Source organism: Lagenorhynchus albirostris, chromosome 4 (assembly GCF_949774975.1).
Source record: "Lagenorhynchus albirostris chromosome 4, mLagAlb1.1, whole genome shotgun sequence".
NCBI classification, from domain to species: Eukaryota; Metazoa; Chordata; class Mammalia; order Artiodactyla; family Delphinidae; genus Lagenorhynchus; species Lagenorhynchus albirostris.
The window spans coordinates 1,347,099-1,419,187 of record NC_083098.1 but is presented as its reverse complement, the minus strand read 5'-3'; the positions used below and the strand labels follow the sequence as shown (position 1 = coordinate 1,419,187).

Here is a 72,089-nt window from a genome sequence, read left to right as displayed (position 1 = left end):
GAAACACATAGAATGTCGTGAAGCAACAGGGACGGAAAGACAGAATAAGAATGTAAAGTATGTGTTTAAGTTTACTTTCCTCCAGCAAATTAAGTGAAGTAACATAGACACAGAGTGCTAGGCTTTACATCATCATGATACACAAGTGATAGATCTGATTTTGGAGCAATTTCAAAAGTACCAGGAAAAATCATGGGAAAACGGGATCCCTCCATTTCGATTGATTTAAGACATAATAGTTTGAAGGCTTAACTGTGCGTTCTACGTCCTGGATAAAACTGCGTTCAGCTTTAGATGCACAATTTATATTTATTTATCATATATCATCTGTTTTTCACGGTTGTGATGGACAACCCGTTTGTCATAAGTTCACAAATGGATGAATATTGAAGGGGAAAGACAGCAAAGTTAGTTTCTGGGGCTCCTAAAGTGATTCACAATGTAATAAGTAAGAAAAATTTAGGCTGTCTGTCTAACAAACAGAAGTGAACTCTGTGTGGAACAAAGGCAGTCACTTTACATGGAATGTACCTTGAACAGCAGTCTACAGACAAAATAACAGTTAAAAATGGCAAGCTCGGGGCTGCAGGAGCATGTAAGTGTCTGGCCAACTCTCGTCCACATTGTGATGTATGGTTCTCTTGGGTGCAGACTGTCAAACTGAGTTAGTGTCAGTGAAAGAAAATGGGAGATGGACTTTCAGACATTCTCATTCGGCTAAAAAGAAAAATGCGGTTCACAGAGTTTTTACCCAGGGAGCTCTACAAATAGCCCCTCAGTAGGATGGACGTCGCGCTTGGAAGAGACGGCTCCTAAGACTACCCAAGAAGCCTGATATCACTCGTCATTTTTTCAAGTGCATCCAGGCCATCGCTTCTGTGCTTTACCTCAAAAGAGTAAACAGGTGCTAAAGACACTGTCGTCTCTGGGTTCACGTGGTCACTTAGCTGGTGAGGTGAATTGAGAACAAAGAGTCTTAAGCAGCTTTCATCAAATTAACTCCCCGCATCCAATGGCCGATACTTTCCATTCCCTCTTAGTTTGTCCTCACCAACACTGGCCATGGCCTGTGATCTTGAATCTCACCTCCTGCAGAAGGAAGCAAGCACCTCCTGCAGAAGGAACGGTGCCGCCAGCGCCTTTAAAGCTGATAGCAGGGGAATTCAAGATGATCTAAGTGGGACCTTCTGGACCTTTTTATTTCTGTACATACAGCAAAACTCAGTAAAAAACTTAGACTGAAATTTTCTAAAATTCCAGTTTTATATAAACTATCCCTGTATATAGTATTCATTGGGAACCCTAAGTCTCCTTTCGTTTGCTAAACTCAGACATTTGTACAGCATCTGGCCGTTAAATGTTTGCAGTTACCTCAATTTGGGTGGTCCTCTGACCAACAAGTTAATTTCAGAACCTCGTCACTTTGGTCAGTAAAGCAGGTTTTGTGCAATTCTTTGACTTTGTTTCTGCTGTTGTTGTTCACTGGCTTTTATAAAACATCTGCTTTTATGCTTTATAAAAAGAGAGTGGGAGGGCTTCCCTGGTGGCGCAGTGGTTGAGAGTCCACCTGCCGATGCAGGGGACGTGGGTTCGTGCCCCAGTCCGGGAGGATCCCACATGCCACGGAGCGGCTGGGCCCACGAACCGTGGCCGCTGAGCCTGCACGTCCGGAGCCTGTGCTCCACAATGGGAGAGACCACAGCAGTGAGAGGCCCGCGTACCGCAAAAAAAAAAAAAAAAAAAAAGAGAGAGTGGGAAACAAAAATTAAAGTGCCGATGCTTGTCCTAACAGGTTCAGTCTCAAAAACTTAACAAGGATGGATAAGATTAAACTGGTCTTCTGCTTCAAAGAACCTACTCAGTTGGCCTGAAGCTAGTCTGAAGTTACTCAACCATGGGTGCAATTGTGAAATTAGAGATCAAAATGTAAGACATATGCAATGCTGGAAATTGTCCAAGGTTGTATCCTAAAGCTTATTAATTAAATTATTAATGAAGTCTGTATAGGTCTTTTGTTTTATGAATTTCTTTTCCTCTTCAACTCAGAGTGTCTTTCTGTGTGCGTGTTCATGGGGGACTAATGTGTTTGCCTACTGCTATGAGACCAGCTATCTACTGGTTGGAATGGATCCCAGGCCATTTAAATTGCTACAGATATGCAACTGGAAAAAGTGAGCTCCACATAGATTTAATATTAAGATTAAAAGCATATGAAATCTTAAGGTCTGAAATGACTGGATATCTGCAGGTGTTAAGAGGAAATGTCCCTGATTGGCTCCAAAGTGGAAGATATTAAAATACAGGATAAAAAGAGGCATTTGATGTAATTCAGTTCTCGCTCTAATGATAAAACTAGTAACTTTAAGTAGATTAGGAAACATGAATGTAAGAGTCAATCAAATACAGTCAAACATGAAATCTCGAAACTGGGAGATTATCTAATTTGGAGAAGCTAAGGGAACAGATGAGTATCAGAAAAATTAAGCTGTGATCTTAGGATCCTGGCATTCTTAGCTGGGAAAATCTGAGTCAATCACTCAGTCACCGCTTGCATTCAGAGTTGTTCTACCAAAACCTCCAGCAGCGAATGTTTTTAAAAGAGGCATCTTCTCTGCCCAGTACTTCACCTTGCCTCTTCCTTCCCCACTGTTCACCTCTTCAAAGTGGAAATTGAAACGTGACTTCAGAAACCTGAACCAGAAGCAAACAGAAAAGAAGCTAGTCATTCAACCTGAACCTGTGTCCAGAGGGAAGGTTTGAGTCCCGTCCAGATGGCGCTGTGCCACGAAACGCTGATGGACTCTTCACTTCCAGGCGAGGATGGGAGTGTTTGTAAAGTCGTGATAACATCTGTCTGTGAACATCATCTCCATGGCAACAACGTGCACCACCCAAACAGGAAGTTCACAACAAAGGCGAGACTCTAACCTTTTTATCGGGAATTCATATTGAACTGACAAAGAATCATCACATACATCTGACAAACCCAATTAGCGTTGACCATACCTCAAAAAACGACTTTCATCCCGGATTAGACATGCAAAAGAAAGCAGACGCGAAGGAAGTGTTAATATGGAGTGTGTCTCATGGTCCCTCTCAATCGGTGGCCGTGAACAGCTGGATTTAACCCCATATTTACCTAAACTTAACTCCAGGTCCATCATTCGTTAGCTGGGTCCCCAGGTAAGTTACTTAATTTCTCTCAGTTTCAGCTTCACTGTTTAAAGGAAGAGAATTGTATGCGTCTCACTGCAAGAATAAATAACAGGTATGGACTCAGCAAACCACCTGCCTGTTAAAATGTGCTCCATACATGTTAGTTTCCCTGTTTTCCTTACAAAATAGTCTTTGTTACTTTGATCTGAATTCATAACTGCCTCTTTATTGTAAAAGCAGTTTACTGAGGCTATAAATGTGAAACGGCTTTATGGTTTTCCAGTCACCCCCCTCGGCCGTCCTCAAGTGAATGCCTTGTCCCGTCCCTGAATGTCATCGCAGGCCGACTTCACAACTTTCTGAATATTTTTCCTTACTGGAATTTGGTCCAGTCCAAGTTAAAATTCCAGTCTCAAACCTAATTCCACGCTTTCCCTTCTGCCGCCTCTGGCCCTGCTTGTGAAATGGCCCGAGGAAAGAGACATGGTCAGCTCCCCACGCCTCACCCACGCTCTTGTCAGCCTGAGGCCCTGGGTCACTGTAGCCAGAGAGTGAACTGGGGGGGAACAGGGCAGATGCCACTTTGTTGAACCGGGACCCCCGCGCTGGGTCACTGTCGCTCATCCAACTGATACAGGCTGGCGGCCGCTCCCTCGGTCCGGCAGACGGCCCAGAGCTGGCCCCTCTCTGAGCACACGTGCGAGGCCCTCGGAAGCCCCCGCCTAGTGCACCGTTCCCTGAAATGAGATACCTGGCTCAGGTTCAGTGTCCAGTGTCCAGGACCGTCCAGCTCTAGCCCCTAATGGTCTAGCAAGCCCACGGACACTACCGTCCCCTACACAGTGAGCTTACCAGAAAGACAGAGCTGCCATACTCCCCAGCAAGGCCACTCCTGGGCATATATCTGGAGAAAACTATAATTTGAAAAGACACGCACACCCCGATGTTCGTTGCAGCTCTATTTACAATAGCCAGGTCATGGAAGCAACCTAAGTGTACATCAACAGAGGAATGGATAAAGAAGATGTGGTACGTGTGTACAATGGAATATTAGCCGTAGAAAAGAAGGCAATAACGTCATTTGCAGCAACATGGATGGACCTAGAGATTGTCATACTAAATGAAGTAACTCAGAAAGAGAAAGAGAAAGATCATATAGGTGGAATCTAAAAAAAAATCTAAAAAAATGATACAAATGAGCTTATTTACAAAACAGAAACAGACTCACAGACTTAGAGAATGAATTTGTGCTTACCAAAGGGGAAAGGCAGCGAAGCGTTAAATTAGGATTTGAGGATTAACATATACACGCTACTATATAGATAACCAACACGGACCTGCTGTAGAGCACAGGGAATTCTACTCAATACTCTGTGATAACCTATATGGGAAAAGAATCTGAAACAGAGTGGTTATATGTATATGTATAACTGAGTCACGTTGCTGTACCCTGAAACTAACAAAATATAGTAAATCAACTATATTTCACTATAAAATAAAAGTCAAATTTAAAAAAGGAAAAGAAAGAAGAGCCCAGCTGCACCCCCTGGAGGTCTCCACCTGACCTGTGAGAAACACGCGTCCCGGCCCTGCCAGCCCGGTGGGCGCCCCTTTCCTCCCCCCAAACACCTCTGGCCCTGACCAGGTGGCATCAGGCAGGGAGCAGTAGGGCTGCCCAAAGCAGCATCCGCCTTCAGAGCAGACCCCAGGCTGCGCTGGTTTCCGTTTCTGCAGACCAGGCTTTATCCCCGCACGCTTCCCACCAACCCCACTGCGGTCACCGAGCCCGGGGACTGGGGCTGGAGGGACTCGGGACCCCCCGCGGACACTGCGCCTTCCTCTCCTCAGCCATCATTTCCCACAGTCTCCAAGGGACAGGGCTTCTCACGCCCACGGGGCTGGCTCTGCAGGTGTCCAACTGCACCTACTGGTCATTTTCTTTAAACTGTGGAGAGTTTGCTCTTGTCAGTTTTCGGCTGTGGACCCAGGCTTCCGGTTTTAGGGTGAGGCGAAAAATGTTAGTCAATGGAGGATGACAGGATCGTTACAAATATGACACATGGCAAAGAAACGTCTGGCAAACAATGACACGGAACCAACGGCAGCAAACACACGTATTCGGTCCGTGCTCTTCCCCCTGGGTGTGGTCACAAACCTCCCACCGCGTAGCTGGTCTCATCTTTCTCGCCAGCCTCCACGCAAGATGGGGGCTGGAGGCAATCAGTCTGTTAGCTCAGCTCTGCAGCTCTCCTCCATGCTCCCCCCTAAACAGTGTTTGTGTGAGTGCACAGGTGCTCGGGATCCTGAGGAAACACAGGGAATGGACTCTCAGGTCTGTGCAGGGTCTCTGGGGTCCTTTGCCTCTTGGCAAAGATCTTGTTCAGTGGCCAGCCTGATATTTCTTGGGTGCACGTAGCCTGGGTCCACCCCTGGGTGATCTAAGAAGCATCTGTGGCTGAGTCAGTAGCTGACTAACGGCAGACTCAGCCTTGCACAGCTAGACACCCCACATCCTCTCCCAGGTCCCCTGGGCCTGACAGCCACGGATGCAGTTTCATCTCCCCACGACCTTGGCACCTGCCATGCCGCCCACTGACCCTTTGCTCAGCATCCGTCCCTTACGGGAGCCAAGCAGTGTGAGAGGTACCAGTGAGGACCTTCGTGTCTGACCACGCCATCCATCGTCTTAATGAGGATCCTGGCTCCTCCATCCTCTGTGGGAAGATTTTTAAACTCTTGTGTGCTTTTCCCACTCATTCTCTGTAAGTTTCCCTCGGAAAGGTCTAATCACCGATGAACCAAGAGATTGAACCACCAAATATTTAGTTCACTGAGATGGTTCAGGAGGGTCATCACCTCCAATGGAGTTGGCAGAAGAGAGACACCATCATTATTTACTGGGTGACTTCTAGTAGGGATTTCATTACATTATTTGACGCTTAAATTTAATACAAAAGAAAATCTTACTACAATATTGTAATATGATTGTATTGCGCTCATTAAAGATGGAGATATAATGAAAACAAAGGTTTCAATAACTGTAAATCTGGCAACTGTGCTCCCATTGCCTTGGGAGAGGTCTCTGCATAGGTACGTAGTATAGAATTCTGTGATACAGAAAATAAAAGTGGTGTTTAAACATAATCCCAGTTACCACAGAAAATAAACGTTCCTTCATAATTTACAGAAGTTTGTTCCTCTTTGGAAATGATACATTAATACTTTTTAGATTTTTCAAATGCATGGTCCATTTGATAGTTGAATTTGATAGCTAAAAATCAATTTGATAGTTGAAAAACTATAGTTACACTTAGCATCTAAGAAATGACACCCTTGAGTTGAAGGTCATTCTTTCCTTCCAAGAAATTCTATTACACATCATAAAACTTATTTTGTAAAAAGAAACTAGAACCATTATCCTCCCAGCCTCTTTAATTGATATTACCCTGTAAACCCTCTAGTTTATAACTTTGAAAAGCCTCAGAACCAACTTTTCAAAGTTGAAACTGGAGTAGATTTTAAAAGCCTTTATGTTCCAAGCGATCTTTGAAAATATGCCTATGTTGATTTAAATCGTTTATTTTTACTGTTACTAAAACTTTCTAGGTTTGGTCAGTTTTGGTACTTTTTAAAAAGTAAAATCATCAGTTACCCATGTGCGAATGATATCTGAAGCTAAAATGTCTCAGAAACTCTGGATTTTCTGAACTTTCAGAACTAGAAAATAATTCAGCCTTTCATTTGGATCGCAGCTTTTTATTCATGTAGTAATTAGAGCTTTCCTTCCACGTGTGACGCATATTTGCTACTTGTTTTAAATAGCAATGTTCATTTCTTCCCCAAGCGGGATTATTAGCTGGAACAAAGGTGGGATTCATTCAGAAAGTATTTGGCCAGGTCTTCGGTAGCAAAGTGAAGTGGAGAACACAGGCAATTAGCAGCAACTACAGAGTACTCACTTTTCACAAATTTTTCTAGAGTGCCCTGTGAATAGCTTTAAGGGAAACAACCGGGTCTACCTTCACAGCATTTAAAATTAAATAGGAAAATCTAAAAAAGAGCATCTCTACACATGAATAAATACGCTCGTAATTTAAAAACCTAAACAAATGCATCAGACGTAGCTTTTGTTTGCAGCACACATGCCTATAGAGATGAGAATATTGCTGCAATTCTTTCCTTGTTTGCCCCAGACACAGTTTAAGAGAATACAGTAGTGCCCACAATAATACAGGGCCTTTGTGTCATAAGACAGAGGGGTCACCATCAGCTTTCCACTCAAGAGGGATTCCAAGTTCCGTACATTACTTTGCACATGAGGCGTGGTCCAGTCAAGCTGGTAACATTATGGCCCTTGGAAATGCTCACTGGGAAAATCCAGCTGGGAAAATCACACTGTACAGATAGTGTCTGTCCTTCCTAAAATAGAGTCTTGTCCAAAGGTTGCGTCCTGCCGTGAAAACAGAGACACCGCAGGTCAAAGTCCAGATGACCTGGGTTGTTTTAGACACTGTTGTACATATATTATGGGCATGATCCTAAAGAGATCTAGCAGGCTATTTAAAATATAAATAACTAGTGGTGAGGTCATTGTTTCAATTACACTGCATATAATTTTTCAATTTCTATAAGCATTTTTCAATTAATCCTTGTGTCCTCTCTTCAGTACTCACTATTTTACAAACTATATTTTATCAGTGAGTGAATTAGACAGGCTTCTGCTGTAGCCATGCTGCACAGCAAACCTCACCCAGATTGCTGGGGCTTATGAAAAAGTCATTTTTTCCACATGCACACGTTGGTGGGTGACCTGCTATTTGGCTGATCTCAGCTGGGCTTGCCTCGCCTTGCGAGCTCGATGGGATCACAAGCTCCAGATTGGTCTGGGTCTTCTCTTCAGGATGAAAGAAAGAAAGAAGAAATAGCTTCCTGAGACACATTCCTCTAGCAGCAAAGGGCAGGTGTTCCCAGAGCATCGGCTGATACCTGCCCAGAAGGCACCGGTTTAGAAAAGCCCATGGTAACTTCTGCCCAACATTTCATCAGCCAAAGCAGGTGTCTCATGGCGAAGCTCAAAGCCAACGGGTTGAGAAAATCCATTCCGTCCCCAGGAGAGTGATAGCACAGCAGGCGAGAGACGAAGAACTATGGGCCTGTGATATAATCCACCCCACTAATGTAAGTAAAAAGATGGATAATAAAACCTAGTGTCTGGTGATCACTGGCAAACACCACCCTAAGAAAAATCACAACTGGGAAAGGAGTCAGGATGGAGCGATGGAACTGCCTGGTAAGGACACGTCAAGGTCGCGCCAGCCCCAAAGCTGTCCGTCTCTTGTGCGGCCATCTGTGTCAGGCCCCGATGGACGTTCTCCTGACTCAGGGACACAGCCCACCCTGTCCACCTTCACCTGGGTTAGTGTTTCGGCAACAATTTCCCAAATGGCATTCCTTCCGGCTTGAGCCCTGGCCTCTGCCTCAGGTATCCGCTCATCAAATCCTTCATTTATACTCACTCAACCTGGGTCTGGTTTTCCCACTGCCACCTCTCCCGTCAGCACTTGACGCTTAGAACTTGACAACCTTGACTCCTGACTCTGTGCGTCCTACCTGTGAATCATCCAACGTCTTAATGAGAATGTTTATTCTCAGAATTATTTGACAGTTACAAATCAATCAACATATCTTATGAATTTAGACTATTAATAACATAAAGAAAATTGTGATTCAATTTTACGCATTTCATTTTTCTGTAAAATAAAGATGAAATGTAAGCTGTTGGGCTTCCTAACTACCAGAGAGGTCATGAAACATGGTAGAATAGGATAGTTTCTGCTTTTATCCCTGCCTCTGTCATTAAGATGTATAGTTACTTTTCACACGACATGCATCCTGTACCTGAATTTTTGGTAACCCCACTCAAAAGATGGCAGTGTGAACTTAAAAGCCTTCATAGAACCCTACTCAGATGCTACTAAATATTTGAGACAAGGTTATAACATTATCTTCGATAATTAAAGATACATATATATTTTATTTAAAACTAACCACAGGTCCCACACATGGAATCCCTCCAATTTGAAAGTTTAGAAATTCCCTACAGGTTTAACAAATACATTTAAGTGATGCAATTTCTGACTTAGCACTTAACATTTGACCTTTTACTTTATTATTTAGTCTTGAACCATATGTTCAGATGAGCATCTGATCAGGAAGTCTTCTCCTCATGAACTGCATTTTCAGATTGTTTATTTCACGGACTCAGAGTCAGTCATTTCAGAGAACATTCAAGGATGGTCTAGTACGTATCAAGCGCTGAACACTCTAAGATAGGGGTCAACAGTATCGGCTTCTAGCATCATAGAGATTTGTCTGTAGTTTGCAGATATTATATGCCAGGGATACAGGTAAGGAAGAGAAAAACAAACTAAGAATAAAATATATTTTGGGATAGTTTAATGTCTTACGAAGAAAATAAGCAGAGAAATGGGGAAGAAAATGGCCACCGGCATGTGTACTGCTTGAACTATGGAGGTCAGGGGAGACATCTGAGCTGAATCTAAAGGAAGAAAGGGCTAAGTAGTGTGGATCCGCAGCAACGTGGAGACCTGGGAGGAGAGAGCTCCAGGCTCAGAGGAAAACAGGACAAGATCCTCGTGTGTGAATGTACCTGTGGTGACTAAGAGGCACAGTAAGGACAGGGCAGGAGCTGATGCCCGGGGAGCAAGGGGGAATGTGGTACCCCGTGGCCTCATCATGGTGGGCAGGTCACCAAGGGAATTTCGGAGTAGATGATGGTGGTTTCCAGGGGGTGATTTCCAGGGGTTGCTGGATACAGGCCAACAGAGAAGCAGTCTGACAATGAAAGGATAGCAAATACTGGGTATATGGGGACTTTATATCCAGTAATCACTCTCTCATTTATTAATGACACGAACTTGGCCAAATGAACCAGTCTTAGAGATCTCATTTTTCTTACCTATAAAATGTAGGCGTCTGTACTGTCAAGGTGCTATTGTAGGCTTTAATAAATTAAATTAAAAATCTAATGATCTAACACTGACTGACAACTAACACTGTTATATTAAGCTTCTTTATGTTAATCATACTTGGGGTCTGTTTCATCCTTCAGCCTAAAACTATAATATGCATAACTTCATGGCTGCACAAAGTAGTATCCTAGCAACAAAAAAATAAGTACTTTCTTTGTACTAAGTTAGTAACTGCAGTATGCCCACACATAGGTGGAAGGAAAAATGCTAGAGCTCTGATAGAAACAAAAATTCTTTCAAAAGATAACTAATAGAATTTACATATTCGGTCAACACATACTTGTTAAATACCCACTAAATGCCAAAAACTATCATGATCACTGAGGACTCAAGGTTAGTGCCTGCATAAACCAAAACTCTGGTTTCAGCTGAAAACACATGGAAGGGAAGCAAAGTGTCTGCAGCAGTCAGGGTTCTCCAGAAAAGGAACAGGGTAGGAGAGACTTATTGATTGCCTGCTTGACTGATGATAAGGAATTGACTCACATGATTACAGAGGCTGGCAAGTCCCAAGACCTGCAGGGTGAGTCACCTGCAGCACCCTTTACAGGATGGAGTCTGGAGACCTGAGACCCAGGAGAGCTGAGGGTGCCGTTCCGGTCTGAAGTCCAGCTGGCTTCAGGTCCAGAAAGGGCCAAGGTTTCATTTGGGTCTGAGGCTGGAAGAAAGCCAGTGTCCCCAGTTTGAAGGAAGGCAGGAAGGAGGAATTCTCCAAATTAGCCATTTTCTTCTAGTCTTTTTTTTTCAATTTGCATTTCTTTTTTTTTTTTTTAAACATCTTTACTGGGGTATAATTGCTTTACAACGGTGTGTTAGTTTCTGCTTTATAACAAAGTGAATCAGTTATACATATACATATGTTCCCATATCTCTTCCCTCTTGCGTCTCCCTCCCTCCCACCCTCCCTATCCCATCCCTCTAGGTGGTCACAAAGCACCGAGCTGATCTCCCTGTGCCATGCGGCTGCTTCCCACTAGCTATCTACCTTACGTTTGTTAGTGTATATATGTCCATGACTCTCTCTTGCCCTGTCACAGCTCACCCTTCCTTCTTCTAGTCTTTTTGTTCAGCCTTCACCTGCTTGCCCAGGGCCTACCCACATCGCAGAGGGCAATCTGCTTTACCAAGTCTACTGATTTAATCTCATCCAAAAATTCCCTCATGGAAACACCTAGATTATGTTTCACCCAATGTCTGGGACCCCTGTGGCCCAGTCAAGTTGACACATAAAATTAAGCATCGCAGTGTCCAATTTTCAAGGCTGATTGAGTAATGCAAAAGAGGGGTAACCATGGCAGTAGAGAAGGGAAGAAAGCAAAGATGTGAAAGATGTAGGGGAGGTGAGGGAACTGGGGACGCTGGGACTTACAGCAAACGTATTCTGCTGAGCCGGGTCATCTGATGCTTATTCATGGAGCTGGGAAAAGGGATGTGTGTGTGGTGAAGACTATCGGTGCAAAGTCAGAGCAGCTCTCTCCCAGCACAGATTCCCACTGTGCCACTGCCACTGGGGTGTATGTCTCTGTGTGTTCCTGGCTGTGTACGTGTATGTGTTCATACGTGGCTGGGGAGCGGGACGTGTTGAAAAAGTGGGTTACAGAAAGGGGGGTTCCTAGGCAGGACTGGTGTGCACTCGTCCTTTGCTCACTCCTGCTTCCTGCGGTCAGTGCTGCAGTTTCAAGGCAGTGCACGCACACAAGGTTGTGAGCAAAACATGAATGACAACCTTGAGAAGTCGCACAGTTCAGTCTTCTGCCTTCCAGGATGCACTTATGCACTTATGTCTTCTGGAAATCAGATGCTATCTTTTGATTTGTCTATTTCTCCAGAAAGGAACATTTCAGAGGCTAATTCATTATCAGAAATATCCGATTCCTCTACAGTTCTGCCACACACAATATTAGCGCATAATAAAAAGCCCTTAGAGAACTTGGGGGCTCTGATAACACGATTACTATTGCTTCCTCAGTGCTGTGGCTGCTTCTCTGCTCTGCCATCCACAGACACCAGTTGGGTGACGGGGGACTCGCTAGTTGGCCTCTTTGGACCTCAGTTCCTTCCACCGTAAAATGAAAGTTTGGGTTAGAGAATCATTATGGAGCTTTCTCAGGTTAATTCTGTGCCTATGATTTCTATAGCTTTATTACTAGATTCTTTCACCCCCCCCATCCCCACCACCCCACCCCCCCCGCCCCCCCCCACCCCCCCCCCCCCCCCCCCGCCCGCCCGGCTCCAGCCAGGCTACATTCCTGTCTTAAAGAGTACCATGCTGCCCTCATGTGGTCATACCTGAAACAATGCACATTTGCAGAAACCAGGAAATAACGTTTTTTGTTTTAACTAATGTCAAGTGAAATCCTATACTTGAAGTTAAAATTTATAAATAGTAACAAAATCTATTTGGATCACCTATCCGCTAAAAGTGTCAAGATTTCACCTACTCACAGTGATGCAAAATTTTCCTGTAGGAATAATAGCACAGATTCTAACATAAGTTAACATTAATTAGCTAAGTACTAGGCAAAATTAAAATTTTACATATCTCATCTCACTTAGTTTTTCAAAGATAGGTTGTTTTGATATATTAGTTTTTATACGTGTGCACTAAAACACACTTGGGGAAAGTACCAGGATGTCAATAAATAAATGGAAAGGCCAGTATAAATCTAATTTGTCTGACTCATAGCCCAAGCTCTTTCACCACCGTATTCATGTTCAATCATTTTATATTTACAAAAGTGCATTTTCTAACATTCCATTATTTCAGGAGACAGAAGGAAATGGACAAAGAATTCTTGAAAATGTGGTGAAAGAATAGATATGAAAACTATAAAATACAATGCCTTATACGAAAATAAGAACTCAGAGAACATTAATTCTTTCTGAATTACCTGTCCTATTGTTAATAGTACAATACGGCTTTGTTAAGTAACTAATATTCGTTACCAACCCGTTGGGATGTGAATCAATAAAGAGATTAAATATCTTACATCAACCAATGTGTACTGATTTTCTCAACAGTTCAAACCCTAACCCTGGTAAGCGCAAAAAGATCTGTTAAGAATTCTGGAATGAAAGGGGATTTATTCGGGTTTCTAGCTCTGTTGAATGACTGCATAAAGCAGATCAGCAGTGACTTGTTCCAAGTTGCAAAAAAGAAAAAAGAACCATTTTTAGTTTAAAAATGAGATGGCGTGTCTCCTCAGAGAAGCAGTAGCAGTCAGAATACCTCGTTAATCTCTGGCTCTCCAGGGGCTGGCTGTGTAAATTTTAGGAGCTCTTCCTCTCATTAGGAAATGTCTCATCTGCAAATTAAAGAGATTAGACTCTAGGGTTTGATCCTAGTGATTCTAAAAAGTCTTGGGTTCAGATCATCTTCATCTTTGGTCCACTTTGTTTCATAATGCTGTAGTCCATGGTAGGAAGATTGGTGCTTGGTTAGGCTTTCTTTAACTTATTCAGTTATTTCTCAACCACCTGCCTGAGACTTGAGGTTAACAATCTTATTTTTGCCCATAACAACTCAATGACAGAACACGTGCCGTCAGATCCTTTTAATGCATCACAAAGGCAAAGAAAGCCAGTGACTGAATGTCACATTACATTTTCTCTCCCCAAATTCCACGCATAAATCATGCTTCTGGCTGTGCCATTCACATTACTTCTATTTTCTGTCTCAAACTACAAAAACCCCTTTTCCGTAAATATCTCTTAATGAAGAAGCATAAACTTAAACAAAAATTGTCCAAATCTGCTGGGTCAGTAGGAATATCTAAGAAGAAATTATGGCTGTATTTATAAAACCTAAACAAGTTAGAGTCATTAGGAAATCACCTTATTTCCCTGACAATAATCATAGCTAGCTCTTATACTATATGACTCTAAGTCCAGTGTCAAGATCAGTAAAGGTCTTTAAGATGCAGAAAAGACAAGGAAGGGCTACTGTCTTCAAATATGAAATGATTTTTGCATAAGGACTTAATAATATAGAGAGTAAAGCCTCCAAATGTTTGTTCTGAATCTTGTCCCAAAGGGAAATTTTATAGTCAAACAATTGTAGCTACTGTTATGAATCAACTTCTATGGCTCGAGCACTCTTGATCCATTACCTCTAATCCTCATAACAACACCAGAACTAAAAATTATTTCCAGTTTATATATAATGCTAATTGAGGCCCAAGAAAGATAATTTCTTAAGGTCACACAGACAATAAGCAAACAAGTATAAGAACCCACGTCTATCCAAACTCAAGGCTGTGTTTCATGCACTAGATATGTCACATGCACTGTGGCATTACCTGAGGTCTTAGCTCAAGAATTACCTTAAAGACTGTAGTACACAAATATGGTGTTAAAAATGGTGACCATCAGGAACAAGGTAAGTAGACTCCTTCTCAGCACTGCTTTTCAACATCATAACTGAAGTCCTAGCTAATGCAATAAGACAAGAAAAGAAAAGGAAAGCTATGAAGTTTGAGAGGGAAGCCATAAACTGACTTTGTTCACAGATGACAGATTCATCAATGTAGAAAATCTGAAAGAATCAACAAATCTCCTGGAACTAGTAAGTGATCATAGCAAGGTTGCAAGATATAAGGTTAATATAGTAAAGTCAGTCTCTTTTCTATATAGCAGCAATGAACAAGTGGAACATGAAATTGAAAACATAATATCATTTACATTAGCACCCCCCAAAGTAAAATACTTAGGAACAAATTCAATGAAATATGTACAAAATTTGTATGAGGAAAACTACAAAACTCTGATGAAAGATATCAAAAAAGAGCTAAATAAATGGGAAGATACTCCATGTTCATGGATGGAAAGACCTAATATTGTCACGATGTCAGTTCTTCCCAATTTGATCTGTGAATTCAACAGAACCCCAATCAAAGTCCCAGCAAGTTATTTTGTGTATATTGACAAAGTGATTCTAAAGTTTATATGGAGAAGCAAAAGACTCAGAAGAGCCACCTTGATTATTAAAGGAGAAAAGTCAGAAGACCAACACTACCCAACTTCAAGGCTTAATATAAAGTTACAGTAATCAAGACATTGGGGTTTAATGGAACAAAATAGAAACCTCAGAAATAGATCCATATAAATACAGCCAACTGATCTCTGATGAATAAGCAAAGGCAATACAATGGAGCAAAGACCATCTCTGCAACCAATGGTGCTGGAACAGCTGGACGGTCACATAACATAATGAATCTAGACACAGTCCTTACACCTTTCACAAAATAGTTAGAAACCTGAATGTAAAAAACAAACTATAAAATTCCTAAAATATACTCAACAATAAGCGTATAAACAACCCAGATAGAAAATGGGCCAAAGGTCTTAACAGACCTCTCACCAAAGAAGTTATATAGATGGCAAGTAACATATAAAAATGGCCGAAATCCAAAACACTGACATCAGTAAATGCTGTCAAGGATGCAGAGCAACAGAAACTCTTATACACTAATGGTGGGAATGCACAATGGTACAGACACTTGGAAAGACAGTTTGACAATTTCTTATGAAACTAAATATACTCTTACCATAGGATACAGCAATGGCCCTTTCTAGTATTTATTCAAATGAAATTGAAAACTTATGTTCACAAAAAACCTGCACATGGATGTTTATAGAAGCTTTAGAGACAATTGCCAAAACTTGGAAGCAACCAAGAAGTCCTTCAGTAGGTGAATAAACTGTGGTACACCCAACCAATGGAATATTATTTAGCACTAAAAAGAAATGAGCTATTAGGCCATGAAAGGATATGGAGGAAACGTAAATGCATATTACGAAGAGAAATTTAAGCCAATTTGAAAAGGCTACATACAGTATCGTTCCAACTATATGACATTCTGGAAAAGGCAAAACTATGGAGAACGTAAAATGATTGGTGATTGCCAGGGGTCAGCTGTCTGGAGGGATGAATAGGAGCACAGAGGATGTTTAGGGCAGTAAAACTACTCTGTATGGGGCTTCCCTGGTGGCGCAGTGGTTGAGAGTCCGCCTGCCGTTGCAGGGGACACGGGTTCGTGCCCCGGTCTGGGAAGATCTCACATGCCACGGAGTGGCTGGGCCCGTGAGCCACGGCCGCTGAGCCTGCACGTCCGGAGCCTGTGCTCCGCGACGGGAGAGGCCACAACAGTGAGAGGCCCGTGTACCGCAAAAAAACAAACAAACAAACAAAAAAAAAAACTACTCTGTATGATTCTATAATGGTGGATATATATCATTATACATTCATCAAAACCCATAGAATATTCAATACCAAGAGTGAACCCCAGTGGAGAAGAGTGATGAGCTAATGTAGGCCATTGACTGTGACAGATGTACCATCTGGTGGGGATGTTGATGGTGGGAGAGGCCCTACGCGTGTAGGGACAAGAAGTATACGGAAATTCACTGTTCTCGTTGTTCAATCTTGCTGCAAACCTAAAATTGCTCTAAAAGTCAAGTTTATTAATTTGTAAAAATGAGTGATCAATAAAAATCATTTAAACCAAGTAATCCTTCAAAACAATGAAACTGAATCTTTCTGCAGCTAACTGCCCCTGTAGTTCAGCTGCGAGTAGTTTTCTTTTTTGTATGCTTCCTGGGTTATAGATTTCTTTTGTGATTGTTGAGTGTAAGGCTAGATTATAGTCAGGATGAGTCAGCCTCATTTATGCAAAATCCACCTGAAGACTGTTTTGTGTGTGTGTGTGTGTGTGTGTGTGTGTGTGTGTGTGTGTGTGTCCCTCCCTGTGAGTCTTGCTTTTCTTACATCTCCTGTTTGGGATAATGTGATTTTTGTATAGACAATAGAAGTTAAAAGGCATGTAATCATTTCAGGCTCCATCTAACTCCAGGAAATGGAGAGGTATTAGAAAGGTTGCACATTAGTACTAATGACGTCCTGAGAATAAAGGATACTAGAATTATTTTCTTAGATCATGCAAAGGACACAGTTCCGCTATTTAAAATGATTGCGTGAGAGAGAAAGGGAGTTTTAGGGTCCTGCAAAATATTATTGTCTTGTGAAATGTATTGTTTATACCTACAAGTCCCAGATATTTCTGAAATACTTAAGACCATGGAATAATCTAAGTCTATGAGGAGAGAACTGCTACTGTTTTGCTACAAGCAGCTAATAATGGTTCTAAGGTAAACCCATTAGCTGTCACCACAGCGCTTGCCATGCAGCAGAGCTAGTGCTATCCTCTGCTCACATTCATTCAAATGTCGGCAGAATAGAAATGGATTGAGGTTTCTGTGGAAACCACTCATGGTTTCAGGCATTTCTTGGGACATTTTGTTCCATTAATTGTTTGGAGAAAGGAGGTATACATCAGGGCTTTTCATTAATGACATTTTCCCTCTCGGTTAGAAGCTGGTGGGTGGAGTTACCACCTTGCCTTTTGTTTTACCGCAGTCTTAGCAGCTCCTGCGGCAGCTTCCCCTCGGCTGAGAAAATGGGATGAGCTACTTCTAAAGCTTAACAAATCCTGCCCATCAGCAGTGGCTGTTCAGACAGCATTTCTTCTCTTCGGCCTTAAAGGAAATTTGAAATTCTCATACCTAGAAATTTATGTAACTTATTTTCTCACTCAGGATTTATGTAGCTCCTATGAAATGTAAACAATGCAAAAAGTCAAGACAACTTCAATGCCTTTATGAACCCAATTAGCAATAACAATAACAGAAGGGAATGCTTGTGGGGAGGGGGGATTTTGTGGCATTAATGAAAATTTCAGTGTGAAATCCAAGACCAAAGAAAATAAAATATTTCAGTCCAGACACTAGCTAATTAATTGCCTGGAGGAATAAGATCTCTCCCATAATATAGAGAGAAAAATTAAAAAGAAAAAAACCAGCTCTTCAACGACTCAAGTGCATTAATGAGTGTCACGCTTTCCTGTAATCATACCAGAACACAAGAAGCTCGTAGTGGACTAAAGAAGGTATTATTAATAAAGAAAAGCCAACACTAAATAAATAAGAAGAAGAAACAACCACAGAGGTTCCTTGGAGTAACTGAGGGCGGTCTGGACTCTGAAATCCGACAGCTCAATTTACATCTCATCGCAACCACTGACTACTTAGGATCTTAAATAATTTCCTTAGTCACCGTACAAGCCAGTGACCTCATTTGTGGAGTGAAGGTGAGAATTCCTACCTTGCGGAGGTGTTGTGAGGATCAGAGGTCATGGATAAGGTTCCTTCTCATATCAGTATAGTCATTATCTGAGACCCTGCAGTCATGAGGTTGTATAGGGATACAAAATTCCACATATCATGCAAAACATCCCTAAACTACTCTCTTATAAAATTAATATCCATTCAAATATTATCCCTAGTTTAACATGAGCAGTTTCCTCGGCTTATGTTTCCGATTATTTGACTATCATTAGCTGATTAAAGTTTACAATATCTCTTGCAATTATAGTGTTTCTTGATAAGGAGTTAATAATGCATCTCTTAAGAAGATGCAGAATTTCATAAAGCATATAAAGATGGGGATGAAGAAGTGAAGAGGCTGCAGGGCAGAGACTAGAGCCGGGCTCCCCCGACTCAGATGGGCCAGTTATCAGATACACAACACTGAGCAAGTACCTCTGCTTTTCTCTGTCTCAGGTTCCCATGTGCACAATGGAAAAATTACAACCCCGTCTCCTACAAGGATTTGTTATGAGGATTGAATAAAGGTAATATTTGCAAAGTACTTAGAACAATGCTTAGAAAATCTAAAGCATGGATGTTCATTAAAGTAAAAATAAAAACAAACAAAATAACTCCATAGCAAAGTCATTTTATTTATTTTTTTAATTGGAGTTTAGCTGATTTACAATGTGGGGTTCATTTCTACTGTACAGAAAGTGACTCAGTTATACAAGTATATACATTCTTTTTAATATTTCTTTTTTATCAAGATAAATATTTTTTTTCTTTTCCATGACGGTTGATTACAGGATATTGAATATAGTTCCCTGTGCTCTACAGTAGGAACTTGTTATTTATCCATCCTATATACAATAGTCTGCATCTGTTAATCCCAAACTCCCAGTCCATCCCTCCCTCCCCCCCTCCCCCTTGGCATCCACAAGTCTGTTTTCAATGTTTGTGAGCCTGTTTCTCTTTCGTAGATAAATTCATTTGTGTCATATTTTAGATTCCACATGTAAGTGATATCATGTGGTATTTCTCTTTCTCTGTCCGACTTACTTCACTTAGTGTGACAATCTCTAGGTCCATCCATGTTGCTGCAAATGGCATTATTTCATTCCTTTTTATGGCTGAGTAATATTCTATTGTATATATGTACCACATCTTGTTTATCCATTCATCTGTCGATGGACACTTAGGTTGCTTCTGTGTCTTGGCTATTATGAATAATGCTGCATTAGCAAAGTCATTTTAAAATAAAGTAAAATGATTATAAACTGAAGAAAACCCAGGTGGTTTATGACAAGAGAGAAACAATAACAAATAATGATCTGAATACCACAGAGGTTGAGAAGCATTTGTGAAAACAGTGGAAACGCTGGATTGTTCTCACGCACACACAAACGACCGCGTGCGCTGCTAGTGTTGACGTGAGGCCGTGGGATCTTGTTTCCCAGACGCACCAATGGGTCCAGCTCCTGGTGTTCACAGCCTGTGTCATCCCCTCCACCCACCCTAGACCAGGTTTGGTCTGTGTAACTCAGGGCAGAAGGGTGCTGTGCAACTTCAAGATTAGGTCATGGGAGACACTGTGGCCTCACCCCGGTCCTTCCCTGGCCTGTTCTCCCCACCCCTGGAATGGCTCACTCTTAAGGAAGACAGCTTGCAGGCCCCGTGGAGCCCTTGGGGGGCCCCAGGGGGTAGGGACCGCAGGCCTTCATCCAGAAGGCTGAGGACCTCTGAGGACCCCTGCCAACAGCCATGTGAGCTTGAAATCGAATCCCCCAACCCCGTGAGACCTCCAGATGACCACAGCTGCTTTCAACAGCTTGTCTGTGTCAGCTGAAAAAAAGGCACAAACTAAACGTTGAGAATTATTGTTACTTGGCACACATTCTGAGGACCTAAGCCTGGGACGCAGCCTCTCAGATGGCTCGGAGGGACTGTTTCAAAGAGGCAAGGGGGGAGCCAGGATATAGAGGAGTTTTTGCTACAAAGACCAGGTAGTCGGAACATCAAACGATTACTGTTAAGTAAAGAAAACCAGACATCTCAAGTTAAGGAAGTGAGAGCTTTTCGGTGTGTGGAAAGATGCAAAATCTGGGCTCACTGAAATTGCTCCTTTGATGCCCACCTCAGCTCTCTGGGGCAAGTCTCCCCATCACTGCAAGGTGGCTATGGTGGCTGAGGGCTAGATGGCGGGCATCCTGTTTCCATCCTGAGTCCCTCAGGGCTCACCATCCAGGAGGCTGGAACGTGATGGCTCAATGGCTGCAACATCCTTTGTTTACTGATATGGCGGCAACCGCTTTCACTGACACCTGCAACCCCACGAGAGAGCCTGAGTCAGAATCACCCAGCTAGCTCGCTCCTAGACGCCTGCCCCACAGACACCGTGTGAGATCATAAAGGTTAGTACTTTACGCTACTAAGTTTGGGGGTTATTGTTATGTAGCAACAGACAGCCAACACAGAAGCAAAGGAAGCCCAGTGTGCCATTCTGCCAATTTAATGAGAAGAATTACACCTCCCACATAGATGAAATTGATGGTGTTTATTCTAAAAATTAGCAGGAACGTGCAACCTTCAATTTTCAAGATAAAAGCTTTTTCAAATCCCTTTCTAATAAGTACTTAATAAGTAATTTTGATTCCCCTTTAACCTGCAGAGAAGTACACAGTCTGAGCGCTGCTTCTGCACTCCCCGCGTTCTCTCCTCTCCACCGCACGGACGTCTTCGATGCTTCTGGACCGTGCCAGGCACACTCCCACCTCAAGGCCTCGGCACTATTCTTTCCATCTTAGTTTCTCTCTCCCAGACACTTGAGCATCTCACTTCACCTTCTTCAGGTCTGCTCAGATGTCTCTTCCCCAGAGAGTTTCCCCCCAAGCACCTTACTGAAAATCGCAGCCCCACCATCACTCCTGACCCTCTGTATCCTGTTTTATTGCCTTGTAACACTTATACTAACTTGTGTGTATCCTTCCTCCCTGGAGGCCAGCTCCACGAGGGTGGGGATTTTGCCTCTTCAGTCACTTACTTACTGACAGATCCTCATTAACCAGAATGTCTGGCACTTAATAGGTGCTCAATACACAATTGTTGACGTGCGCTTAGGAAATAAATTTAGTTTCAATGGCTTTTTTACTGAACCAGTTTTCCTGGGGTAAGGTGGCTGCCTGTATTTAAATGTTCTGACTCAGTAGGTTGTCAATAAACAGTAGCTATGATCTGAATGCAAACTTCTGCTAATATATATATATATATATATTAGCAGAAGTTTGCATTGCAAACTTATATATATATATAAGTTTGCGATATATATATATATATATATATATATATTACAATATATATATGAGCTTGAGTGACTTACAGGAGAGGGCTGGTTGCAGAAGAACAGCCGGAGTTGATATGAACATTGACCTGTGAGCTCGCTGTTTAAATTAAACCTTTACCCCCTACATTCCGAGAGCAATCGTCTCATCATACGTGCATAGAAAAAACTTTCACGTCTTTATTCCTAATACCCAGAACAGGTGTACATTATCTTTATTATCAATTTTCCACCAGAGAATAGTACGACTCACCATACCTAGGCAAAAACGAAAGACGTACACCAGATGGTGGTTCTAAAACGTCTAAGAGGGCTGACCTTGACATCAATTCCGAAGACTCCTGGAAGCCTTGTTTAGAAAAGGTTAGAGTAGAAAGGCCTAGTAAGCCGCCTGTGTGGGCATGTGGCATGGGGAACCACACAGGACCCTGTGCTCAGAGAGACTCAGCCCTTGTTGCCATCTTGAAATTCTTAATAACGTGTGAATAGGGGGCCTCCATTCTCAGTTTACACGGGAAGATGCAAATCACATAGCTGCCCTGAGGCCAGAGAGGACAATATTACTCACTGATACTCACTGTCCGAGGAAATGAGCAGAGATGCAATGACCAGAAAGGAATATGAATTTTCTCTGAGGGAGACACCTCAGTCCTTTTTCATTTCCCTGCTGAGTGAGGGGAGTGCAGAAACAGCAGCAGCAACAGCCCTGGGAGATGGTTAGAAAAGCATAATCAGGACCCACTCCAGAACTACTGCACAGGAATTTGCACTCACTGTGCACTTTAAATTGGAGAAACAAATCTGTGTTCTTCTGAAAGACAATGGACATTAGAAGTGGCCTGGTCTCCTTGTTACCAAACTCGGGTTCAGTTGCTCACCACTCAACAGCCAATAATTTGAGAGGCAAGTGTGAATAGAAAGGAAAGGTGCTTCAATCAGAAAGGGCGGCAATCTGGGGAGAAGGTGGACTCATGTCCTAACACCAATGCCCAAGATTCTGCTCAGCCAGGAGAGTGTTTAAAGGGGAAAATGGGGGGAAGAATCTCAGTGAATCATGGAGGCAGGAGAGCGTGCAGGCTGGCTGACTCCTTCTTCAGATGTTATCTCCTCTGCCTAATCTGCCTGCAGGATTGTTAAGGGGCCTTGGGGGTAGAGAGATAGCCATTCTTTACTTGCTGAATTCTTCATTCTTCCTTCTTTTTTTTTTGAAGGTGTTGGGGGTAGAAGTTTAGTACTTTATTTATTTATTTTTGCTGTGTTGGGTCTTCGTTTCTGTGCAGGGGGCCTTCTCTAGTTGTGGCAAGCGGGGGCCAGTCTTCATTGCGTTGCGCGGGCCTCTCACTATCGCGGCCTCTCTTGTTGCGGAGCACAGGCTCCAGACGCGCAGGCTCAGTAGTTGTGGCTCACGGGCCTAGTTGCTCCGCGGCATGTGGGATCCTCCCAGACCAGGGCTCGAACCCGTGTCCCCTGCATTAGCAGGCAGATTCTCAACCACTGCGCCACCAGGGAAGCCCCATTCTTCCTTCTTTTTATCTAGGAAGCAAATCAACAGGTTAGCAAGGCATGGTGTGCATTCAGGAGCCCATAAGTCAGAAGTTAGGTTAAACTGCCTAGTGGTCTCATTCCTACAATTATTCTTTTAAGGTTAGAGGGGGACAGAAATGTATAAATAGGAAAAAGGGGCAAAAGAGCTGCTTTCATCCTTAAAGGGGCCCCCCCTTCACCAGAAAATCCTTAACCTGAGATGCTGCTGGAATGGGATGTTAACTTATTTGAACACTACTTCTGCTCCTTTGGTCCATTCTCTAGGATTAGGTTAATATGAAGTGAAATGATCTGAAAAAATTAAAAACAAGGAGAAGAAAACACGAAGAACTGGGTGACTATGAACTAAGCTGAGCAGGTGGAAAGCAGTGCAACGATAACCAAAGGAGGGGAAAAGCTACTTAAAAGTAAAATAAATAGCTAATGCTGAGTGCTTAAGACGTGCCAGGCACGTACAAAGTGCCTTTGTGCGATGATATACTTTATTTAAACTTGGCCACACGGCCGGATGTGAGGCTCCTGGGCACAGGGCCTGCCCCGAGCTCAGCCCCGGCCAGCCTAGGGTCTCCCGGGTGCCACCAGCCCTGGAGGACAGAGCCATTGCTGAGCCTGCCAGGAGCCCAGCCTCGGGGTTAGGGGCTGGGCCCAGACCCTGGCCCTGGCGATGGTGAGGCTCAGCATGCCGGGCAGGCGGCCCGAGCGCGGCTCCCTGTGGCCAGGCCACCCGGGGCCAGGACTGTGCCTTGGCCTGGGGCCCAGCGTAGGGGGGCCGAGGGCAGGAGAGCTCGTCTGTCTGACTCTGCCCTGGAGCTTGGTCACCAGGGTCCTGGTTCAGAGCTCCCTTCACCTGGCTGCCTGAGGGCCCCAGCTCCCGGCCCCAGAGGTGGACAGACGCCTTGGGGGAGAGGCGCCGGTCCCGAAGAGCCACATCGGGCAGCGCGATCTTTCTCAGTGCCTGGCCGTGTAGACGGGCGGGGGCTGCTGGCCGGTGGCGGGGCAGCAGGGTTCTGTGCCCGCTGGCGGTAGTTCTGGGTGGTGTAGCGCGGGCGCTGGGCGCTGACAGGTATAGCACGTAGTCAGACGTGCGCCACAGCGGCTCCTCTCCGAATTGGTGCCTGTGGATGGCTGAGGGGCCAGGACCTGGGTCACCGGCTGGCCCCGCCTCCTGGCCCCGGGCGGTCTCACCCCAGCCCCTGGGTCGCGTACCCTGGCCCAGGATCACCGTACTCCTTGCCCCATGGGTCTGCCTTCCCACAGCACGCTCCCTACCGCGCGCAGGGGCCCCCGTACTGCGCGGGGATGATGCCGTCTACCAGGCAGTCGTCTCCCGGAGCCGCTGGGTGTAGGCTTCGGGGTAGGGGTCAGGGGTCATCTCTGCACCTCTGGGCCTCACCCTCCCCTCGAGGAGGGCCTGGTGTCGAGGTGGGCAGGGCCGGGCACTCACCCGAAGGCATGCTGCGCTCCCGGGGGCTGTGGCATCAGCGCTTGTGGACATAAGCCTCGAGGTATGGGCTGTCCAGAGCGCCTGAGGGAGCGTGTTCCAGGCTTCTCGGGGGTCCGAGCTGGTCAGGCCCGTGTACCACTGTGGACCGGCAGCGTCGCGTCCCATGGGTGTGTACTTCCAGCGCAGCGCCTGCTTGATGGCCGGCGTCTGGCGGGGCCCCTCCTGGGACAGGTAGTCATTGCCGAGGGCGGGGGTGGGAGAAGAGAGACTGAGTTTTCAGCCCCCCTGCCCTCCCCGGGCCTCTTCATCCCCTTCGCCAGCGCTGAGGGTGCAGAAGCCTGGCCCGAGGTGCGGGGGGGCCTCGTCTGTCCTTCAGTACTGGACACCCTCCCACCCAGGCTGGCAGAGGGTGGGAGGCTGACCCCTTGTAGCCCCTCCTCTCTGCCACATCCTCTCCAACCCCCAGGACCTCCTAAACATTTCATCTTTTCTTGCCTCTACTAAGTCCTTTGCCCAGCCTCCCAGGTCTGCAGGCCCTTTCCTCCAGGAAGCCCCCCTGGCCTGGAGATGCACGAGGAGGACGTGGTCTCAGCTGTGGCTGAGTGAATGGCACAGGTTTCACCGTCATTGGTCTGGCCTGGGAGCCGTGGGCTGGGGACACAGGGAAAGTGTGTGGGGAGCCCAGGTTCCCAGGGAGACCGTCAGGGAGCTCTTGCACCATCACCACCTGCCCAGTCATCGGGGCCAGCTGGGAGTGAAGACAAGCTCACATTTAAAGGAGAAACTATGCAGCTACACAGGAGTGCCTGTTCCGGGGGCCTCTGTTGCCAGAGCCCGTCCCAGGCTGAGAGCATCAGGAGGGCTTCCCCAAGGAGGAGGTGGCAGTGATGTGAGGAGGGACCCTCTTGTGCAAAGGCCCTGGGGCATCAGGGATGGTGTAAGGAACAGAGTCTGGCAGAGCAAAGAGGGAAATGGAAATAAATATGCTAATGACGGCAAAAATCTAACCTCAACCAGGTACCATTAAAACTAAAGTTATCCTTCCGGAACACCCTCGCAGCACCACTGCCCAAGAGACAGACATGGGCACGTGCTGTGCTTTGACTTGGTGAGCTCCCTCCGGGGAGATGCCCTAGGGAATGAGGACGTGGCCCCAAGATGGTCCTAGCAGGGATGCTGATAAAACGTTCTCCCCTGTGCCTACTTGGAGTTCTCACTCCGCACGGAAAACCAGAAACCCACGAGTCTCATAAGAGGTGGGCTCAACCCTGGTGGTTCCGGGACACAGGTTTCAGGAAGTGGCCGCAGGCTGGGTTTGCCGCTTGCAGGGAGGGGAGTTTGGGGACCATCTGGGGAGCCCCACTCTTCTGAACTACAAAATGAGCCGAAACTACAAAATGCACCTAGCTTGTAAAAAGGAATTAAAACAGTCTAAAATAACACACACACACACACCACACACAATTTGACCACAAACTTAAGAATTAAACGCTACGTTTCTTTCTGTGCAAATGAAGAAACTGGCTTCCAAAGTTTGAAACGGCCATAATGTAATAAACCGAAACATTGTGTACTATTTTCACAACTGTACGTTTTGATATGTATTTAATAAACATCTGCTGAATGAATGTCTCCGTGCAAATTCGCAGACATTATTTCGGAATCAGGTTCCCAATGTCAGAGCCCATCACAGAAGAAACAGGATGAAGGTGAAATTAAACTCCGCGGCTGCCTGCATCTTTCCATCCGAGACAGGAGGAGGAGGCAGAAGGGGCTTGAGGCAGCAAGTGCGGTCACGCGACAGCGCGTACTGTCACTCCCGTGCGAAGCCCACCCTCAGGCTCTCTTCTAGCAGGCGCGGGGCGACACCGGAACACGGGGTCCCGGGAGGGCGCTCCGCCGAGCACAGCGCGAAGCCGCGGTTCGCCGCCGCCGGACGCCCACTTCCGGGCGGCGGGGAAGAAGGGGCGTAACCGTCTCAGGCCCGCGCCCCGCCCGCGGCCCCCAATCCCCGTACCTGCCGGCTGCGGGAGCCCGCGACCGGAAGAGGGAGCGCGCGCGATGGAGCTGCGGCGCCTCTGGCTGCTCTGCTGCTGCTGCGGCTGCTGTCCCGGCGCCGCCCCGGCCCCGCCGAGCGGCCGCAACCCGCCCGCCGCCTTCCGGGTACCGCGCTCCCCGGGGGCCCTTCCCGCCTGCCTGTCCCGGAAGGGGGAGGGGGACCTGAGCTCACCCCCGGGTCCCCAGGGCTTCCTGTCCCGGGGACGGGAGAGGAGGCCCTGAGCTCACCCCCGGGGTCCTCTGGGCTTCCTGTCCCGGGGACGGGGGAGGGGGACCTGAGCGCACCCCCGGGTCCCCTGGGCTTCCTGTTCCGGGGAGGGGGAGGGGACCTGAGCTTACCCCCGGGGTCCCCTGGGCTTCCTGTCCCGGGGACGGGGGAGGAGGCCCTGAGCTCACCCCCGGGGTCCCCTGTGCTTCCTGTCCCGGGGACGGGGGAGGGGGAACCTGAGCGCACCCCCGGGTCCCCTGGGCTTCCTGTCCCGGGTAGGGGGACCTGAGCTCACCCCCGGGGTCCCCTGTGCTTCCTGTCCCGGGGACGGGGGAGGGGGACCTGAGCGCATCCCCGCGTTCCCCTGGGCTTCCTGTCCCGGGACAGAGGGGCCACCGGAGCGCCACCCCCGAGGTCGCCTGCGCGCAGTCCGGTGACGCGTCTGCGTTCCAGAGCTGGCGTGACGCGCGCGAGCCGTGCTGACCCACAGAGGGGTCCTCGAAGAAAGATGTGCAGCTGCGGGTGACCACTGGCTACGTCCAAGGTGGTCCTGATTGGAAGGCGCACCCCCTTTTGGAACCCCCGGGCGTCCTCGCCGCCTTCCCAAACTGCATTTCAAGGATGGGAACCAGAAGTAGGCGGAGAAACCTGCCCATCTTCCGGAGGGGGCGCTGGCCACCTCCTTCTGAAGTCGGAATTTTATCCGCACAGAGCCAACCTTCAGCAAGCTCAGGGAATCCTGCCGGTTTATGATTTAACTGAACGCGGGCCCGTTGGACTAGCGCACCCCCTGCAAGTTCCACTGACTTGGTGGAGACCGATTTAGAGAAGGGGGAAGCATTTCATTTCCTTTTCAGATTATTTTGAAAAGGCTTGGTAATCTCAGATGCACGCCAGCATTAAAACTCAGGAACACACCAGTTAGCTCAGTATAAATAAGGTTTTTCCTGAAACCAAGCAAGCTGCAAGAGGTAATGGTTTAGAGTTGGCCTCACTGTGTTCTATTCAATATGTATCCAATGCTGGGAGCCGTGGGCTGGGGACACAGGGAAAGTGTGTGGGGTCATGAGAGGTCATTATCATTTTTGAAGTTATCAAAGAAAATTCCTTCTTAAGCAAAAGCAAGTATGAAATCAGTAATCCTGCTGCTTAGTGGAGTTGCATTTCTTATTTTCCTGGTATTTTCTTGAGCTTTCCATGGGATTCTGTAGCTGCTCTCTGCTCCTTCTCCTCGTCTCCCTGGACCTCCAGTGTTTAGGAAGTACCAGCCTTGCCTGATTCTGCGCATTCTCGTTTTTTGCCCAGACCAAGATGTGTATTTTTATCACCAATTTATTTCTCTAGCTTTCAAAACCAGAAGCACCGGTATAATCACTTAAGATCAAAGTTTTTGTCCTGTATTCCATTCCTGCCCTGAGCTTGGAGGCATATGGTGGTGAACTAACACCTTAGGGGGAAAAAACCAATCCCACCCATACCGCTAATGTATTCATTGACTGAAGAAATAAAAGCACTGCCATACTTCTCAAAAATAAAAAAAAATTGAGGATTGAAGTCACAAGGAGGCCAGAGTAATGAATATGTATTTTAAACCTATGTTATTTATATAATTTATAAATATATATGTATTCACTCATACTGTATAGTTACTTATACTAGAAGCCATACCCAGGAGATGATTTCTAGAAAATACAGCTCCTCTCGGGTTCTGCAAGGGTGCATGCCAGGAGATAGACAGTTGTAAGCAGACAAGGGCAGAGTGAGGAAGATTCTCAGTAAGTTTAAAAACCTTGAGCTGAGAAAGCCTGAAAGATGTTCAAAGCAATTGCTCCCAGTGGGAGTTTAGTTCTTGAGATGGGGGCCCGGAAGGGAGAGCAACGAGGGCTTCTGTCCACGCTTGCTGGAAACTGTGTTTGAACCTAAACAGCTGTTTGGACCTTGGGCAGAGCTGGACGTGAGCAGATAGAAAGGGCCTTGCTTGCTGGGTACCCACAAGCATTGGGAAGCACCCCTCTGGCCTGGCAAGATGGAGTAAAATGTGTTGCAACTGACACTCAGTATAACTCTGCAAAGCTTTATCTCTTTAAAATTATGTCAGGGCTTCCCTGGTGGCGCAGTGGTTGAGGGTCCGCCTGCCGATGCAGGGGACACGGGTTCATGCCCCGGTCCGGGAAGATCCCACATGCCGCGGAGCGGCTGGGCCCGTGAGCCATGGCCGCTGAGCCTGCGCGTCCGGAGCCTGTGCTCCGCAGCGGGAGAGGCCACAGCAGCGAGAGGCCCGCGTACCGGAAAAAAAAAAAAATTAAAAATAAAAATAAAATAAAATTATGTCTCATTAGGAATTGGTTGAGATTCTCTGTTTACCCATCGGGGTAAATTATGTACAGATTCTAGAAAATCCCCTGGCTCCATAATCAAAACGAAAAAAAAGTTTAAAAATTAAAATAGAGTTATGAAGGGCTCTGTGTCGTGCTTGAGAGAATGGAGAGGTTTTAGGGTGAAAAGTGGACAAATGTTGAACCAGCAGCTGTAGTCTTTGGATCTTGGTATCTTAGTTAGGGAGAGCAAAGAGGTGTCCTCTTGTTTGCAAATGCATTGATGACTGACTAGTGGCTGCCCAAAACCCAGTGGAAAGATGTTCAGGGAACTGCTGACGCAGCTAGAGAAAGGACCTGATCGATTAGTAATGTTTTCACCATCATGGGTTCATGGTGAAAGGTTCTGTCATCCCTGCCTTACGGGGTTTCCTAAGTTCCCCGGGAATATTCCTTGAGCGGAAGTCAGGTGGCACCTGTGATACTTGTACACAAACCGACACTCCTCCTGGGATGATTATGGGATGCCTCACAGGATAAGTGACTGGAGAAGGGGGGGACAGCAGCCGCCCCCCTGCCCTTTCACTCCTTAGAAGCTTCTGGTGCTCAGGAAGCCCCTGCCGTTGGGTTCAGCCTGTTCTTTGTGCTACAGCCCAGGTGTGGACTGACATTTGCTGAGGCTCCCTGTCTGACCACAGAAGAGCTGGTCTTCTGACCCCTGTGGGAGACCACAGACCCAATAAGGGAACCAAGAAAAGTTGTATGTTCTCACCTCAGAAAAGTATTTGTATGCCAATGCACGTGTGATTTTGCTTAAAATTTCAGAAGCTCCACCTTAAAAATTCTTGCCTCGATGATTACATGCTCTGTTTTTAAAAAATAAAATTGTGTGTACTTTGAGGCATGTTTGTTTATGTATAAATAGAAGGTCATTTTACAATGAATGATCCTAATGAATGAACCACAGATGTTTGCTGTAAACAGCCCCTGAAGATCTGGATTATTTCCTCCAAATAAACTTTATCCAGAATGCTTTAAACCACAATTTCTGTCTAACAGAAACATTAAGAGGTGAAATTGATGTAAGACACTGTGGTTCGGGTGGCAATTTCCAATGGCTCTAGCTTCACGCGTACACTGCCAAAATGAAAATGTACCAGAAACTGAGATCTTGGGTCAGAATTGATTCAGTCTTTCGTTCATCTGTCCATCCATTTATCCAGTACTTTAACGTCTACCATGTATGACAAGATAGTCTAGGTTTTCTGACTAATTCAGTAGGAATAGGACACAAATGGATTCTGTTCGGAGTTGGCCTCTGATTGAAATATGCACTTCATAGATTCTTTCCATCAGGTTGAAGAAGTTTCTTTTCATTCACTGCTGAGAGTTTCTATCGTGAAAGGATTATGAATTGTTAAGTGCTTTTTCTGCGTCTATTGAAAATGCCATATAGTTTTCCTTCCTCTTTCATTCCATTAATATGGTGTATTATGTTGATTGATTTTCAGATGTTAAACCAACATAGTCTTTTTTAATGGCCCTCACTTGGTCATGATGTATTGTCTTTCTTATAAATTGTTGAATTTGATTTGCTAATATTTTCTTAAGGATTTTACATCTGTAGTCATGAGGGCTATTGGTGTGTATTTCTCTTTCTTTGAGATGTTTTCGTCTGGTTTTGGAATCAGGGTTATACTGGCCTTATAAAATCAGTTGCAAAGAGTTCCCTTCGCCTTTGTTTTCTCAAAGAATGTGCGTACAGTTGGTATTGGTTTTTCTTTTTTAATTGTGTAGAATTCACCAATGAAGCCATCTCGGCCTGGAGTTTTCTTTGTGGAGTAATTTTCAGTTAGGAACTTAATGACTTTACTTGATAAAAAGCTGTTCAAGTTTTCTGTTTCTCTTGTATCCAGATTTGGTAATGTGTGTCTTCCAAAGAGTCTGTCCATTTCATGTAGGTTGTCAAACTTATTGGCCTCAAGTGGTCAGAATATGATTCTTCTAGTGCCTGAAGCGTCTGTAGCGGCCCTTGTTTGATTCCTGATATTGGTGATTTGTGTGTCTTCTCTTTCTTTCTTTTCTCTATCCCAGGAGTCAGGACTGAGAGAGGAAGTGGGGGAGGGTCAGGGAGAGTGTCTGCAGCATCTCTGAGCTGAGAGAGAAGGGGTGAGGGCAGGGTACCCTAGACGCCCCGCGGGCCAGGGGAGGGTAGGAGGCCATGGGGACACAAAAATCCCAAACCAGTCTTCAGTGGAGGCCCTTCCCCAGTAGGCCGGCCGAGTGCTTAGTCATGGCCTGCGTGCAGCCTGTGAGCACCAGGGCCTCCCTCCCTGCAGTCCTGGCAATTCAGATTCAGGGGGTAAGCTCCCTGTGGATGGTCTGTGAGGCCCATCCTCCTGGCTGCAGCGGGCTTTCCTGTACATCCGTAAAGGTCCTACCTTCTCAGGCCTTCGCTCATCCCTCCAGTTCGCAACAGTGGCCAGCAGATGCTTGCAGGACGAGGAAGCCACTGGACTCCTCAGCGGTTTGCAGTCGCTGGGTTAGATTTGTCACGCGGCCTCTACTCACTTGCTTTGCATTTCTGTTCTGTTGATAGATTTTTACGTCTCCTTTCCAAATTATATTCGGAGGCTTGCTTCATCGAGATTATCTTTAAATGTCTAAACCTCAGTAACTGTTGATTGATTAACAGTCCCTCCAGGCATATGCTCCATAGGAAAAAATAAGATTACGATGAGTCCCAGGAATAATTTGCTTGAAAACAAACAGCTTATGCCATTTGCAGCAACACGGATGGGCCTAGAGATGATCATACTAGGTGAAATAAGTCAGAGAGAGAAAGACAAATACCGTGTGTTATCGCTTGTGTGTGGAATCTAAAAAAATGATGCAAATGAACTTACAAAACAGAAACAGGCCCACAGACAAAGAAAACAAACTATGGTCACCAAAGGGGAAAGGGGCGCAAGGGATAAATTAGGAGTTTGGGTTAACATATACACACTACTGTGTATAAAATAGATAACCAACAAGGACCTACTGTATAGCACAGAGAACTATACTCAATATCTTTTAATAACCTATAATGGGAAAGAATCTGAAAACGAATACATATGTAAAAAAAAAAAGCAGCTTAGCACTATCAAGGGCATGACGTATATAAAATGTAGTTATGCATATATTCAACAACAAATATTAATTAAGCATCTGTTGTGTGCCAGGTGTGTGCTCAGTGAGGGGAACCCAGTAGTGAATAAGACAGACCAGCCTGGCCCTCATTTTGCTTATAGGTTTATGGGACAGACACGCAATAAACACGTAAGTGCACAAGCAAGTACAGGATAGCTAGAGCTGGAAACTTACCAAATGGTGGGGTCTCCTGAAGTTCTATTTATCCCACACAGCTGGTTAGAAGTAGGAAATGGAGGCGTGCTCATACAAAAGACAAGCCTAAGATTATTATCACACAACTCAAAGCTGAGGAATCTGTAACAATGGTTCGATTTTCCCTTTGGAAAGACAAGCCAGGAGATCTTCCTGGGACGGTTCCAGGACTGCATCTCTTTCCCAAAGCCTTTTTACCCAGAGTGAAACCGAGACCTCTATAAAGCTCAAGGAGAATCAGATTTATAGATTCATTAGTTACTTCTCCTTTTTTCGTGCTTCATTAGTTGTGCTGGGAAATACGGAGATAAAGAAGACAGTGTTCCCAGATCCATAGCTGTTAGATCACATGAATGCTCTTTGGCGACAATTCCCACTAGTGTCTAGTGTTTATTTGCAATTTATTTTATTTTTTCCACTATGTTAAATAAACATCTATTTAGTGCTTTCAACACGCTTAGTAAAGAGGAATTATAAATGGTTACCCATTTATATGAATTCCTGGGACATTCCTTTCCCAGCTTCAAAAATTACTCCTGAAATCAGATAATATTACAAAACATTTATAAAAGTAATCTGATTATCTTAGATGACCTTCCGTCGTGATCTGCAGGAAATAAATCAAGCTTTAACTTTTGCATCTGAAAGCTATCTCCAAGTAAGTTATATACAGCTTGCTCTGGAAAGTTAACATGGGTGATATAAATGAGTGTGTTTTTTTTTCCTTTTAGGAAAGTCTTAATAGACATCGATACTTGAATTCTGTATTTCCTGGTGAAAACTCCACTGCCGTCTATGGAATAAATCAGTTTTCTTATTTGTTCCCTGAAGAGTTTAAAGGTACGGTGCGATGGGGCTACTAGTTGATTAGCTTCCCGACTTTAACTTGTTTCCTTAACTTTTGAGAATTGTTCAGTTGTGAAGCTAGTAAATTGAGTAATACTTAATATTTATTAAATGCTTAATAAATGTCAAGCACATACCTGGTGCTGACAGTTAGAAAAATAAATCCATGTTCACTCTCTTCCAATTATTGCTTAAGAACTAAATACCGTAAATATAGACATTTCCACATGGCTCTGAGGGCTAATACCTCATCTCGCCTCCAGTCTTCTGTGCTCTTTCTATTCAAGACACCCATGGTTCCATGGGTTGTGATCAAACAAATGATGTCAATTATACTCATCTTTTTTTGACCTGCTTCTATCAAACACGTCATTTTATGTGAAAGCCCCGGCCCTATTGGAGGGATTCTCATCTTTGTAGCTTTTGGCTAATCCATTTCATGTATGGAAAAGCACAAAAGGCAGACTTTATCAGAAACTCCACTGTTTCTGTTGAAACGTCCCTCCAGAAGGAATCCCTATAATATAATGTTGGTTGCCTTTTCTTTTCATGTGTATCCTCAGCTATTTATTTACGAAGCAGACCTTCCAGTTTTCCCCGGTTTTTGGCGGACGCGCACACATCCATCTCCAACGTGTCTTTGCCATTAAGATTTGACTGGAGGGACAAGCACGTCGTCACCCCAGTGAGAAACCAGCAGACAGTACGTTTGTTTTCTTTTCCTTTTTGATCAGTGTCTGAGTCACTCTTGAGGTCAAGTTCGATCACGCTTGTAAAGGAGCCGTCACTGCTGTAGGTGGTAGGACACCCCAGTCATCAAAAAATGGAGAACCCCTGGTGGGGGAGACGGATGTCAGGCCGGGCTCTCACTCTGGAGGTGAACTCTGTGGGCGCCCCTCCCTGGCTGCCTAGCCCCCTTATCACGGTCCCCAGGCCTGTGCAGAACAGCGGGTGGAAGGCTGGAGGAGGTGAACTTGACCACTGACGCTTGAGCCGTTCAAAAGGGAAACGACGTGGGCTTCCCTGGTGGCACAGTAGTAGAGAGTCCACCTGCCAATGCAGGGAACACAGGTTCGTGCCCCGGTCTGGGAAGATCCCACATGCCGCGGAGCGGCTGGGTCCGTGAGCCATGGCCGCTGAGCCTGCGCGTCCGGAGCCTGTGCTCTGCAACGGGAGAGGCCACAACAGTGAGAGGCCTGCGTACGGCAAAAAAAAAAAAAAAAAAAAAGGGAAATGACGTGACATCAGGCACTGGCCCCCCATGTGCCCTGGCCTCTTGGGTTCATCCCCTGAACTCCCTCAGAAACCCTACCTCCATCCCCACCCCTACAGGATCGCACACTTTGTACCTGTGATCCTTAAAAGTGCAGTCAATTCTGCTGGAATGTGACATAAACGTTCCTAGAAATCACCAACTGTGTAAAATCAGGCAGTGAAAATGAGAGGGAGTATAGAAGAAATGAGGTTAGGACTCAGCGCTAAAAACTTCGTGACACACTAAAAAAAGACAGGGAAGTAGTAAAAGTGGCAGTGCCGTTTTACATGTGTTAAATGATAAAGAAGTGTGTAAGTCCTGCAGTAAATGCAACCATTTACCACCCTGTGATATCACTTACATGTGGAATCTAAAATATGACACAAATGAGCTTATCTCTGAAACAGAAACAGACTCACAGACATAGAGAGCAGACTGGTGGCTGCCAAGGGGGAGGGGGTGGGGGAGGGATGGAGTGGGAGTTTGGGGTCAGCAGATGCAGACTAGTATATATATAGAATGGATAAACAACAAGATCCTACTGTACAGCACAGGGAACTATATTCAATGTCCTGTGATAAACCATCACTGAAAAGAAAATGAAAAAGTATACATATGTATAACTGAGTCATTTGCTGCACAGCAGAAATTAACACATCATTGTAAATCAACTGTACTCAATAAAAACAAGTTTTAAAAATGCAGCCATTTACCTTGCAGAAGTCCTGAGTGTGCCTGTGAAGATCACCTGGAATCAGAGGGAAAGCGGGACCCCAGGTGTGGGTAGGCACGCTCATTCACGAGGCGAGCCATCTCTCCGGCAGACGTTGGAGGGCAGATGCGCTTGCCCCGCACCCCCGCTGCGCACGGGGATGTCCACTGACCTGGGAAAGTTGGTCCCTAACCCCAGGGATGCGGCCCCAGTTTGTCTGCAGTAGAAACCTCAATGGGTCACTCAGTCTCTGCTCCTAAGACCAACGCTTTGGACCCAGCAGTTCCCCGGTCGCCATCTAGTTAGGATGATCCTTTCTGCTTTCTCAGATTCTGTATTTATTGTTCTGTATTCATCTGCTTTATTTTTGGATTCGTAATGAAGGGTGGTGTAGTCTGAAACCCAGTCCATCCAGGGTGTGCTTACGTTGTATTCAAGGCAAACTTTTAATTAGGAATCTTCTTACTCAAGGAAAGATGTTTTGGAGCAGGGACTGTCCCCCTGGGGCAGTGGTAGGTGGGTAACCGAAGGTGACCTGCGTTTACAGTTCTCAAGGGGTGGGCACCCTGCTGGAATGTCCCCTAGTGAATGCGGTACCCTGCTCCAGGCACTGAAACTAGAGGTGTAAATAAGGCCACTTTGAGGCCGTTAGATCGCTCAGAGCTTCCCTCCACGAACACCACCAGCTGTGCGTCCTTTCTTCGCCTGCAGTACCTGGTCCCGGGATTAAGACAGTTCCGCCCAGTTTCAAATCCCACTCTCTGCCTTTCCTGCAGTTCTTCCTTGTATGAAATTCTTGATCCTTTCCTTCCACCTCCTCCCTTTCTTGTAGGACCAGCCCTTTAATTCTTTTGCTCTAGTTTGTCCGGTGAGGGGAAGTTAAGAGTCCCAGACTCAGGAAGCTCGTCAGCCAGTATCTCAATGAGGAACGAGCAGTAGAGGTCTCCATCATTGGGACATTTCCTGTGTTCATAACTGTGATGGGCTGAAGAGTCATTCAGCCAGTTCCTGAGTCCGTCCGTGAAAGGGACCAACGTAGGCATGTGCATCCTCACCCCTGCTCACCTCATCCCTGCCTTCTAGCCGGAGCGGGGGAGGTGGATGGCCAAGCAGAGGGATGGAAGAACGGGCTGGGCGTTGGTACACACCTTAGATGCAAGCCACCTGTTCAGTGAACTGGCTCGATTTTTTTTTTAATGTATTTTACTGAAGTATAGTTCATTTACAATGTTGTGTTAATTTCTGCTGTACAGCAAAGTAACTTACTTATACATATATATATATATATATATATATATATATTCTTTTTCATATGCTTTTCCATGATGGTTTATCACAGCATGTTGAATATAGTTCCCTGTGCTGTACAGGAGGACCTTGTTGTTTATCCATCCTATACATACTAGTTTGCGTCTGCTAATCCCAAACTCCCACTCCATCCCTCCCCCATCCCCTCCCCCTTGGCAACCACAAGTCTGCTCTCTCTGTCTGTGCAGACTCATTTTTTCAAAAAGACCGTCAGTTCAAGTGTGTTCCCAGTCTCTAAAATTGTATTTTGCATCGTCTAACCTGCAATAGTGATACTACCAATTTACCTTTAATGAATAACTAGATTTTGATGCTTACAAGAGAATTTGGGGTTTCGTTTCCTTTTTTCAACTAGAAAGTCGACGGGATTGGCGTTTATATCCTGTGGGCCTGGGCCTCCAGACTGCGCTCACTTGATTTGATCGTCTGAGATATCAGAGATGTTGGCAGACTTGATTTGCACGTTATTTGATAGTAAGTACTGTTCCTGTTTCTCTTCTGGCAGTGCGGCGGATGCTGGGCCTTCACCGTGGTAGGAGCAGTGGAGTCCGCGTGCGCCATAAAAGGGCAGCCTCTGGAGGCACTGAGCGTCCAGCAGGTCATAGACTGTTCATACAGCAACTACGGCTGCAACGGAGGGTCCCCGCTCAACGCTTTGAACTGGCTCAATAAGGTGACTAGGTCCACAGCCTTTTAAGCTGCTTGTTTAATGCACATTCAGAATTCACAGACAATCTACTCTCATTTACTAAATAATGTTTTCAGGGTCGGCAATGTAGCTAACCAGAGCTTGAATTAATCAGAAGACTTCCCAGTGTGACCATATCCGGAAATAGAGTCTTTAGGAGGCTCTGGAGGTTAAATGAGGCCATAAGGTTGGACCCTGACCCGATCGGACTGTGACCTTGGACTTCCAGTGTCCAGAACCGTGTGAAAATCAATTTCAGTTTTTTAAGCCAAAAAAGAAAAAAAGAATTGCTTCTGGGCAGGTCAGCCATCAATAGTGAAACCAAAGTATGAAAAATCTTACCTGCAATCGGTGTTCAGAAAAATATTTATGTTTATTTCCTCACATTACTTAACAGATGCTTTTTTTTTTGCAGATGTGTGTCACATGACTCAAAGCTGAGAGCGTATTCATTTCCGTAGAATTTCCGAGTGTTCAGGTTTACAGGGGATTAGCGGTCAGCTGATTGGGTGCTCTCTGTAGGCGCAGGGCTGAGCCCATGTTGCGCGTCAGTAGCTGGCATGGGGCTGCGCCCTGTCTCTCCCCCTCCAGAGGCTTCCCCAGCACTAAACACGCTCTGACGCTGTCCTAGGTCCAGCAGCAGTGGCGTGAAGCCAGCGATGAGGTGTTGTGAAAGCTTGTCACGACAGCGCTCCCCAAGCTCCAGGGCCCCCCTCTTACTCATTTGCTGTGTTTTGAGTCACCGCACACCGGACGCTGATGCTCTGTACATGTTATGGGCAGCAGTGGGTAGAGCGTGTGCCCGTGCTCGCATAAGCCCCGCTCTCCGAAAGGGAGGGTTCGGTCCCGAAAACTGTACGGGTGTGTGGCATTTGCCAAGTGAATGGCAGCGAGAGAAGTGGATGGAAGGATGCTTGTGAGCACAACGCAGGACCACTGCCCTGCCTGAGCCTCAAAGGCTTGGCCACCCAGAGCCAGAGCCGTGGAAGGAGAGCGGTTTACACGCCTGTACCCTCGGGAGAAGGAGAGCCAGACTTTATCATCAGATCACCGGAGGTCCCGGGAAACGGAACACAGGAAACAGGAGCCAAAGACAAAGAAAGACATTGAGTTTAAGTACCTAGGGTGTCCTTATAAAACACCTAAAGCGTTCATTTAAGATTTTCATAACTCAAAGAATACCCACACGATGAAGGTGTGGCCAGGCTAATCTTATGTTGACACATGGTAATAAGTTCTGTTTGATTTCTGACACAACCCTGTGACAGAGATAACTTTGGGCGCGCATTTTCTTTTAGATGCAAGTGAAGCTGGTGAGAGATTCAGAATACCCGTTTAAAGCCCAGAACGGTCTGTGCCGTTACTTTTCTGACTCACATTCTGGATTTTCAATCAAAGGTTATTCTGCCTATGACTTCCGGTAAGTGTCTCCCTCTGTTGTGGTTTCCTCTGTATCGCTTAATTTATTATCTATTGATTATTTGGAATGAATAAGTTGATAGCAGCACTGCCTACTCTTGTCTTACAATGGACTTTTTACTGAAAATTGGTAATCAACGTGGAGGTCTATGTCCGTTGTTTCTTAAATATGATCTGCTTTCTCCCACGTCATTACAAATAGAAACAACACACTTAAATTAACACGTTTCAATCCAGTTTAAAGTATAATTGACACTCACCACCTCTCACCAAGTTTAAGTGCCGCACTTCCCTTTAGCGTATTTCAGTCTTACTCATGAATCAATGTAGACTCCAGCTAACGTCAAGCCGTCTACTTACCAAGAAGCATTTTGGAACGCACTCTGTGTTCCTTGCGTTTCTCAGGTGATCAGCTGTAAGGAAAACATGAAGTGCAGTTTTCACGTGAGAGGCAAGAAGGCAGAGCACATGAAGAGCTGGTGACGTAGCACATCTGTAGGCGCGATGGGGAGGCCGGAGAAGAGGACTTGTGTTGGGACTGGAAGGGTACAGGGACTTTGGACCGATTCAGGAGAAAATAATCATTTAAAAATTCTTTAAAAACTCAGAGCCGGCTAGAGAACCATTACGACCATTTGATTTAGTGCAAAACAGGTGCTCAGGGATGAGGAGAGCCACGCAGCGCCTGGCTTCGTTTTTAAAAATATGAAGGGAGCTTGTCACAGCGTTTCGAAACAGAGAAAACAGAAGGATTAAAATCAATTCAGCGAAGGTGACAGGTTGCCCTACTACTCAGTAAATATAAAAGGATCTCTGGGTGCACGTGGAGTCTCCCCATGGGATCTGAAAGAAATCACGGGCGCATCTGGATCCTTGAGCAAAACGGAACCCTACGACGCCAGCATCCTTGCGTCCGCGGACGGCCAACGGTCCCCGGCTCCCGTCTGCGGGAGGGGCCTCAGGCCCCGAGGGAGGAGGCACAGAACCCGCGATAAACGGGCAGGGTCGCTGAGCACGTCGGTCCCCACCTCCCTTGAGGGTGAAGCTCACGCACTTTCTAAACAAGCAAGTGCGTCTCTAAGCTGTCAGCTCCTGGAGAGTCTAAGGGAAGCGTCTGCACACGAAGGAACTGCATCTTCAAAGTGTCATCAGAAAGAACTCAGGGCATCCCTTGTCATGAGGAGCAGACTGAAAAAGTTAGGAAGAAACAAAAGAATAATAGGCCCTAGTCTGAGTCAGAGAGAGAGGGAGAGGGAGAGAATGCAAAGGTGACTGCTTGGGGTCTGAAGCAGGATTCCTCCAGCCCTTGGATTAGAAGGCAGAGGACCTTGTGAAATCCCTCACATTACAGCGAACGGTTAACTCTGAGAACACAGCGCCAAGCTCACTGCGTTAGACTCTGCAAGAAGAGCTTCCTTTGATTTATTCATTTATTCAAGTATTTACTGAACCCTGTTTTAGGTTCTGGGGATTTGGCAGTGAACAAAACAGACAAAAATCCTGTCCTCAGGACTATATTTTAGTGATAGAGACAAGAAATAAATGAAAGAAATAAACGTATGCCTGGTCTGTTAGATGAAATAGCTTTAAAGAGAACAAAGCAGCCGTGGGGTGAAGAGGAGACACGGGAGGGGCGCATAGTCTCGGGCCGGGAGCCCAGGGAGAGGGTCCCTGAGGAGGTGACCTTGGGGTGAAGAGGAGACACGGGAGGGGTGCACAGTCTCGGGACGGGAGCCCAGGGAGAGGGTCCCTGAGGAGGTGGCATTTGAGTGAAGACGTAACCCTGCAGATACCTGGGGAAACGTGCTCCCAGCAGAAGGAACTGTACATGCAAAGGCCCTGAGGCAGACATGGGTCTGGCATAGTTAAAGAGCAGTAAGGACGCCAGTGTGACCGCCACGGAGAGAAGAACAAGATGGGCAAGTGATGATGAGGTGACAGGTCGTCAGTGATAACCTGAGCAGTGTTACAAGAATGGCCTTAGACCTGGTGGAAACTAAAGCCCCACAGGGTATACGGAGGGATGTTTCTGAGGTTATACAGGAGAGCATCACAGGGGCTCCGGGATTTTTGTCCTGAAAGACTGAAAGGATGGAGTTGCCATGAATAGAGCTGGGAGAGTCTACGACAGAACAGAGAACATCAGATTTGTAGGAAGTGACCCCAGGAAGCACCGGGAGGGGACTAGGGCGTGAGACAGCGGGGAGAGCCGTGTGTCCTCGGGACGCAAATTAGTCCTGGGGTAACTCGGCCCTCAGTCCTACTGGGGGCCTCTGGGATGCAGGGCAGGATGTGTGTGTCAGGGACGATGTCCCGCCGCAGTTGGCGCACATCACCTCCCAGGATTCAGTAGCTAAGGGCGCAGCGGAGGTAGCAGTGGGACATGGGCTTGCTTTCCAGGATCTTGAGGGGAGAAGGGTCTCAGGCAGGAGCTGCAGGGTCTCCTAGTGGGACCCTGGCTGCCTGGCCATACCGCAGGGTAAGGACCAGAGGGTGTGGGAAGGTCCCCAGGCATCTGCTGTGACCCGGCGCTGGGCAAGCCCCTGCCCTGGAATGTTACCGCTTCCATAGGAGGACCTGAGCCGCAGGGCCCGGTTAGGGCTCATGTCAGGCCAACTCTGTCAGGCCAACTCAAAAGCTCATGCTTTTTCCCCGACCTCTATTTTTAGAGGTCATGCTCTCTTAGTTTTTGAGTAGTCTCAGACAACATCAGCCCAGGGCACAGCTACCAGCCAAACACTTCATAAAATCTTGTGGTGACTCTAAAAAGATCTAAAAGAAAAAACCACACTGAGTCATAAAAGCATAATGATCGTTCGTACTCAGGCTGCGTGCTGCATTTTTGCTCATCACACCTCAGGAGAAGCATCTCAGGAGTCAAACTAGGATATGAGCATCACTATTTAAATAAACGAAAGGGACAAACATCACATGATATCACTTAGATGTGGGTTCTAATAAATCATACAAAGGAACTTATTTACAAAACAGGAACACTCACAGACACAGAAAACAAGTTTATGGTTACCAGGGGACAGGTGGCAGGGGGATAAATTAGGAGTTTGGGATTAACATGCACACGCTACTGTATATAAAATGGATAACCAACAAGGACCTACTGTAGAGCACAGGGAACTCTACTCAGTATTCTGTAATAACCTAAAAGGGAAAAGAATCTGAAAAAGAGTGGATACTTGTATAGGTATAACTGAACCACTTTGCTGTACACCTGAAACTAACACAATGTGTATCAACTACGCTCCAATATAAAATAAAATTTTTTTTAAATAAAATAAAATATTTATGGGTGAAACAAACAAAAAGGGAAAGAACCTACTACATACAACAAGAGACTGAAACACTAGGAAGCAGTATACCACACTGAATTCTAGGGAGGTTGAGGTGCAAACCTACACACTTACCCAGGGTCTGCAACAGATAAGACTCGCCTTAATCACCAAATCTGGATGACAGTAAAGATTAGGAGAATTCTTTGAAGACTGCGAGATTTGTATCTTACTGATGTGTAAAATTATTAGTAAGCTCATGGAACAAGGTTTGATAATTTGATAGTCGTTCCATATTGGGCTAAAAATGGAAATAAAGATACTGTTCGGAGCATATTTTCACTTGTTTCCAGCCCACACTGCTCTGAAAGACAAGTGACCGCAGTTCTGGGGCTAAATGGAGCCTTTCCCTGCTGGTCTAGACCGCGGCGTGCACGCCTATTTCCTATTTTCCAACAGCTGTGAAACCTCCCTCGTCCTGCCTCGAGCAGAGATGATAACTAAATCGTTTCCATCAGCCCACAGCGCTCATTGCCCTCCACGTTCTCAACAGCTTCTGTCCCCCCCGCCCTTCTCCTTTCCTCACACCGTCCCTGTAAGGTGTCGCTGATGTCCTGTATTTACTGTATAGCTTTTGTTACCTTTAAAAGGTGGCGGAACTCCCCTGGCGGTCCAGCGGTTAGGGCTCCGCTTCCACTGCAGGGGGCACGGGTTCGATCCCTGGTCCAAGAAGATCCCGTGGGCGGCACGGTGCAGCAAAATAAATAAATAAATAAAATGGAAAAAATAAAAGGTGGAGGCGGACTTCCCTGGTGGCGCAGTGGTTGAGAGTCCGCCTGCCAATGCAGGGGACGTGGGTTCGTGCCCTGGTCCGGGAGGATCCCATATGCCGCGGAGCGGCTGGGCCCGTGAGCCATGGCCGCTGAGCCTGCGCGTCCGGAGCCTGGTGTCCCACAGCCCTCCTGGACGGCCAGTCTTCCAGACTTCTTTTAGCCTCCATCAATTAGGGCTTGATAATTGCAACCAAACCTACTCCTACCCATATACAGATTAAATAGATCACTTTTGTAAAGTATTTTTACCTGAAAAACTAAACTTCTTAACCAAACATTTCCTCTTTTGGTAGTGACCAAGAAGACGAAATGGCAAAAGCACTGCTTACCTTGGGCCCTCTGATAGTGGTAGTAGATGCCGTGAGCTGGCAAGATTATCTGGGAGGCATCATACAGCATCATTGCTCTAGCGGAGAAGCAAATCACGCTGTTCTGGTAACCGGCTTTGATAAAACAGGTGAGTGCTGGTGAGATGCGACCAGTTGCTTTGCAGCTTGAACTCCAGCTTGACAAGTGATTGCCATCCTTTAAGACGCTGAAACCTGGTCCTATTACGTCTAAGTCCTCATGAGCTTTACACCTTTTCACTAAACTTCCAGGTGTACACGCCCTGCGGGTCCCACTGTCAATCTGGTAGATGCCTCGTTGAAATGACACTAAATTCCTGATCTAAATAATGGGCATTCTCCATCTGGAATGTTTAGGGTAACTGCTGGGAAAGAGAAGTACTTATACTTATCTGAGGATTCTTTTTTTTCTTTCTTTTCCTTTTTCTAAGTCCCTGGAAAAGGATGTATGTTTTCATTTTCTGCAGAAACTGCATTAAGTGAAATGAATTCAAACACATTTTCCATTGATGGGCGTGTGACACTAGTACTGATCAAGTTTACTTGGCTGGTTTGTTAGCAGTTCATTACATTTTTTACCTTTTTCTTAGAGCCACTGTACTTTTCAATAACTGAACTTTAAATAAACATTCTTGCACCACAAATATGTTCTCCAGGGTTTGTTTCATGTTTTTTAGGAAGTACCCCGTACTGGATCGTGAGGAACTCCTGGGGAACTTCCTGGGGCATAGACGGCTGTGTCCACGTAAAAATGGGAGGAAACATTTGTGGTGAGTCGTGAGTTGATACTCCAAACTCCAGGCTAAATGTCAAGGGAGAGACTGTGAATAGATTAAAATTATAGCCCATCCAGTCCATAGTGTGCGTCCAGGATACTTAGATCACTTTTACAGTAAGAATTGTCATCCTTTAACTAATTGATAAAAATACAACAGTGTTTTTTAAAAAAGACACTACTGTACACATTCATGTTTTTAAAAGGAAGAGGGACTGTAGTAAAAACCAGTGTAATGAGCAAAACATTGTAAGACATGGCGAAAATTTATCAAAGTTAATTACTTCCAAAACCAGAAAAAACTCGACTTAGGAGGCTGAGCTTTTCCAGAAATGTCTCCAATTCCAAATTTACTTTTTATAATTGTATTACTTTCCATTATTTTATGTATTATAATACCTTCTCTAGGATCATCAAGAATCACTTTTTCTTTGTATCAAAATGGGTGAAAATCTGAATATTAGGGTTGTTTCTGATTTAATATGCCCCTTGTCACTTAGAAAATTCTAGCAAAAAATTCTACCCACTGGAATTGAGAGGCTTAAAAGAATGCCAAACATGCTCTTTTGTTGAATAACACTTTTTATTAATTAACAACAAACCAAATTAAGATAGCTATTTAAGTATGTTAAACGTATTCTAAAATCCATATTCAAATTCTGTTCTAAAATTTTTGATCTAGAAAATCAGCATATTTTCTGAATCAAGTTGGACCCAAACTATGCTGTGTGTACAACTTTTTAAAAATTGTAGAACAGCCCAGGTTGTGATATTTATGATAAAAGAGAGTTATGGATGGGCTTCCCCGGTGGCGCAGTGGTTGAGAGTCCACCTGCCGATGTAGGGGACGCGGGTTCGTGCCCTGGTCCGGGAAGATCCCACATGCCGCGGAGAGGCTGGGCCCGTGAGCCATGGCCGCTGGGCCTGCGCGTCCAGAGCCTGTGCTCCGCAACGGGAGAGGCCGCAACAGTGAGAGGCCCGCGTACAGCAAAAAAAAAAAAAAGAGTTATGGAAAAATTTGAGAGCTTACATTTTGATTCAGTCTAGTGACGACAGCTCAGTCGTTCCACAGAGCCGCATCTGTGTAGTTTAGTAAATGGCCTGTTCAATTACCCCAGTAAACAATTTTTCATAAATTATTTATTAACAAGAGTCAGCCTCACAGAAGCTTTTCAGCCAGAGCGCGAGCGCCCCTGCCAGGCCTCTGCGTTCAGCTTCCCTGGGGCTCTGCAGATAAAGGGCCACTGCCACTCCCGGAAGCCCTGCTGCCCCCACAGTTCATCCCCAGCTGCGGAGTGAGGGGCCTGCATCTGGGCTGGGGGGCGGCTGCTTTCACAGCCCTGGCAGGGTTGCTGCCAGGACGTGATCCGGATGCTGGTTCAGCATCACTGCATCCCCACCTCTTCCCAGCCCCCAGCTACAAAGGGTGAGTCGGGATCATCTTTGCCCTGTACCCGTTTCCCAGTTTAAGTCTCCAAGGCCTGCCTGGTTCGTCATTATACAGGAATCCAGATCCTTTCTGAAAGGGAGTATTTCCTGAAAGTTACATCCCTGGGATGGTCACATTACTCTCACGACCAGCTGCGGAAGGCGGGTAGCATTCCGTGGCCCCAAGAGATTTCGAAGACGCAGCTAATCACAGAGGAATCCAGTCTTCAAATAGGATGTTTGATCACTTCCGCCACGACATTCTGATCTGCGACCGCAGAGCACGCTGGTGATTTATTGAAATGTTGTTGAAGTTCAAATCTTAGAATTTAAATTTTCAAATTGTGTTTAAAATAATCCTATAAATTATCGTTTTGCCTCTAAGCAATATGTATGAGTGCGATACAGATTTCAGATACATTCACCTGTTCAGTTCATAAGTTGTTTGGGGATTTTTAATAGTTTCTTGAAATAAAAATATTAGGTATCTTTTCTAATATCTGCGTGTGAGGTTGCCGTGTCGCTATGGACAGGTAGCTATCACCAGTGAGTGATTTTCTTAGTAGATATTAACTCTTTCCGAACCCAAATGAAAATTGTTTTAATTTGCTATTTAAAAGGCATATAAGGAGGAAATAGAGTAGTACTGATTGTTTCCTTTTCCTCAGGTATTGCAGAATCTGTTTCTGCTGTATTCGTGTGATATGTTCGCCAGATCAAGAGACAGATACAAAACCGAAGGCTCATCATGAGATGTGATACTTCATTCTTGGCATTTTCATCTTTAGGCTTTTGCAACTACCCACAAAAGACAGGCTCTAGGGCCTGGTCCTGCTGAAACTATTGATAAGTTGTAGAACGTTCTCTTCTTAGAGAGAGATGGACAAGGTCAGAAGGAAGAAAACCAGCACCATGGCCTGGGACGAAGTCTGTGGGACAGTTTCCTACTGGGAGGACGGTCAGATTAGGAGGTATTTTAGGTCTCTTCACTCTGAAAAGGCTATTGTCTGGTTTGTTTGATCATTGTTTCTGTTTGCCGTTTCTTTATTTTTAATGATGTATTTCCAATCGGATTAAAGAGGTGATAAGAATCCCTTTTCCTTTATGGGATAAAATCACCAGCCCAAGCTGCCCTGCCAGTTGTATTCCCAGCCCTCCAGCATGGAATTTCAAAGGAATGTTGAAGGGCCAGTTGCTCTTCCCCAGCACATGGTGCCAACCCGTGACCTGCGCAGATCATGTAGAAAGAAGCAAAGAGACAAAGTTACTTTTTAAGGCAGACAGTTAGCCTGATTGAAACTAAATGACCAATATGGCAACCAAGTGATAGGAAAATCTCAAGTAGCCTTGCCTGGAAGACAAATTATTTGGGGGTTTCACGGCCCGGAGGGTTCCAGTACGTTTTATTTCCTCCTTTGTTCTTGCGGATTGAGGAGCCGTGTGTCTTCTCACATTTTCTCACTCTTTCCCTTACTCTTGGCCGTGAAACTTCTAAATCCTCCTGATGGTGCGGCTTCCCTGGCGAAAGAAGTCTCGTTGTTTACTTTCCGTTTCAATTTAGGGCCATTTATTTGGCTCCAGTTGTCTCTAAGCCTTGATCACCATCAGGACCTCACCTGTCTGTCCGCCCATCATTTGGACACACCACCTCTTTCAAAGTTCAACCTCATTAATCTGGGGTATCAGCCAAAATGTGTTTCCCAGCCTCTGTTGTCCCAGTTTTCTGCTTATTTTTCCCAGACTCCATCCTAACTACTTTTTCGTGCATCCCTTTGGCTTTCCACGTGGTCCCTGGTCCTCGAGGTCCAACTCCTCTTTCGCAGGGTCATTATGCTTGGCCGTGTAAGAGCCTCAGAGCATGAAAGCTGCTCTTCTGATTGAATACAAGTACAATCGTACTGTGTGAGTTAAATGACAAAGTTGTATCAAGTACTACGTATGTAAGTATCTCCTCTCTCAAATTCTCGGTCGCGGTCCAGTGTGGACTATCTTAAAAGCATAATTGTAGAGGTGACAATAACCACTGAAAAAAATTGAGACATCCTATTTTTCCTCTCACGGTTGGCCTTTATTTATCACTCTCCTTATTAGAAGAAAATCAAAAACAAGACACTATTTCTTTTCCTTACACCAACAAGAAGCAATTTCAAAAGAGTATGTGTTGACTCAGGTTTAGAAATGACAAGTTGATATTCTGTTTGACTAATATTCTAAATATCCAGCTATGCCACAAAGGACTTGTGTCTTGATTGTTCCAGTTCGCGTTCATGTACTAATTCCTGTAACGTGTGAACGCTTTTCTGATACTCTTTTACAAAGATCAATATCCTTCTGAATTACGAAGTGATGAATACCTCTCGGCTCTTCTGGATTTTGGTAACATTTTTAATAAAACGACCTGTATCTGACTTTGGGTTAAGAAGACTCTGTCCATGTGTATGGCTTACATTTTGTGAACACAGTATTAATGCGGTTCACATTCACACAAGAGTTTTCTCAGCTCCAAACCCATATATTTAATGTTTGGTTTTCTCCATAGACATCTTAACTTCCATGTCTGCAAACTATCTCCTTCCCCCCCTCAAAACAACAAAACAACACAACAGAACGAAAAACCTAAAAAACAACAACAAACGCCCACACCTCCTGGAGTCTCTGTTTTGGGTGACAGCATTAGCATCATGTAATAACCCAATCAGTAAAATTGAGGGAAATCTTAGACGTTCCATCAGGTCGGCCACACCTGAGGACCAGCACCTAATCACCCACCTGCTCTCCATTGCCTTCCTCCATCCTTCACTCGATGCACGTTCTGTAGCATCTCTGACCCCCACTGCTCAGGAGTCGACCCACCAGACCCCTTGTCCCTCAGTCTGGGGCTTCTCGAGTACGGCCCCCAGACCAGGAGCCACCTGAGGAGTTGGAAACTGTTTCGTCAGCCCCCCGGGTGTTTGGGATGGACGGATTGGCAATGCATCTGCTCTGTGTCCCCGGGGTTTACATTTCTAAAAGACACCATTTTCATGTTGTCCCTCTGTTTTAGCCCATTCAGGGGTTCCCGGTGCCTAAAAGATAACATATCAACTTTTCTAAATGAGTTTTTCCCAAAGAGGCCCCTTCCTGCCTTCTCAGCCTCACCATCTGCTGTTCCACGTGGGCGTGTACTGTGCTCCCGCGCTGACCAGCTGCTGGACGTTCGCCCGTGAGGCCGAGAGGAGAGCAATGAAATCTTCACATAATAATTAGGAGTCATAATGAAAATAACCAAGATGTTCCTGGATGTGATTTCACTGGGATCTCAGAGTAAATACTAAATTAGCCCTACAGGGATTCATGATTCATTTAAGAATTATTGAAAGTGGGCCGTAGGCACTAGAAGCAAGTTTAAATGGGGCAAGGGTACTAACTGGCATTATGAGTGGTTTCGACATTTACGTAAGAATTAGTGATACATCATTTGAAAAAAACTACACCTATATAACCTAGTCACACCAAGAAACAGAGATAAAAATAACTAAATCAGATCATTCATTTAGTCTATTAAAAGAATGTGCCTTGACAAATAGCATTTATTCCAGGATTCCAAGGCATCTTGATGGACGGAATATCCAGTAACATATTTCTTCATTACTTCCTGAGAAAAAGCCAAGATTATAAGTATTTTATCCCAATACATAGAGAGGAAACTGGGGATTAAACTGGTGGTTTGGACTAAAGTAGATAATTAATAGATGCATTTGATCTCAAACTTGCTGACTTATTTCAAAGGGAGTGTCTTTGGCCTCGCTACTTGTCTCTGGATTTTTCAGCTTAACCACCATCTGGTACCATGTACCTGTCCCTGCGTGCGCACACACACACACACACACACACACACACACACATACACACACACACGCCATGGAGGCAAGAGCAAGTATATGTAAGTAATGTAGAGACAAACTAGACAATATGATCCTTATAAGAAAATTGTAATTGAGACCAAAGAATAGTTCACTTCCATCAAGAACCTACGGCTTGCCGCAGATGAGCACCCTCGGTCAAGGTGGCTGCGCATTCCAGAGTTCTTTGATAATATTTTTACTCCCCTCATAACAGGAATTTCACTAGGTATTGACAGACTGAGCTAGAAAAAGAAGAAAGGAACTCCTGTTGATCTAAACTCTCGATCTAACCCATTTTATGCCAAACGAACCGGGTCATTGCTTCCTCTGTTCACCTCTCCTTTCCTCTGGAAAGAACACTCCCCGCTACCTCAATTCTGCGGTGCGCTAGGGTGGGCTCTGGCTGCCAGACACGTGCCTTGGGGCTGGGGGGAGTCCAGAGGTGCAGGAAGAGGGACACAGCCTGAGGATGGAGCCGGTGCCCACAGGGCAGAGCGAGGCCAGCGCCGACAGAGAAGAAGAGGTGAGACAGAGGTCCTCCAAGGTTTGGGGAATGGCGTTCTCCAGGAGCTGGATCCATCCCGGTGCCTCCAGGCTCCCCAAGCCTCTCTCACTTCTGGGAGCTACGGGAGAAACTGCCCAATAACCCCCCTGCAGGTAAGTTTCCGGTAGATTTCTGTCCTTGGTCACCAAGAGTCCTAACAAATACAGTGTTTCCAAAACAGTATATGTCAAAAGACTAAAGTTTATTTACTATTTACAAAACTTTTTGACTGAACACATCTTTGTACAGAATGACACATTTTATTGCATAAAATATTTGAAATAGCTGAAGTTTACAAGCTTATAAGGTATGAAACTGAGAAAATTATTACATTAAATGGTTACGTTAAGGTAAACACAGGGACATTGTCTCTAATAGGAAAACACTAGGTACAATGTTACAATGTAACTGAATTTCTTACTGTTGAGTCTGATATCATCACAAACATGCAGTAATAAAATTATTTTTAGGATTGAATCAGTGCTACAGTGCTATATATGCTATATATATATGTATAAACATATATTACATTAGGAGTCTGCGTAGTCATGAAAATTCATAGACAATAAAGACCACAGACTGAGAAGTCAATGTTCTTCATAAATTTTTGCAGATGATTTTAATCTGATTCATCACTGCTGAAGTAAGAGCTGTCACAATATTCAGCTGTATAAAGGAACTTATGGATAACTGGGTTCATCTTCGGTATCCAGTGTCGGGGAACCAGATATGTTGAGAGATTAAATAAATCTACAAACACCTTGTACCTGTCACTGGAGAAGCACATATATACAGATGTTTTAGACTTATTGACATGAAAGATTTTTAAATTTCTCAAATAATGATATTTTGCCGTAAATAATTAGTATTCATTATTATATGTTCCATGTTGTGTATATCAAAGAGTATTAGTATTAAGATTGCTTCATTCTTATTCCACATCCAAGGTTCATGCCCATAAAACCATATTACGTGTTTCAGTGATCCGGACCAGGCTGGTCCAGATTAAAACCTAGAACTTTATTATTGTCATGCTACCTTCATAAAGATAAGGGTGTGTCCTAGTTTCTGACTTTTAAAGGACAGGATGCAAAATTATAAATTGAAAGCACACAGAATTCCTAGTTGTTCATCAGAAAATATTTCCCACGCATTAAGTTGTTGCCGGATAAGTGACGTGAGTGCACTAATAAATTGAAATGCCATCTTAGATTTATAATAAATGTCTATGAGAGTGATTTTCACATTTAAAATTGCCATGTGTTTGTTAGTCAACTATTTTAACTTGCAGTTTTATAGCAGAAGAACATTTGTCTTTGAAGTCAAATTTGGGTTCAAATTTTGCTCTTTCATTTGCAACTCATGTGACCCTGGGCAAGTTGTCTAAAGCTCAGTGTTTTGGTTTCTAACTCTGTAAGATAAAAACTACAATCCCTTCCTCTAACCAGGCCTTTGTGAAGATTTAATGAGAAAATGACACACCGGGAAGGCTGTTTGTGTTCACCGTTCCCACCACCCCTGATGGCTGTGCTCGTTTCGTACAATCATTTACAGTTTCATGCTGCTTACAGAATTTACTCCCAGGAAAAGAGAAAATGTGTAATGACTGTGAAAATTCAAACCAATAACTTTTGTGACTCATTCAGCCTAGCGTTTATTCCCGGGGAAACTGAAAATCTCTAGAAATGATGAAAATAGAAACACTGTGTTTTATAACTTAGTCCATCAGGTAGTAAGACTAGGGATGAAAATAGTGAATTATAAAGAATTTTGGAGTCACTTTGCTGTACAGCAGGAATTAACACAACATTGGAAATCAACTATACTGCAATAAAATTTTAAAAAAAGAATTTTGAAGACTAAATCTAATTTATTCTCAATTCTCCTTTCCCACGGGGCTCTGTAAGTTTCCCAGTTTTCAGATGTGTCTGTCTATCTGTATATCCATCTGTCTATAATACTGTGAATACTAAATAAAGTAAGAACATGAATGTCCTAGAAATCTCTCTAGCATGTTTGAAGTGCTCAGTAAATGTTGCTTTCTTTCCTTGTAAACAATATAAAAAGGCAGTCTCTGGAGCACATGGGAGTAGTTTTTATCCTATACAAGAGAGTCATCTCAGCAAACAAGAACCTATTTTCAGCTGTGTCATTCATCTGTCATTCATCTGAGGACTTTGGCGGAATCAATGATACCCGTTTTAGTCTAGCCCAGGCCTGAGCCAGAATAAGTTGAAAACGCTTCTTGGGTTACCTGGTTCCTGCCCTCCCAGGCCATGCAGACATCGGTACCCCGCCCCCTCGCATCCCAGGATGCAATGATGAATTTCCAGAACTAAGGATGTTTGCAGTGACCTCCGAAGGCTCCCACAGGAGTCCCTTAATCTAAGGATACATGGGTTGCCGGCAGTCCAGACAGGCGGGAGTATAAGTGACTTTTCCTGGATAAGGCGCATCTCCGTGGGGAAAAAGGCGATGGTGGGTCCCCGAGATGAGGAGGGATGCCCGGCTTACCTCACCGTGGAGCGCAGGTACTGGTACCCCGAGGACCCGCCGGTGCCCGCCTTGCTGCCCAGCATCTTGTGCACCACGCACACATGGTTGTCTAGACAGACACACGCGTTAGCTCCACGTGCGCCAAGGACAAGGGGTCGGTAACGATTATCACCTCCCCTTATCCCTCAGCTGTGTGGAAGGCTCAGGTGTGAGCAGATGAGGGTGCGGGGCGGTTGCCCGGCGCCCTGCCTCGTCCAGGCTGCGCGGGGCATCCGTCCATCCTTACGCACGCTCAGCCCTCGGACACCGTGGGCGGAGGCCCTGCGACTTACGTGAGCCCTCGCTACTCGTGTCGTCATGGGGCCCTTCCTCCATGAACTCGAACTATTGAAATTATATTTTCAAGTTGTACTGACGCCAAGAGGAGTGCATTGCTATTACAAGCGAAATCTGCTTCGACCCTAAGCCAGCTTGTTTCTTCTGTTTATCAAACACAGTGTCTTCCTGGGCCCACAGAGGAGCCGTGAGCACTGGGCACTGCGCCTGCCGCGCCCTGGATGGGTCGGCCCTGAGAGCCGCTGCTCGGCTGCTTTTACGACGGAGCCCCACCCCGACCCACAGCTATGGGGGAGGGGAGGGTGCCAGGGAGGGAGCAGCTCTGGGGGGTCCGGGGGGACTTACATCTCCACTTGGTCATGAGCGAGTCCATGTCCATGAGGGAGGTCAGCAGCTGGAAAGGGACCTGGAACCTGGGCTCTTCCCTGGGGCAGAAAAAGAATAATAATAATAATAGTAAATAATAGTAATAATAAAAAGTGTTCGGGCAAGTCCAGTGTGCCGGGAAGAACACACGTTCTACCATCTGTTGGGCCTGAAACAAACATCCCCTTTGCCTCTTAGGAGCTGTGACGCTCTGATCTCTCTCCCAGGCTTAGTTTCCTCATCTCATAAAAGGGCTTAACACCACTCATGTTGCAGCATGTGTGTAAGAGTCTAGAACATTCCTCGATAGACGTGAAGTGACCCGCCAGAGTCGCACCTCACACCCCTTCTCATTAAAGGCAGACACGGACACCATCTCGGATTTTCTAGCCAATAACAGTCAGAAACTTCTTCCAGGCAAAGATGTTAAAACGTGAAAACAAAGACTGCTTGTTACAGCGCCCTCTGATATATGTTTCCTTTTTCATCTAATCCCCCAGCTCTCTCAGTGCATTTTCTGCCGAGGATACATAAGCCTGAATAGCATATGCTTACTAACATTTGAGGAAAACAGAAGGGTTTTTTATGCTGCCATTCTGAAAAATAGATGGGACAGGATTAAAAAATAAACCCAAGTAAGTAAGACATGCAATAAACACAGATTTTTTAATTTTTCTTTTTTTTTTTTTTTGCTTTTTACTAGTGTGCTATCTATTGCTCTGACACATTTAATCTATGAAACACAAAGATGGGCCGTTCACCCACATGGCTAGGAGGACAGGACGTGGATGCCCCAGACACTGTGGATGGTGGAGACAGACTTGAAATTGCTGAACAAGCAGAACAACAGTTTATAAGGTGTTTTCACTTCATTCTTTTTCATTTTACAAAACAGGAATAACAACATCATTAAGTGACAGAACCCATTTCATGGCTGAGTTTCTGAGACAGATTAAACTTTGGGCCCTTAGGATACTTAATGTACATAACACTCTGCAGAATTTAATGAAAAGGATATTGATTAATTTGTGTGTGTTTTTATGTTTTTTTACCCACCACAGGTATAAAATTGGACTCTTACTATTTAAAATAAAGAAAAACCTCATGAAACTTCACGATTATTTTCTAAGCTTCCCCCCCGCCAAATCTAAATGATTTTTTTAAAACTATGATTGCAATGTATAAGTTTTATACTGGATTTATTATCTGTATCTACTCCTCCATTTTTACTTCTAATTCACCTCTTTTGAGAATTCCCTGGCGGTCCAGTGGTTACGACTCAGTGCTTTCACTACCAGGGGTACAGGTTCCATCCCTGGTCGGGGAACTAAGATCCCACACGCCGTGCGGCACAGCCAAAGAAAACCAAAAATAAATAACTAGAACAATCATGCTGTATGCCTTAATTCTCCTCTTTTGATTTGCTTTTACCTGTAAAAGTATATCATCAAGGCCCCCTGAAGCGCTTTGTATGATAGCCGTCTCTCTCCTGCAAGACACATAGCAAGTTTTAATTTAATAGGTAATTTAAGGCGCTCATGTTCACTTGGCAGTCATCACCTTAAATAATTGTGTCACATGTCTTTAGAAAAGAATGTGAATGTTCGTTTAAATATTTTATCCCTTAGCTTGAATTTGGAAAACTATCATTTAAAACATTATTTTAATATTAGATTTTAAAAGACAAATTTATATATATATATATATATATATACACATATTTTAAATTCTCAAAACCTTTAAATAGGCAGGGTTAGAAATCAAGCAATAAACAGCCACATACAAAAGGACTTGACCTTTTTTCTTTTCCTAAATACTAAGTTCCTGTATCATTTATGAATACCTTATTGGAAATACTTCAAATAAATTATAGAATTATAAAATAAGGTTTATTAAATATATTTTAAGTCACTTAAAAAAAAAGAGAAACCTGGTATAGAAAATACTTAACTTCCACAACAAATGAAAAATTCCTTGTGCCTATGAGTGGGAATATCAGTGTGCATTTCTTCCCCCCAAGTAAGGTTTGACTTTTTGATCTCGTGGTCTTACGTTCCAGGGGAAGGATCCTCGGAATAGAAATGCCTACCTTTACTAAGGAGATGCTCATGGCGTTTCTCATCAAATAAGGATAGTAACACCTCTTTCTGCTTCTGAAATTCAGCCTTTTGTTCCTCCTTTTCCTCTGACTCTTCCTTGGCCTTTGGGGAAAATACTGCATTAATATTCCCAAGAGAGAAGAGATCCTTATTTTAGAAAACATTGCTTGTGAGAAAAAACTAGCTGGGTGCAGAAAGTGTGTACTTAGGATATGTACTATATCATCTAATACTGCAGCTTGGAAATTACGGCTTATGAGACAGGACCGTCCTCATACCACTGGTTCTATACTTTTGTTTAAGTTTAAATGATTTGTTAAATCCAAATACTCTCTTCATAAATATCAAGAAAACTGGACTCAGATGGGCAAAGCTGGAGGTAACTACAAGTGGTCAATGATGGTCTAATTTTAGACAGCAATTATTTAATACAGGCAGTAAAGTAATTCCACTTAGGAAAAATTAAGAATTCCTAGTCAAAGTTACTACTAATTCTACTGAAATTCTATCTTCAGTGCAGTATTCTAGAAATACAATTCCTTAGATAGTTTCCACTGTTATATATTTTTTTATTTGATAGCTATTGATTTGTTTAAGGAAATTCTTACTTTCCTGCTTACAACACATGTGCTACTTACAACTCAATTACTTGGGCTGGAGCAAAAATCCGTTTCCCCAATTGTCTTCAATTCATCAGAACAACCACACTGTGTGGTAAGAATGTGTGTGCACACTATAGCCAATTGATTATTGATTTATTCAGTAAATAAGGCTGATGTGATAGAGATAAAAATCATGAGCAAAATTGAGTCCCTTGATCTCTATCTGGTGGGACTGAAACACTGAAAACTTAAGTTAAATTACAACCATAGGCAGTGGTGTAAAGGAACATTGTTGTCCATAATAACTTATAGTAGCAGAGAGGTTGGGTAAGAACATCCCGCACAAGTTGTCCTTGAACCAAGACATTCAAATTATAGGGGTCCCAGAAGAAGAAGAGAAAAAGAAAGGGACTGAGGAAATATCTGAAGAGATTATAGCTAAAAACTTCCCTAATATGGGAAAGGAAATAGTCAATCAAGTCCAGGAAGTACAGAGAGTCCCATACAGGACAAATCCAAGGAGAAACACGCCAAGACACATATTAATCAAACTATCAAAAATTAAATACAAAAAAAATATTAAAAGCAGCAGGGAAAGCAACAAATAACATACAAGGGAATCTCCGTAATGTTAACAGCTGATCTTTCAACAGAAACTCTGCAAGCCAGAAGGGTGCAGCAGGACATCTTTAAAGTGATGAAAGAGAAAAATCTACAACCAAGATTACTCTACCCAGCAAGGATCCCTCATTCAGATTTGATGGAGAAATTAAAACCTTTACAGACAAGCAAAAGCTAAGAGAATTCAGCACCACCAAACCAGCTTTACAACAAATGCTAAAGGAATTTCTCTAGGCAGGAAACACAAGAGAAGGAAAAGACCTACAAAAACAAACCCAAAACCATTAAGAAAATGGTAATAGGAAAATACATATTGATAATTATCTTAAATGTAAATGGATTAAATGCTTCAACCAAAAGACATAGATTGGCTGAATGGATACAAAAACAAGACCCATATATATGCTGTCTACAAGAAACCCACTTCAGACATAGGGACACATACAGACTGAAAGTGAGGTGATGGAAAATGATATTCTATGCAAATGGAAATCAAAAGAAAGCTGGAGTAGCAATTCTCATATCATACAAAATAGACTTTAAAATAAAGACAATTACAAGAGACAAAGAAGGACACTACATAATGATCAAGGGATCAATCCAAGAAGAAGATAGAACAATTGTAAATATTTATGCACCCAACATAGGAGCACCTCAACACATAAGGCAAATGCTAACAGCCATAAAAGGGGAAATCAACAGTAACACAACCATAGTAGGGGACTTTAACACCCCACTTTCACCCATGGACAGATCATCCAAAATGAAAATAAATAAGGCAACACAAGCTTTATATGACATGTTAAACAACCTGGGCTTAATTGGTATTTATAGGACATTCCATCCAAAAACAACAGAATACACTTTCTTCTCAAGTGCTCATGGAACGTTCTCCAGGATAGATCATATCTTGGGTCACAAATCAAGCCTTGGTAAATTTAAGAAAATTGAAATCATATCAAGTATCTTTTCCGACCACAACGCTATGAGATTAGATATCAATTACAGGAAAAAAAAATACAAACACATGGAGGCTAAACAATATGCTACTAAATAACCAAGAGATCACTGAGGAAATCAAAAAATACCTAGAAACAAATGACAATGAAAACACAATGACCCAAAAGCTATGGGATGCAGCAAAAGCAGTTCTAATTTTTTTGTGGTCATCCATTTACAGTGCTTGGTGTCAGTTTATTTATCTCTTGTAAAAATAAAATACAGTGTGTGTGTGTGAAAAAAAAAGTAGTTCTAAGAGGCAAGGTTATAGCAATACAATCCTACCTCAAGAAACAAGAAACATCTCAAGTAAACAACCTAACCTTATCCTAAAGCAATTAGAGAAAGAAGAACAAAACAAACCCAAAGTTAGCAGAAGGAACGAAATCATAAAGATCAGATCAGAAATAAATGAAAAAGAAATGAAGGAAATGATAGCAAAGATCAATAAAACTAAAAGCTGGCTCTTTGAGAAGATTAACAAAATTGATAAACCATTAGCCAGACTCATCAAGAAAAAAAGGGAGAAGACTCAAATCAATAGGATTAGAAATGTACAAGGAGAAGTAACAACTGACACTGAAGAAAATACAAAGGATCATCAGAAAAGACACAAGCAAGTATATGCCAATAAAATGGACAATTTCTGGAAGAAATGGACAAATTCTTAGAAAACCACAACCTTTTGAAACTGAACCAGGAGCAAATAGAAAATATAAACAGACCAATCACAAGCACTGAAATTGAAACTGTGATTTAAAATCTCCCAACAAACAAAAGTCCAGGACCAGATGGCTTCACAGGCAAATTCTATCAAATATTTAGAGAAGAGCTAACACCTATCCGTCTCGACCTCTTCCAAAATATAGCAAAGAGAGGAACACTCCCACACTCATTCTACAAGGCCACCATCAACCTGATACCAAAACAAGACAAAGATGTCCCCGAAAAAGAAAACTACAGGTCAATATCATTGATGAACATAGATGCAAAAATCGTCAACAAAATACTAGCAAACAAATCCAACAGCACATAAAAGGATCATACACCATGACCAAGTACGGTTTATCCTAGGAATGCAAGGATTCTTCAATGTATGCAAATTAATCAATGTGATATATATTAACAAATTGAAGGAGAAAAACCATATGATCATCTCAATAGATGCAGAAAAAGCTTTTGACAAAATTCAACACCCATTTATGATAAAAACCCTCCAGCAAGCAGGCATAGAGGGAAATTACCTCCTCATAATAAAGACTATATATGAGAAACCCACAGCCAACATCATTCTCAATGGTGAAAAACTGAAACTATTTCCACTAACATCAGGAACAAGACAAGGTTGCCCACTCCCACCCCTATTATTCAACATAGTTTTGGAAGTTGTAGCCACACCAATCAGAGAAGAAAAAGAAATAAAAGGAATCCAAATTGGGAAATAAGAAGTAAAACTTCTTCACTGTTCGCAGTGACATGATACTATACATAAAGAATCCTAAAGATGCTATCAGAAAACTACCAGAGCTAATCAATGTATTTGGTAAAGTAGCAGGATACAAAATTAACACAAAGAAATCTCTTGCATTCCTATACACTAATGATGAAAAATCTGAAAGAGAAATTAAGAAAATACTCCCATTTACTATTGCAACAAAAAGAATAAAATACCTAGGAATAAACCTACCTAAGGAGACAAAAGACCTGTATGCAGAAAACTATAAGACACTGATGAAAGAAATTAAAGATGATACCGACATATGGCGAGATATACCATGTTCTTGGATTGGAAGAATCAACATTGTGAAAATGACTATACTACCCAAAGCAATCTACAGATTCAATGCAATCCCTATCAAACTACAAATGGCATTTTTCACAGAACTATAACAAAAACTTTCACAATTTGGATGGAAACACACAAGACCCCAAATTTCCAAAGCAATCTTGAGAAAGAAAAATGGAGCTGGAGGAATCAGGCTCCCTGACTTCAGACTATACTACAAAGCTACAGTCATCAAGACAGTATGATACTGGTACAAAAACAGAAATATAGATCAATGGATCAGGATAGAAATCCCAGAGATAAACCCATGTACATATGGTCACTTTATCTTTGATAAAGGAGGCAAGAATATACAATGGAGAAAAGACAGCCTCTTCAACAAGTGGTGTTGGGAAAACTGGACAGCTACCTGTAAAAGAATGATATTAGAGCACTCCCTAACACCATACACAAAAATAAACTCCAAATGGATTAGAGACCCAAATGTAAAGCCAGACACTTTAAAACTCTTAGAGGAAAACACAGGCAGAACACTCTATGACATAAATCACAGCAAGATCCTTTTTAACCCGCCTCCTAGAGTAATGGAAATAAAAACAAAAATAAACAAATGAGACCTAATGAAACTTAAAAGCTTTTGCACAGCAAAGGAAACCATAAACAAGACGAAAAGACAACCCTCAGAATGGGAGAAAATATTTGCAAATGAAGCAATAGGCAAGGGATTAATCTCCAAAATATACAAGTAGCTCATGCAGCTCAATATCAAAAAAATAAAAAAACCAATCCAAAAATGAGCAGAAGACCTAAATATACATTTCTCCAAAGAAGATATACGGATTGCCAACAAACACATGAAAGGATGCTCAACATCACTAATCATTAGAGAAATGCAAATCAAAACTACAATGAGGTATCACTTCACACCAGTCAAATGGCCATAATCGAAAAACTACAAACAATAAATGCTGGAGAGGGTGTGGAGAAAAGGGAACCCTCTTGCACTGTTGGTGGGAATGTAAATTGATACAACCACTACGGAGAACAGTATGGAGGATCCTTAAAAAGCTGAAAATAGAATTACCATATGTCCCAGCAATCCCACTACTGGGCATATATCCTGAAAAAACCATAATTCAAAAAGAGTCTTGTACCACAATGTTCATTGCAGCTGTATTTACAATAGCCAGGATATGGAAGCAACCTAAGTGTCCATTGACAGATGAATGGATAAAGATGTGGCACATATGTACAATGGAATATTACTCAGCCATAAAAAGAAACAAACTTGAGTTATTTGTAGTGAGGTGGATGGACCTAGAGTCTGTCATACAGAGTGAAGTAAGTCAGAAAGAGAAAAAGAAATACCATATGCTAACCCATATGGGTTATGGGTTTCATAACCCATATGGGTTATGAAAAAAATGGTTCTGAGGAACCTAGGGGCAGGACAGGGATAAAGAGGCAGACGTAGAGAATGGACTTGAGGACACAGGGAGGGGGAAGGGTAAGCTGGGGCGAAATGAGAGAGTGGCATGGACATATATACACTACCAAATATAAAATAGATAGCTAGTGGGAAGCAACTGCATAGCACAGGGAGACCAGCTCGGTGCTTTGTGACCACCTAGAATGGTTTGATAGGGAGGGTGGGAGGGAGACGCAAGAGGGAGGGGATATGGGGACATATGTATACATATAACTGATTCACTTTGTTATACAGCAGAAACTAACACAACAATGTAAAGCAATTATCCTACAATAAAGATGTTAAAAAAATAAAAAGTAAAAAAGATAAAGAATAAAATAGAATTCGCCTTCCAATGCAGGGCATGTGGGTTCGATTCCTGGTCAGGGAACTAAGATCCCACGTGCCGCGGGGCAACAGCTCGTGCACCACAACTACTGACTGAGCCCATGCACTTTGGAGCCCGCAAGCCACAACTAGAGAGAAGCCCGTGCACCTCAAGGAAGAGGCCCCACCCTGCAACAAAAGATCCCGCCCCAACTAAGACCTGAAGCAGCCAAATAAATATTTTTTTAAAAAGCAAGAAAAAAAGAAATTTAAGGAGTTAACTAAGCTAAACAGTTGAGAATTACTCGTGTCTTAGCAGATGCTGAAGCAGTGGGTATAAACGAGTTTACTGGTGGAAGAGGACAGAGACGGAATGCAAGGGCTCTGAGCCCTTGTGAAAAGGAGAGAGAGAAACAAGGGCCAGCACACTAGATGAAGACACAATGTTAATACCAAAACCAAGGGGGAAAATGTTCAAGAAAGTGTAAGTAGTCATTAGTAGTAAAGCCAGTAGGAAGTGAAGTAAAATGGAGATAAAAGTGGTCATTGGATTTGGTACCAGTGACCATTTGTGAATGACGGGCAGGAAGGCAGCCTGAACCAGGGCGAGAATTAGATGGAGAAAAAGAAATAACCATGCTGACTGCTGTTCTAAATACTCTGCGAATATGAACCTCATGTAATGTTCACAGTAATCCTATGAGGTAGATACTCATATTTTCTGTTTTGCCAATGAAGGGAGTGGAGCAAAGAGAGGTTAGGTAGCAGGAGGGGTTCAATGGCACAGAGTCACCAAGCAGGGATGGGGGGACTCGACCCATGACTGTGGCATCAGGTCCCTGCCTTAAGCACCTCGTGACACAGCCTCTCAAGGTGTAGAATTGAAACAACTCTTTCAAGAAATTTGGTCATGAAGAAAGGGGCCCATAACTTGAGAGAAATTGAGGAATCTACAATATATATATTTTTAACTGAGAGAAACTTGACATTGTCTGAGAGCCAATAAGAAGAACTCAGCAGACATATCAGAGTGAAGGAAAGTTATATGGCTTAGTGTATTGGATCACTGGTCCTTTGTGAGCCCACTTCTGTCTAGAACTGGTCCTAACATGATATTTTCAATATAAATGAGAAAGGTCTATTAGTCTCATCTATTCAAAGTCTTGCTTACAATCAACTTCTTCATTTAATTTTTATTGCACATCAGTAAAATTAAATCAATCATGTCATATATTCCAAGCAGATGCATTTGTAAAAGAATATGAGGAAAATGAAAGACTAATAGAAAATGGTTAAAATGAAATTCCCAGTACTTCTCCTGTAGCAAACTTATGTTTACTTATGGCTTCACAAATACCTGAATTCTTGTGAATTCTTCTTCCAGGCCTTTGACAATGTTGTTTTCAAACTTTCTCCAGAAGTTAAATCCATGTGGCTCTAAACCTGGGGTTCTTTCCAGCCATGCCTGAAATAAATATTTTTCAAGTAAATACATTGTAAAGTTTAAAATATGTAAAATGCTTTGTAACAAACATTTATGAACTTGAAATAGAAAATTTTCATGGTTTTGAGAAACATACATCCTAAGTTTTTTTGTGTGTAAATATTTCTGTTTCCCTTCAATTTCTTCATTTATAAAATAGCAATATTTTATTCTCCTAATCTTAAAAGAAATCACATTAAAGATATTTACTCTTTATTAAGAAATATATTATTACAGAAATCCCAATTTTTTTCTATAAATCTATGAACATATCTATACATTCTTTTAATGAGGGCTTCTGGTTTATTCTCAAAATAGTTTATGTCTTAGGAGCTGAAGGAATGATGACATGTATAAGATATGATTTCTTCTAAACGCAGGGACATTGTACACTTAGCAATTTTGAAGTCAACTGACTGCTCAATTATTTTAAGATGCCACAGGATTTTTAATCTAGAAATAAAACCGAATCTGTGCATCTCTGTGGGTTCTCACTCAGCCTATTTTTGGTTTTGAAATTAGCTTTCTGATTCTTTCTCTATCTTTATAAGCCATTAAATAGCATTATCTATAATTTATTAACCTAAATCTACACTTACAATGCCCAGGGGATTAGTGAGCAGAGTATAATTCACTAAAATAAAAATTTAATTTGCAAAGGAAAAGACTTTGTCAAGGAACTCAAGACTATACAATCCTTATTTAATAATTTACTTATGCAAGAACAAATTAATAATTCCTCAAGGTCATTTACAGACCCACAGAGAAGTAAGATATGAAGGGAAAGAATTCTGAAGGATAGAATCTTAGTGACTTAGTTTAATTAAGAAACACAACTTGTGGAACTTCTCAATTATGGAATATTTTAAAGAAATAAAGCTCATTCAATAAATAACCACACCCAATTTAAAAATCAGCTAATCCAATGTTGCTTAGCAGGAATATTTAAAAGGATTGTTATAATAAGATAAGGAGGTTATTAAATATTAACATATCATTGATTATATAAATCTCTCTGAAGTTCTCAAGAGAGCTTTTAATATTTTAATTAGTGGAATTTACCAGCTAAATTATTTCTGTACATTCATTCTTCTCTTATTTACAATGAACGTGACCCGACTTTGATATGAATTTTAAAATCCGGGTGTCACAGAAGCTCAAGTAACCAGGTGTGCTGAGCTAGGCGTTCCCAGTGGCCTTTGCACACACACCTCCACCAGCTGCAGGAGGGTCCTTTCCTGCTCGGACTTCAGTAGTAGCTCGTTGTCTTCTCCCCTGAAGTTATCACGGTAGTGCCTTCTGTTGTAAGGGACCCTCAAGCTCTGAAGAACCCCTATCTTGTTTTCTAACAGTCGGAACTGCAGACTCTGGAAGCCTGATGCCGGAGATAAGTACTCTCTGTGAGAACAGGTGGGGGAGGGCAGAAGAGGAGGGAGGAGATTGTTGTCATGGCCAATCGCCGCAAGGGTCTCTTCTGTTGGGAAAGGTGGTCGGTGTGACTCTCCCAGGCATCACCACACACAGACACACAACTGCCTAGCGTTGGACCCAGGACTTGGACTTCACCAAAATCAGGACAGCGAGGTCCTAGCCATCATTGTCACTGTCAGTTGGTGTTTGTATAGTCTGTGAAAGGTCATATGTGTATGTATGTGTGTGTTTATCTATGTGTGTGTGTTTACATGTAAACTTATACGTACACATGCAGACACGTACATGCATGTGTGTATACTAAGCTTTTCCTAAGATAAAGACAGGTGAACATGGAGCAATATTTTTCATTCAATAGTGCTAAAAGTTTCTTTATAAGTATTATTCAAGGGAATTCCCTGGCAGTCCAGCGGTTAGGGCTTGGCACTTTTACTGCGGTGGCCCAGGGACAATCTCTGGTGGGGGAAATCCCGCAAGCCATGCGGCCAAAAATATATATATTATTCCATTTCTCTTTAAAGTTCAATTCATTAATCTCACTACCTAGTATTATTATGAGCACTGGTAAGACCCTACAAGTAAAATGAATGGGATGTTGCCTAGCACAAAATAGGGCATCACAAAGTGTGAGTACTCCCACCCCACATAACTCTCACATCCTTACAAATTTCCTTCATCTAACTGGTACTAAAACTTCAAGTTGTTAAATATACTACAAAGGAATTCTACCACTTTTCATTTGATCGTCAAATATGTAGAAGACACTGTCTGTTCCATCAGTAAATGCACCTGACGCTCTTAGGAAGATTTCTTCTCAAATTTTGGTTATGAGAAAAGATTTCATAGATAGATAGATAGATATCTTCCTGGATATGTACCTCTAAAATTTATAGTTCAACTGTTCAATAGTCTGTAATAACCTAAATGGGAAAAGAACTTGAAAAAGAATAGATACGTGTATATGTATAACTGAATCATTTAGCTGTACACCTGAAACTAACACACCTGAGTATAGCTGTTAATCGACTATATTCCAATATAAAATAAAAATTTTTAAGTATTAAAAAATAAAATTTATAGTGTAATCTATAACTTATGCTGACATGTTTCTTTATATATCACTCCTGTTTCTCTTTTATTTTTAGTTTTTAATCATTTAACTTTAGTTATGTGTATTATATCAGCCTTTTTTGCCATTTTGGTAAGTTGTCTAAAATCCTTTTGGGATAAACATTGGGCACACACGATGAATTGAAATTCACGGATCGTGCTGTGTTCGTATGTAAGAGGAAAGGGATGAAGTATTTTCAGTAGCTGCTTAAATGCTTGTGGTGATGATTCCCGAGTGTTCCCAGTGACAAAGTGTCAGCAGGACAGGCTTCTTACGTCACACAACACAGCACACACATTCTCTCCAGCCCATCAGAATGGGAGGGTAACCCCTGCGTGTTGACAAAGCCGCGTGCACACCTGAAGTCGTTGAAGTCCAAGGCTGTCATGGTCTCCAGGACGGAAAACTGCTGGACCAAGAGCTTGAGTATCACCCCCACTCGGTGCATTCGGGTCACCACCTTCAGCATGTTCCTCTCATCCCTGACCTGGGGGTTAGGAGATGAACAGAGTCCTCAGGCCTCAGCTCTGGAAGACACTAAATAGAGTGTAAATAACGATGTGTTCCTGTCAATGCCGTCTCTACTCTAAGGAGGGACCTTGGCACTAAAATGCGCCTTAGGTCAACACTGAACTCATAGCAACTCTGAATTGCGTACGAGGAACGCCTGCAACCTCAAAATCATTTTTTTCTTTAAAAATAGAAAACTATATGGAAGCAAGTTTTAGGTAAATTCTGGACCACAACTCCCACCGATTCCTTAGCAAATGCCTCTGCTAGTTTTGCTTTAAGGAATAAAGTCCAGGGGAACATGGGGACCCGTGCGTGCAGGTTAAGCAGACCCCTGGGTCCGTGGGCTCCGTCCTGAGGCGGGAGTTGCCGCTGAGACGGATGGGGTTTGCGTTCACAGGTACGAGAAGGGCACTGTCCGAGGATGGATATTCTCTCCTCCCAGCCCCCTTGGCGCAGGGGCTCCGAGCTGGGGGACCCAAGGCTGGGTCCTGTGTCCTCCAAGGGCGGAGGAAGGTGTGGGCAGGATGCGGGCTGGGAGGGAGGCTGCGGGAGCTTCGCGGGGCGCCCCTCTCTGCCCTCCCCCGCATCCCCTCCCACTTTCCCCTCCTCTTTCTCTCCGCCTCCTTTCCTCACCATTGCTCCTGTCTTCCCATGCAGACGTTCAGTAGAAATACAATTCTGGTACCTACTGATGAACGAATCGGCATTAGCTGTCCTGGCAATCCACCGTCGTTCGTCATAACTTTTTTTTAAGGGAAAAATACGGAGTTCTAAGCAAGGGGTTTGAAACTAAAATTGGAAAGGAACCTTGAAGCAAGGTGATGACGAGGCTGGGAAGATGTGACTAAACTCTTCTCCGCTACAAACTTTTTTCCCCCGTTAAGTTATAATTCCACCATTTGGTGTTAAACTTTTCCCATTAATAACACTTTCTACTTTCTCCAAGAAAAATATGAAAACAATATTGTGACATGGCAACTCACGTGGCCATGCTGAAAGATCTCGCGAACAGAATCCAGTTCCCAGAGGATCTGCTTAAACCAGAGTTCATAAGCTGCGAGGGGAAAATCATTGTCAGTTGGAAAGTGATGGGAGCCTTTTGGCCATAATTATATGAAAGACTCGGTTAACACACTGAAAGAGAAATCAAAATGGAACTTAAAATTCAATAAAGGTCAATATAGCCCCATTTTATGCTACAAACAAATATTAGTGATAAAGTTATAACAGCCTCCTTTTATTGAGTGCTTGAATATGCCAGGCGTGCTATCCATATGCTTTATGTTATTTTCCAAACGACTTCTCTCAACAAAATATTGTTAATGTCCTTGAGGATATAGCACATAATCTAAATCTAACTTCCCGTGTGGAAGCTGGAGGTGTGTGGAGAAGTGGAAGTGATACTAAACTTCTATAGAGTGAGACCCTAATACACATTAACCTAAGGAGTATGACAACGTATTTGTTTCTAGGGACTTGGACTCTATGGGGAGGACAAGCTATGAACAGGATGAAACTCTGTCATACTCATCTATTTCCCTCAGTTCCTAGCACAGTGTTTGGCATAAGATAAATGCTGGGTGATTATTATATAAATAGATGAATTAAACAGCCAGTGTAGTCACTAAAGGAGCATGGAAACCAGTCACCTTAGTGATCGCTAGTGTCTTCTGTTTGGGCACAGGCTGTGCTTCTGTACTAATGAAGGGGATCAAATTGTACCTTTAAATTACATTTAAGGAGACTTTCAGAAATCTATTTTCCATATGTGGACAAAAAGAGCAAACCAAATATATTTTTGGATCAGTTTGTGAGTCACATTTTCAGGTTTAACTTGCTGTAGCTGGTCCCATGACCCACTGACCACGTGTTCTGATGGAAGGAAAGTCTCCGCATCAGACGATAGGTGCTACCATTCGCTGTGTGTTGACTGTGTGCTCTACCTTGAGCTCAGTGCTTAGTGCACGTTACTCATGTCAGCCTCACAACAACTCTATGCATGAGAGGAAACAATCATTCTTTCCATTGTATAGGTGGGGAAATGGCGAGAATTACTGGTCAAGAAACCTGACCGAGGTTACACCATCTTTAATGGTAGAGATGGGATTCAGAAACAAATTCCTGATTCCCAACGTGTGCTGCCCTGAGGTGATTCCTCCCCTGCTGCTTTTGCCTTAGAGCCACTGATAAAAATGGCAACATAAAAAAACAGGAGAAGTAACACATTAGCCCCATTATTTTCCATTTTTAATTCTGTTTAACTCAAAGGAGACGATCATATTAGCCAGTCTGTGAAGAAAACACTCATTTGAGGAAAAGGCACAAAGAATTGATAGGACAAGGAAACATCTAGAAACGCAGCACTGACCCGCATGAGTCAGTGGGCCCTGGTCAGCCAGATGGCAGTATTATGACACCAACAATCTTAGAGGAAATCTAAAGGTTTGGGGGTCACAGACCTCTGAAAGACATGTTTGTGAAATTTTGCACAAAATTTCAAAGAGTTCAGGGACTTCCTAAACTTCCAAAGTCAAGGACTCTACGTTAAAAACCACTACCCAGAAGCAGAAGTATGGAGACTAGGGACACACGTTTTAGACAAAATTCACATTCCTGTTTAGTACCAGCTCTCTGTAGGATATGCAAAGTTACAGTAAATGTGAGGGATCTGTTTCTTGAAAATAGTCTCCTAACGTTCCAAGTGGAGAAAAAGTGACATCTTAGCTTGCAAATTCTTTGTGAATTCCAAGAGATAGAAAGCCCCCTTGGGTTTAGGACAGAGTCCTAACTGATCCAACAAGCGCCGAGGTAGCAGAAAGAAGACTTATAAATCGCGGAAGGAGGTCCTATGAGAACTTTTCTGGCAGCGAAGTATTCGCGAGCATCCTAACAACGGGGATTTCTTAGTCCTCCACCGTCTTACAGGTAAAAGTGTGGTATCTTCCCTCATTACTGATGGAAAATTCCTATGAATGGCTACTGTCCAACCTTGTGTGCAACTTACCTTGATGAGTTATGATGAAAAGATGCTCATCATGGATTTTATTTCCTTTTATTTCACTTTGAAGTTCCTGCGCATTCAAAACTTTTTCCAACTTTAAACAAAAAAATAAACACTGATTTTGTAGAAACTTCCAGTTACAAGATGAATACGTTATGTGGATCTAACGTATAGCAGAGTGATTATAGTTAATGACAGTGCATTGCATACTAGATCTTAAGTGCTCTCACCGCAAAAAAAAGAAAGGGCTATTATGTGACATGATGCATGTTAATGCTCTGGTGGTAATCACTTTGCCATATATAAGTGTATCAAATCAACGTGCGTGCACCTTAAACTTATGCAATGTTATATGTTAATTATATCTTGATAAAGCTGGAAAAAAGATTACAAAGAAAGACTGATTTTGAAATCGCAAAACTAGATTTTTACCAACTTTAATAAATAGAATACAATACTGAAAAAAGTCCCCCAAATCCCAAATGCTCAGGAACCAATCTACTTTCTTTTAAACAATTAATGTGTCTTCATAAAGAGTGAGTTGAATTCATGAGTTTTATTCTTTTCAGAAGAAAGTATATTTGGTAGGAATCTATCATAACAAATGCTGTTACCCTCACTGAGAAATCATGTCCCTTCCATCTCTTGCCCCATCTCTTGACCCTCATGTCCCTTCCATCTATAAAAGCTTCATGGCTTGCTTAGTCTACTGTGTGTCCGCTGCTCTTTTATTCTCCTAAAGAGTCGATTCTAAGACCTTAACGTTGCCTGTCAGCTCATCCTTAGAAACCCACCAACAAGGGCATCAAGGGCTCTAATCACTTCACGTCTTAAAAATAATCTCCAGGGACTTCCTTGGCAGTCCAGCGGTTAAGAGTCCACGCTTCCACCTCGGGGGCATGGGTTCAATCCCTGGTCGGGGAACTAAGATCCCACATGCCGCGTGGCATGGCCAAAAAAAAAAAAAAAAAAAAAGAGAAAGAGATAAAAATAATCTCCAAATGCCTCTTTGTAACATCTTTCTTTCATCTAAACATACGCCTTCAACATTTCTAGTTTACGATAAAGAATTTAAAAGAGAAAATGTTCTGGCTACATTTGCAGTTATCTAGGCTGGGATTCAGTAACCAGGTCTCAGGTATACAAGTTGTGCAACGCCTGCCAGTTATCTGTGCTTTATCTCATCCCATGTGTCCTCGGCCTGGGTTCTGCATTCTCTGCTCTCACTGTATTTCTGTCAGGCAGGTGAATCTTCACATATGAGTCTCTTGATGTGTTCTAACAAAACTTGAAAAAGCATACGTGTGTATGAAAAGAGATATCTTTAGGTCCAGAAAACTATTTGGCGACTGAGAAGACAAACAAACAGAAACCCCAACATGAAAATGTCACCTAGCGCTTAGCAATGAAAGCTCCTCCTTGTGAGGACTCTGCCACTTACTTGCAGGTAGTTCCCATAGATAAGTCCCCCTTTACTGGCTCTATTCACACCCATTTGTGATTTGTCTTCTTCACTGCCTTGTACAGAGAGGTTTTTAAAAGCATATCTGCAGATGAAAAAGTGAGAAGAAAAAAATAGAGCTTGAAAAGGAACAGTAACTAATAAAAGGACTGATGAGAATTCCCTTATTGCTAACTTTTCAAAGTAGATTATTAAACAAGGGAAGAAGGGTGACAGTGTTCACCCTTGCTTTTGAAATTCCAAAATTAGTGTTCATACTCGACATTCCTACGAGCTTACCCATACTTAGGATAGAGGTAAATACTCACCCAAAGCTGCTTCCTAAACATGGGCACCCACTCATGGTGAAGACGTGCTGTCACAGGAGCCCTGAGCTTTGCCTCTGGCCGGGTGATGTCTTTGCCCCCCAGATGTTCCACAGCTGCCTTTTATGGACCCTGCCCACCCTGCCCAGCCAATCAGCCCCTCTGTGTCTCTTACCAAGGCTCTTGTTTCAGCTGGAACAGAAGCTGAACTTTGGTAAACGTTAGAGTGGATTTGTGTTTGGGACAGTTTGTTTGCTAGAAGTGTGAGTGTTCTGCCTAACAATATTGGACTTGTCAACTTCTGCTTTCATATCCACAGTAGCAAGGAGCAACTAACTCGGTAAGAGGCAAAGGGAACAACCCAAAGATTTAACTGTTCTGTTCCAAGAGCACATTTTCATAGTGTTACAGTGTATGAGAGGATGAGCTTGAACACTGTATGAGAAAAACAAATATTTATTCTCTCAGTCTCACATTTGAATATTCTTACAACTCCTCAGCTACAAACGGACCTCGAATGTCTCTGGGGAAAGAAATTCGTTATGCAACAGACGCAGGATTCATGCTTAAACCCCGTTTCCAGCCCCCCTTCATAGCTCTTCTGGCCTGAATCTCATCTAATGATTAGCAGCAGTTAGGCTGCTGTATTGAATTGGAACTTAAATGCACATTATTAATTTACTGGTCACCTGTCACACCCTGATTACCAGGCAGTGGCAGTCATCCCACTTTGTCTGCAGACAGTTTTTATTTTTATTTCTTTTTTCCTTTTTTTTTTTCCAGGATACAACATATAATGAGCTTGGTCAGGTGGACGTACATGTTTAATAAAATGGTGACGGTGACATTGCTTTGAGAACACAAAGTTAGCATTGCCGCATCCAGACTCTCACGTTGCCAAATCACGTGTTATGATGCAGTGCAGACAATTTCTAAACGATAATAACGTGCCCAGGGTTCCAAGCAATGTCTGTGAGAAAGTATTCTTTCTAGAAAACATTATTTACTGGACTAACTTCTAAACCGTTGCTTTGAGGCCCCTGGAGCCAGGGCAGAAGCTCCATCCCCCTCCCTACCCGCCGCTGAGAGGCACGAAAAAACACACAGACAGACAGCTTTTCCTATTTCTCTCACCGTCTAAAGGGATGGATTTATGTCATCAGAAGTCAGAAGCTTCATTTCTAGTCTTGGCTGACTAATTTGCGATATGGGAAAATTCACTTAATGCCTGTACACATCAACTTCTTCATCCAAAGCAATGAAGGTGTTAAAGTTGATTGTAATTTCGAAGGTCTTCATCCACATGAAAATTCTGATTTTATGACTATAATAAATTGTAGCATCAATGCAGTTTTACAGAAGTATAAACAGCATGAAAATGTTATAAGAGCTGGGAAATCATCTAAACCACATCCTAGATCCCTGTACTCCACTGGGGTGTTTACAGATACCTCAGGCCATTGCTTATTCCCTGGACTGGGGGTTGTCAGCAGGAAAGGTAGCAATTGTTCCTGGTGTGCTGGCCCAGAGTGTCTGGAAGCAGAAAATATTTAATAGCTCCTCCTTCTCTACGTGGTTATTCAGCTAAGTGTGTGTTTACAAAGAATACAGCTAAATAATTTATTCTACTCTCTTTAAGCCTTTCAGCTGAGAAATGATCTTCACTTACTGGTCCCCATGCTAGTGAAAGAAATAAGGAAATGATGTTGT

The 72,089-nt window shown here is 43.5% G+C and overlaps 2 protein-coding genes and 1 pseudogene across 2 annotated transcripts; 1 reads left to right on the top strand and 2 right to left on the bottom strand.

Annotated features, from left to right (window-relative positions):
* Window positions 1-24,183: 24,183 nt before the first annotated feature.
* LOC132519584 (tektin bundle-interacting protein 1-like) lies at window positions 24,184-25,418 on the bottom strand (annotated as a pseudogene).
* Window positions 25,419-26,695: 1,277 nt separating this feature from the next.
* Window positions 26,696-46,665, top strand: CTSO (cathepsin O). The gene is made up of 8 exons (XM_060147076.1): window positions 26,696-26,842; window positions 33,379-33,487; window positions 34,057-34,196; window positions 37,274-37,441; window positions 38,755-38,876; window positions 43,289-43,452; window positions 44,020-44,112; window positions 46,214-46,665. Exons 1-8 carry the CDS (start codon window positions 26,741-26,743, stop codon window positions 46,246-46,248), a joined length of 933 nt encoding a protein of 310 aa, XP_060003059.1. The 5' UTR covers window positions 26,696-26,740; the 3' UTR covers window positions 46,249-46,665.
* Window positions 46,666-50,592: 3,927 nt separating this feature from the next.
* Window positions 50,593-70,417, bottom strand: TDO2 (tryptophan 2,3-dioxygenase). The gene is made up of 12 exons (XM_060147075.1): window positions 70,383-70,417; window positions 70,054-70,159; window positions 68,616-68,706; window positions 66,595-66,665; window positions 65,458-65,585; window positions 63,768-63,954; window positions 62,431-62,538; window positions 55,261-55,372; window positions 54,603-54,660; window positions 53,151-53,230; window positions 52,488-52,578; window positions 50,593-50,746 (listed from the first exon to the last, which is right to left on the bottom strand). Exons 1-12 carry the CDS (start codon window positions 70,415-70,417, stop codon window positions 50,593-50,595), a joined length of 1,221 nt encoding a protein of 406 aa, XP_060003058.1.
* Window positions 70,418-72,089: the final 1,672 nt, after the last annotated feature.

Bases quoted from the DNA above. Each gene is read 5' to 3' on its own strand.
- CTSO (XM_060147076.1), top strand. From the start codon at position 26,741: ATGGAGCTGCGGCGCCTCTGGCTGCTCTGCTGCTGCTGCGGCTGCTGT. The intron at 33,488-34,056 runs GTACGGTGCGAT...GTGTATCCTCAG, and splicing joins GTTCCCTGAAGAGTTTAAAG to CTATTTATTTACGAAGCAGA. The intron at 44,113-46,213 runs GTGAGTCGTGAG...CCTTTTCCTCAG, and splicing joins AATGGGAGGAAACATTTGTG to GTATTGCAGAATCTGTTTCT.
- TDO2 (XM_060147075.1), bottom strand. From the start codon at position 70,417: ATGAGTGGGTGCCCATGTTTAGGAAGCAGCTTTGG. The intron at 54,661-55,260 runs GTAGGCATTTCT...TGTGTCTTGCAG, and splicing joins TGAGCATCTCCTTAGTAAAG to GAGAGAGACGGCTATCATAC. The intron at 50,747-52,487 runs GTAAGCCGGGCA...GTGCTTCTCCAG, and splicing joins TACCTGCGCTCCACGGTGAG to TGACAGGTACAAGGTGTTTG.